At 42.3% G+C, this 72,089-nt stretch overlaps 1 protein-coding gene across 2 annotated transcripts; it reads right to left on the reverse strand.

The window, feature by feature from the left end:
- Positions 1–6,809: 6,809 nt before the first annotated feature.
- Positions 6,810–59,482, reverse strand: cplx1 (complexin 1). 2 transcript variants are annotated; one of them, XM_030104397.1, is made up of 4 exons: positions 59,269–59,482; positions 58,431–58,549; positions 14,516–14,691; positions 6,810–7,007 (listed from the first exon to the last, which is right to left on the reverse strand). In XM_030104397.1, exons 2-4 carry the CDS (start codon positions 58,459–58,461, stop codon positions 6,813–6,815), a joined length of 402 nt encoding a protein of 133 aa, XP_029960257.1. In that variant the 5' UTR covers positions 58,462–58,549; positions 59,269–59,482; the 3' UTR covers positions 6,810–6,812. The 2 variants fall into 2 exon arrangements, with proteins under 2 accessions (XP_029960257.1, XP_029960265.1); XM_030104405.1 differs by lacking the exon at positions 59,269–59,482 and adding an exon at positions 58,747–58,770.
- Positions 59,483–72,089: the final 12,607 nt, after the last annotated feature.

The raw sequence follows: 72,089 nt of genomic DNA on the forward strand, positions 1-72,089 counted from the left end.
TGCCAAACTGTGAGAGCACTTCTGCTCTTCCTGTGCTGCTGAAACACCTCTGACAAGCTGAGGCATGAACCCAATAAGATCTATGAAGCCAAAGCCCTCTGGGATTGGACACTTACACACACTTACAGCTCCAGGTTGGTTTCAGATGTCACTACGTTTGCCTTTCCACTTGTCTCCCGTCTCTTCTCTCGAGTGTTACATACAGACTAAAACAGCATGTCTGCATCGTTAGTAGGACGTACGGTCTTGTCTCTGACTCATATTGGGTGTGATTTACGAAGATCTAATAGAAACACTGCTACCTTGCGTGATCAAGCAAATAGTATGAGCTTAATTTTTTCAACATTTTGTGAGTGATTTATTAAGAATAACAAAAGTGATCAGCGTTTTCAAATGAGTTTGAAGACAGTTTAGGAAATGACTCTCCTCACAGTGATATCAAAAGGCTTGCCATACATGATACTGTACATATATATATATATATATAGTAAGTGAGATTGTGAGTTTTAGCTTCATCTGTTAGAATAAACTCCTTCCACTAATTTGTTCGATCAGACACTCATACAAAAATCGTATACATGTGAAAACAAACATGCCAAATCAATGGTGAGTTATTCTACAAGTCTGTCACGAGACCCTCAGTGTGTCTCATTAGTAGATAAGCTTTCATACATTTGTGTTTGCACTCTGCGTGCACATTTTAGTAAATTAGGTCCAATATGATTAGTTTCTTCCAAATCTGCCACCAGGGACATTCTTTAAATAACTGATTAGCGCTGCAGATCACATGCCATTCTGTTACCATGTAGCTTCATCAGTTACATCATACAGATTTACTTTGATAGCAGTTTAAGGTTCTGGTAATGTGCTCATGAAAGCCATACCCACCCCTTAAATAAAAGCCTGATCCCAGCGATGGTCTGCATGGTCTGGATGGCGTTCAGGGCCATGGGCCAGCGCCCAGCCGAGATCAGTTAATTGACATTGACTGTTTCCCGTCTACAGGACACCAATAGAGTCACGGCTCTCCTGCAGCCTGAGTGCAGCTCGGAGAGCACAGAGGCAGCTTGGTTTGAAAAGGCGACCTCAGAGCATGAATACTAATGGAATTGATTTATACCTCTATTTCATGCAGGGAGACTTGTGGACTTTTATTGCAAAGGAGGAGCCAAGACCCTTGTGTGTGCTCAACAGCCTGAAGTGGTGGAAAAGCAGCAGCAGCAGCACAGTGAAATCATCAGGGGCACTGCAAACAGAACTACTGCGTCTGGAGCTATTACTGAAATCCACTAGAGAAATGGCTGTGTGAACACTCCACCTCTCAAGAAGACTGCAAGAAGAATACCTGTGAAAACAAGCAGTGCTTTATTGTATCATAAGTAAATGTAAATGGGCTGAAAAAATGATGTTGAAAGGGTTAATAAGCACTGGTATACAGAAAAATCATACATCTGAGGTCCAGTTGTTGCAATGAATGGAAAAATTATCCTTAAACATGTTTTAATAAAGCTCAGTACATGTAATTCTTGCTTCTTTGAGCTTCGTCTGAGCCAGTTGTCTGGGGTTCTTGTCATTCTGCGCACTGGCTTGTGTGGAGATTCAATGGCTGTAAGCACGCTAAAGACTGACGACTGTATGTTATGTTGTGGTGAATCATAATACTTCTGCTAAATCCCCCATAAGTGCTAATAATAACAACAACCTGCCAGTGCTGGGGGTATTTGTTTGCGAGGAGCTGGCACAGAATAAATCACTCATCATCTATTGCAAGCGAGAGAAAGATTTGGTCTCCCGCTGTGCGCCGCAAACCGCACGTGCTCTCCGGAGCGCAGCGACGTGCAACCAAGTTGTCTGATGTACCAGACAAGTCAAAACAGTTATTTATAAATCAACGGAGCAGCAGAGCAATGTATGCAATTATTTGTGTGACTTTTAAAGTGGCGTGTAAAGAAGGCTGTGTCGCTATAGAAAAGTAAAAATACAGCTTATGCATGAGTGGACTGTGATATCTGCACAGGAAATGTTGGCAACCTTTCAGGAGAACCCTGAAAACAAACCTCTGATGAGCATTCACCTCCAAAATGTCAAAGCATCACAATCGATTACATTTGGTGTTAATGTCAGCCTTCTTGCTGTGCAGGAATTAAACCTACTCACAAGTCGTTGCCATGTTTAATTCTTCCTTGGCGTTCTTCCATGGTCATGTATTCGATGTAAGAAGGTTTTTGCTGCTGCAGACCCACTCGTAACAAACAGAGCGAGAGAAAGATGATATTTGCTTTGAAAGCCGGGTTCTCCCTCCAGTCACCATTTTAACGACACATTGCATTCTGTTCACAGCCCTTTGCACTTTTATTGAATAGATATTGAAATTCCTTCTAAGGGAAAAAAAAGGAACAACAATCATGTCTAGATGAAGAACAGGATCACATGACAGAAACAGTCACATGTGATATACATTAAAGGCTTTTGCACATCAACCGATGCCATGCAAGGATCCATGACTGCAGGTCAGCTACAGTTTAACAGATCCTGCCTCCCAAACTGAACCAGATACACACCACACGTCTCTACCGGCTGCAGGAGCCGATGCTCGCTGCGGAACTGTTTTGAATGCAGAAACACAAGACGATGAAAAATTATATGAAATCACTTTATTCTCAGTGTGCGGTGATTCCATTTTTGCAGGAAAGTTACAGACTGAAATATCGGTCTAAAATGGCATGCAGTGAGGCTAACAGGTGAGGCTTTGAAACACAGAAGACACGAAACGATTATATCAACAACCTTGCCTACATCGCACACCATAAGCATGCATACATTGTTGTCAACAGATAGAGGGAGATAGAGAGAGAAAGAGTGGAGGAAGAAAGATGAGAAGATTTTGGCAGTACAAAAGAATTCACCAAAGAAACATGTTTTTTTTTCCAAATTTTTTTTTTCTCAAAATACCAACCACCAGAGGACAGAAACAGGACCGGCTACAGACAGGAAAAAATTAAAAACAGAAAATACTGCACCAGAGTAAACATCTTCTCAACACGTACAGAACGGAGAAAGACAGATGCAAGGAGAGAAACGCCAGACAGTTACATTCAAGTCACATCAAAAGAGTGTTTTCTTTTTTTTTTCATATATTTTTTAAGTGCCATGTTCCCAGGCAGTTTTTTCTTCCTACTGATGACAGTATGACCGGCACAAATGAGTAGACTTCAACCCGCAGTGGGTTTCCGACACAGCGTCTACAGGACGACAGAATATCGATCACGCATGACTCGGGCAGTTTGTCTGGGCAGTGCTCTAAAAGCCGTTCGGCACGCAATAAATCGGCATTTACAAGATAATAACAGATGAGCTGATGGCGATGCCAGTGGATGAGATGCGGTGGGCGGCGTGACGTCCTTGCACACTAGTTTGGAAAACACTCACTTCTGGACTGAAGTAGGGCACGAGCTAATGATGTTTGATGGGGTGTTGCTGGGAGTCCTTTGCAGGGGCAGTAATCGTAGCTTTCTAGAATATTCTTGGGCCAAACGAGAGATATGTCTTTCACAAATCAAAGTTGCTGTAGGCTTTCGAGGCCACCAGGAATGAAAGTGTGAAATTATTTAGCAGGTAATGCTAATTATTCACTGAAGAAACAAGGCTAGTTATTGTAAACTACAACTGACACCTAGAGCTAGAGTACCTGAGAATTTAAAAAGAAATAAATACGATGTGATAGGAACTGAAAATGAATGAAACCTCTTGTATTTCTACTACTACCAGCACTATTCTTTGGTTTGACTGAATAACTGCTGTGACGATGGAGTCGAGTGCATGATGCGCGTTTGCAAAACTGTAAACATCTATCGGGATGCGAGCTACCTCCTAACACACGGCTGGAACAGAGGCTTGCGAAGGCAGTTTAACAAGGACATTAAAATCACAGGAAGTTCAATAAATGTGCTCTACAGGCGACCCCGCCACCCTGTGCCTTTGTTGATGTATGTTCTTTCTGATTACAGAGCTCACGAAGCACAGAGAAAAAGCCAAGCTTCCCCTCGTCTACGCCACGGGAACACACAGGGTCAGAATTAGTGTAGTTAGCTAGCGTCATAAAAACCGTGACAGTGTGGCAAAGTAGCTGGTTTTATAAACCTCAACACCAATAGTTACTGTGCGCAAGTGAATCACAAAAAACAGTTTCTAAGAAAAGACATCACAAGGTTCAACAGATTACCGCTAACAGCACATTTGTGGATTTTTCCCTTACATTTTATGCGGGATTTTATTTATTCTTTTCTTCTTTTTCTGTACATGGCAGCTCAAGCAACGCTCAACAATCTTTGTGAAGATTCACTTGTTCATCAGTTTTCAGATGATAACAGCATAAACTTTAAGAAAATCTTGGTGATGTACTCGAAGGCTAAGAAGGCATTTACCGAGGACGACTGTAAATCTACGTCTGCGTGTTACCAGCTCAACGTCTGGTGGAATGTCGGAAATATCTGGAATGTTTAACAAGACACTGCAAAGAAGGAGAATAAAAACTACAAGTCGTATGTAAAAAGTTTGAATTCCTCCTCATCTTTAGATTTGTGCCATGATGGCTGTTTACCTGCAGCCTCAACGCGGCAGGAAGTGGTTTCACACCGAAGGAATTTTAATAGTGCCATCATTAGTTTGATGGGATTTATTTTTTTTATTTTTTTTGAGGGAGTGAGGTTGTGTGATTTGTAAAGTGGGTTAAAAAGTCATACATCACCATACCTCCAAAGAATGGTGCATGTCTGCTCACCAGGACGACCTACATGGCCGATCAAAGACAAACTTGGTTCAAAATATCATCTCCCATCATGGCGTGATTGAACCGGTGTCCCACTGGGACACTGATGGCAAAAACTGAAAAAACAGGAAGAACCAAGAGTTTTTGAGTCGCCGTCTATTTATCCTCACATTGCACAGATCTATCGCCAATTTCTTGGGCCAACATTGAGTTGAAGTCTTTGTCTGGTGCCCTACATTTGTCAGACATGAACCCAACAGAGCATCTGTGGGAGACTTTGAATAAACAGTAACTGGATTTCACTGATATGGTGCTTTTCCACTGCTTCAACAGTCCTCAAAGCACTTTGGACTTGTACTCACACACACACCAGTGGAGGCGGCTGCCGTACAAGGTGCAGCAACTTTTCAAAATCTTGATCAATCAAGAGGCATCAGGGGTTCTGATTCCTCTGAAGATGTCTTTTTTTTTCCTTTGTTAAGTCAAACTGTCTTCTTTTATGCAGTCACACATCTTTTATGCAGGGTTTTTTAACCTTAAATGAAGTTCAATCTGCGCATGATTCATCTTCTGGTTTGGTGGTGCACCTCGTTCTGTATCTCATGACTGAAGGATGTCGACGAATCGTCCCCGTTTTTTCCTCTGAATAAAATACGCCTGACCTACGAAGCCGTTACCACAGTACTGTAGACACACTTTTGTCTTTAACATTGACTAAAACATTAAGGAGTAACTTCAAACACACAATAATGAAGATTGTCTGTTATTGCTGATTTGGGACTTCACTCCCATCAGTTAAACCAACGGACACAGGACAACTTCATTTCCAACAATGTATTGCACTATTGTCACTGTCTGTTCACATATAGTGTGTTCTCAACACAGCTGCATCTGCAACAGTGTCTTTTTTTTCTCGTCTATACAAAAGAAATGAAAGAATAGAAGAATGAATGACGTGAACACAATTCAATATTACCCAGCGTGGTCAAACTTTTACACGTCCTATCTGCAAAAAGCACACATAAGAATCGAAACCACAAACATGTATAGCCAGTGAATTTAGATCATTTGAGTCATTGTATCATTACTGTTTGAAGACAAACTTCGTGGATGGAGAAAATTTATAGATTCTCTCATGGAAGAACACTTTAGACACAAATTCAATTATCAATCACTGTACATGGTGGACAAAGTGGCAGCTAAATCAAAGTGGAAAACCAGTTATTGCCTCAAATATTGTTGTAATTTGCTCCATCATAACGAATGAAATGGTTTCCATATGTGCACTTCACTTCACGATGGTTTACTGCATGCTCAAGAAAGAAACAAAGCAAAGAAAAGGCTAAAAAAAATCCTTCACTTTCAGGGTTTACGAATGTTGCTCATACGCCACAATCACAGTAAACCAGCGAGAACATGAGGGACAGTTGATGGGGCGTAACCTCACGACGGAGAACCAATAGAAATGCATTTATATACACCGTATGTATCAAAGATTAGCAAGAACATAACAGGAGAATTCAATCAAATTCTGATATGATTTGGATAATTTCTTAAAAGTTAAAAATATGGCTTATACTCTTCATCTCATTATATGTCATATTTCACTCCTATATAGTACTCTTTTTTTTAAAATATATAACTGAGGCTATTTACAAACAAAAAGGGTGGATGATGAGCAATCTCTGATCTCGTTCTAAGCGCTGGACATTTTGAAAACATGGCATTAGTTTGCCTGGAACTAAACGTCTCCGTGGGTGTTTGCATACTTTTTAAAATAGATTCACAATCAAAGGTTACCGAGGAAGATGCTCTGTTGGAGGTATTAAAAAGTATGAATCACTGTGTGAGAGCAGATAGTTTTAACTCAGGGACAAAATCATGGCACGTCGCGCAGCTCCAGCACACTTAGGAGTTTGTTTGGAGAGAGATGAAGAAAAGTGTGACTGCAGGTTGGGATGGGGCCGGGTGGTACAGCATTGATTAGATGAATAGATGCCAGAACTCAATCACATTTCTACCCCCTTCGGAAATAAAAACACAGTTACTTTTTATTGAACATATCCATGAGAGGCGCCGGGATGAATTTCATGACCGTATCCACGATGCTCTCCTCCTCCTCCTCGTCGCCGCAGCCGGTGGGCACCGCCTTCTTGGGGCGGGTGAGGCTGCCCTCGGAGGCCTGCTCCATCGCAGCTGCTGCCTCGGCTTCCTTCTCCTCCTTCTTCTTGATGCCATACTGCAGAAGACGGGGAAAGGAACGATTAGAGTCACACCGGCGATGGTGAAAAGAATAAAGGAAGAGGTGTCGCTGTGAGCTCAGTTTAATAGTGGATGAACTTTGGCACAAAATAAGTGGATTATAATGGACTATGGGGGGATCACTTGAGTTGTATAGAGCAGCTCTGTTCAGCTGAACACACACACACACACACACACACTGAACACTGAGCCTCGGCTGCTTAAACTCCAGACTTTGAGAGTTTAAAGTTTGGAATTTATATATAAATACCAGCAGAGCATCAGCTGTGCATTTTTTGATATGAAGTGACAATGCTAAGTCGACCGCCGCTCAACAGTAACCCAACTGAGTAGCAACAAGGGCTTTAAAGGAGATATATCATGCTTTTCTAAGCCGTCTACAGTCAATAATAACCTATTTCAGCACCCCCAGCTCTACTGAGTACTTTGATATCATATCACAAAATGTTAGTTATTCTATATGATGTGTTTTTCACATGGAAGGCTAAACAACTTGACTTCACGTTGCCCCGGAACCAGTATAAAAGCATGGACAAGCACAGACATATGATGCAGAGACCTTATGCAGACAGTGGATGGACGTGTCTACCAAGTCTATATTGTGTATATCTATGGTGAATACGCACTGCCATCTCGTGGAAGTTGTCGGTGCATTAAAGTCTATGGAGGTAAGAGGTTCTCCTAAAGTGCGCTATGATGCTGCGCATTCATATTTGGCGCTTCATGATTGGTTCCACCACCTGACGTGGACTGATAAGAAGGGGTGGGGTAGAGCTCGGGCTGAAAATTAATTTAGATTATTCAAATATGCATGAATGAAGAGCTCTTAAAAAGTTAATTTTTCATAATAGAGCCCCTTAAAGCTGGTTCCACTCTTTGACTTCCCACCCGAACACTTCATCAATAAAATAAGTGTTAACCTTGAACCGAAAACCGTTTCCACTCTATTTCATTAAACTGCTAATTTCTGTGTTGACGTGTCAGTGCTTCTGTTAGCAGCAGCGATTATGATGATGACAATAATATCATTAATCCAGACAATTAATTCAGTGGATATTTTTGGTTTGGACAAACAGGCTTTGTCTATGTTGCTGCTGACATTTTGTGCAAAATCAAACTGTTAAATGAGACATGAAAATGGCAATCAATATCCAAGACAGATTGTTAGAACTACTCTGAGAACCAATAGATTTTTCGTTAAAAGCATAAATAAGCTTCAGGTTGCATTACTCTAAAGTGCAGTGGAAACTTTTGCTTTGTGCGTCTGCATGAACAACGGGTTTGGTTGTAATTGTAGAGTCGTGACTACAAAGAAAATCTAAGGCATTGATTGCGCGACTGCTTTGATTTTGTTTGGGCGATGTGAAGAGTTTAAGTGCTGCTTACTTTAATTTGACCTTACTGGATATTTTACATACCAATTATTGTAGCAGCAGCAGTTCTGGACCACAATTAGCTTATATAACCCCAGGCCCCGCAACGCAAGGGAACAACATCAGGTGGGCTCTGTCTGCTTCTGCAGCACAATCTTCTGCATAAAGACATTACACAAAGCAATTTAGCATGACAGCTGAGTTCATGTGGAAGTTATTTTGTGCTTTTATGGTCGGTGGACCAAAAATATTGACAATGCACAAAGAAAACACTGTCGATATAAATTCATCTCAGTGAACTGTTCCCGCTCAGGATTGCCCCTTGGTTGGCATTATCACAGAGCGAATTTGTGTTCAGCATCACCTGAAATCCATTCTGGGGATTTGTGGTTCTGGTTTGAGCAGAATCAATACAGCTGGTCTGTAAGGAAAAGGTTGCCAAGTGCAGGAAGGTCAAAAGGCCGAGCGATGGTTGGTTTTGAGGCAGAGATGTGGAAAATGAGCCAGACTCCTGTGTGACCTGTTTGCAGTTTACCCAGGTCCACATTCATGTGATTCTATGAGCAATAAATGTCTTTTAGGAGGACCTCCAGTGCCCATATCCTCTGCATCTTTGATCAGGATATCTCATTTAAAGCACACATCAACCTGGCTTGTAAAACAGCATATTTCCACTTGCGCAACATAGCTAAAATAAGAAACATTCTACCTAGAAGCGATGCAGAAAAACTCATCCATGCATTTGTTTCTGCGAGATTGGACTACTGCAACTCCCTTCTCGCAGCCTGCCCAAAAAGTGTATTAAAAAACTTTCAGTTGGTTCAAAATGCGGCCGCCAGATTATTAACTGGAACTAGAAGACGTGAACACATTACTCCCGTTCTAAAATCTCTTCACTGGCTTCCAGTCGAGTTTAGAGTTAGATTTAAAATCCTTCTCCTCACTTACAAAATCCTAAATGGGATGGCTCCAACCTATCTCCAAGATGCTTTAACGCCTTATCAACCAATCAGAGCACTTGGCTCTCAAAATGCAGGGTTACTGGTGACTCCCAGAGTCTCTAAATGGACACTAGGTGGAAGAGCCTTTAGCTATCAGGCACCATTTTTATGGAACCAGCTTCCAAGTGGTGTCAAAGAGGCAGACACAGTCTCCACATTTAAGGTTAGGCTCAAGACGTTTCTCTTCGATGCAGCCTATGATCAGGTCAGCTAGGGATTCTAAATTAAACTAAACTAAACTAAACTAAAACAAACCAAACCAAACTAAAGTAAACCAAACCAAACTACAGTAAATCAAACTAAACTAAACTAAACTAAACTAAACTAAACTAAACTAAACTAAACTAAACTAAATCAAACTAAACCAAACTAAACCAAACCAAACCAAACTAAACTAAACTAAACTAAACTAAACTAAACTAAACTAAACCAAACCAAATTACACTAAACAAAATTAAACTAAACCAAACTAAATTAAACTAAACTAAAATATACTAACTAAATACTAGTTTAAACAGTTAAGTATCCACAAAGCTGCCCTAGGAGCTAGAATGCTGTGGGAAGTACGGTGCACTGAGCCCTATCCTCTAATGTCTGAATGTTATTCCCTTTAGTCCGTTCATTGCTTTTCACCTGTTGTCCCCCCTTCGAGGGGGAGTCTTCTCCAGTTTCAGTTGCTGACTCCACTATTACGAGGGCCTATGAACAAGCTCCGTCCGGACCGGGAGGACACTCCTGTCGGTCCTGCCTGTGGACTGGCTTCGGTTCTACTGCTGGGATCCGTGGTTCTTGTGCTGGACCGTCCAACGGACTGTACTCAACATTGTCCTAGGCTTTACTTCTTATTGTCTCATGCTAGCTGTTGCCAAAGCTGTCCGTCCCTGGGAGAGGGATCCCTCCATACTGTGGTTCTCCCCAAGATTTCTTCTTTTCCCACTGGGTTTTTGGAGTTTTTTCTTGCCGGATGTGAGGGTCGAAGGCGGTGGTTGCTTCGTTCTGTCTCGTTACTGTAAATATTGACATATTACCATTATGCTTATTCACTGTTTTTACTTTTACCGACCAATGTAACATCTTGAAGCCCTCTGAGGCAACTGTTGTTGTGATACTGGGCTATACAAAAATAAATGGATTGATTGATTGATTGCATGTGGGCCAGTCGAGCATCTGTATGCGTTTCTGTTTTTTAGAGAAAAGCTGTTGAGCTGCTTAAGGAGCAACACGCAAATCAAAATGTGTCTTTTATTTGTCAATTTTTTGTGCCACAGTGCACATGACGACCATTCATTTATATCAACTGTCATTCTGGGTAAACCCATTCGAAGAAATTCCTCTCAGGAAAGTCCCTTGGAAATCTGACTGACAGCTTTGAAGACTTAATGAGAAAGAAAAACTTTCTCAAGAATGAAGAACTTATGTTCATGATGGACTGGAGTGACAGTGAAGACGACGTTTCAAACTGAATAGCTTCTGATGCTTTTCAGTCTTTTCACATCTCACAGCACTGTGGATTTAAAAGATTCAGTCTGCAGTGGGGTTCCTGCTAGGCTGAAAGCGTTTCCACACCATCAGTAAGTGTGTGAATCTTTCCCATTATTATTTTCTGAAAACACCAACCTTTTTCATCCAAAAATTATATAGAGTTAAAAATAACATTTTTTGTCACTGTATGACAACAAAGAACAGTGTAGACAAAGAAAAACATACTGTGACTGATTACTATCCCTCAGCATGTTTCCCCAATCTCCTTCACTTTAACAGACATTACATTAAGTATTTTTATCTGTCCAGAACACACATGTCTCTGATTCAAGTCTGGATTAAACTTTTCTGAGTTGAGCTTGCATGTTCTCCCTGTGCATGCTTTGAGGCGTCTCTAATCACAGTTCAAAAACATTTTTTGAAGTTACTCTGTGACTGTGAATGACCTACAGAGTGAATTGTAAGACGTTGTTTATACAACAAAGTCTCAACTCTAAAAACTACCAAGTCCTGTATTGCCATGTAAACAGACACAAAACGCTTCGGTTTCCTGTATACTCTTGAAAACAAGGCATAAATGAGGCTTTTACTGACTTCTATAATCAGCTGGGATCACCTCCATGCTCTTCAATCTTTAACAGTGTAGGAGATCATTTGCTTATAAAACAAAAAACTATAAAGTAGTTAGATTTCATGCCAACCTAAATCACAGTTATTGTTCCCCCATTTTATCGTCGTGACCTGACTATAAAACAAGTCCTTGGATCATGTTCATTGAAATTAGAGCTACAGGGATCGCTTTTCTCCTAGTTTTTGGCGGAAAGCTGCTGTGATGACTGGACGATCTGAAACTTCTTATGAGATCTTGAAAATATGCAAAACAACAGCTTATTTCAGTGAAGTGGAGGAACATCAGGTACAAAAAACTAGAACTAATTGCAAGATTGTATTATTCCATAAGAGGAAAATAGAGGACCTGTTGAAAACACCCACACACAGGAGAACATGCAAACTTCACATAAACTTAAAACTCTACTAATACAATGTCAAACTTAACTGTGCAAAGACTTCACATGAGGAGTTGAAAGCTACCTCCAGCTGTGGAGAAGCTGAATCAAATGTCAAAAGTTTTGGTAAATGTTAAGCCTGCCTCTTCAAAGTTTGGTGAAGTCAGATAAAACACAGCATCCTGGCCGGCTGAATATTTGGAAGCACTTCAAAACACTATTTGAAAAAAAGTAAGTGTCAGAAGGTTTAGTGCAACACCAAGAGAAACGTTCCTTTCTAACTTTAAGGCAGAAATAAAAAAAACCTGGCGAGGTTTCCTGATGGATAAATCCTCTGTTCCCATTGTTTGCTCTCTGCTTTCCCTTCATGCTGCTCCGTCTCAACTCTCCTACAATCTGTCTCTCTCTTTCTCACTCCGAGGCTTGTTCCACCGTGACAAAGACTTGCATCAGTTGAAGTGAAGGCAGTCGCACTTAGTCAGCCCCTCTCCACTCTCTATAATCAAACACTTCTCAGAGACATGCTGTCATATTACACTCTCTCCCTCCTCTTTCTTCTGCCAAAATTGTTCCAAAGAAAAACCAAAACAAAGCAAAAAAGTGCCATTCAGAGCTGATCCATAAACTCCAGAGACAGCTGTACAAGGGCTGCACATGGAAAAGTTTGACATGCAACATCAAAAACCCTTAAAGAGTGCTTAAATATTCCATGCATTATTAGCACTGCTGAGCGTCGCGTGTCGCTGCACGCTGCAGACACTTTGATGGTATCGTTTAACATTTAATTCCCATCAGATTATATATTAATGACTTTATCAAAGGCAAAATAGTCCTGGTGATTCGAAAAAAGGGTCAGTAAGGCAATTCTGTGAAGCTCTAAAAGTAGAAATCTACTGCTGAGAGTATTTAACTGAAGTGATGCTTGTGTTTGAAATGATATCTGTTCATTTGATTTTCAGATTATTTTAAGTGGAACATAAGTATTTTATTTTCAAGATAAATTTCAATGAATTTTCTTTAGCAAACGTGCAAGTGAGATCAATTTGGGCAGTTTGTGGCTCCAAAAACCAAAATACATCTGAGCAACAGCACCTTTCAATATTGTGGCAGAAAAACCACCTGACAAGCTGACAAAGGACCAATTCAAATGAAAGTTAAATCGCTTTGTCTAGTAAGACGGGAAGACTCCAGAACTCAAAAGGCCAAAACAAGCCGAGATGCAGAAGAACCGCACACAGACCAAGACGACCCTGGCACAGACTGAGGGCTTAAATACACACCGGGAGGCAGAACTTGATGGAAAAACCCCAGAAAGACTATTCCAGAATCAGGACTCAGGGATTACAACACCCTACAACAGTGTTTCCTAATCCCGGTCCTCAGGGCCCCTGTCCACCATGTTTTAGAGGTTTTCCTCTCCCGACACTCCCTGCAGAGCTTGATGAAGAGCACAGTGTTGAAAGAGGGACACCTCTAAAACAAGGAAGCCTGAGGACCAGGAGTTGGAAACACTGTTCGGAAACACTACAGTCTTTCAAGTGAAAATACGTTGATTTTGCAATTTTACTTTAGAAAATGTTCACATTTACATTGCAACGCTTTGAAAATTAAAGTTTTCTTGTCGGTCCACACGTGTGTTCTGTTGGTTGTTTTTGTAATGAAGCCACGCACACATATGCACAGAAAACAGAACACTGTACATGGACATTTGGATGGTCGGACCAGTTTGGTTTGTTATTCTGGGAGTCCCAACTCTAAAACTACTACATCAGAGGAGAATTTGGATTGAGAATCACGACACTCTGGAGACGAGTTTTGTTTTTGTTATGAGCATTTTCCCCTTTTTTCATAGAGACAGAATTTGCGGATTTTCAAAAAGGTCCGCCTTGGGAACTGTTTTCAAAAAGTTGCATTTTCATTGGCTCCAAGCAGAGTTGTCTGGACCCCCAAAAGGCAACCAAAGCTTTTGCATTTCCACTTAAAGACATTGTTGTGACAACTCATTTGCTGCATTGTGCCGATCCTTTGACCAGGTCCAAGCTACCAGTGCAGCAGTGGACTGACCTCTGACCTCTTCTGCAGTCTGTCTCAGCATTATGCATCTTCAATCAAAGGCAGCTGCTTTCAACAATAAAACTTTGTTCAATCATTTTTTTGCTACACGAATCTAATCCAAGTAGAAACACAAGGTTACACAAACCTTTGAAAACAGTGGAGCAATTACCAGCAAAAGATAAACCTGTTTTTGATGAAAAACACTATTTTTTGCCAGCTTGCTCTTGATAAAGAAGTGGGAAAAACACATACAGAAATAATTTTCTGTAATTTATTTGGAATTGGGGTGAAAAAAATGTAATTTAGGCATGAGTGGATTTCCTCCCACATGTTTTACTGGTGCAGATTTTGGTGGATTTAATCGTTTCTTGCAGTCTTACAAGTTTCAACAAATTAATATAACAGCACAGTTTGTGTGTCCATTTGAACCAGCCAGTCTGAGGACAGAAAGGTTGTGTTATTGAGGTGTTTGAAAGAATATAAAGCACTGTTAGCTAAGACTTGAATGATGATACCTCCCCGATGTACCCGCCGGCTTCAGAATGAACAGCGTGGGAATATTTTTACCTTGTCCCTGATGCCCTGTCGGATGTTTTCTCTCTCTGCCTCCATTCTTGCATATTTGGCCTTCCTCTCCTCTTCTTGTTGCCTCAGGGCTTCTTGTCTTTCCTCTTCCTTTTTCTGAGCATCAGGGTCCTTCTCCTCCTCACCACCAAGCATCTTGCCCATGTCTTTGGTGGCCCCTGTTGTTTGGAAGAAAGATTGACAAACAAGACCGATGTTAACTCTTCACAAGCATTTACACGATGGACCTCTGTTGCGATTGCACCACGTTGAATAATTCCGATTTAAAAAGGGTCCTTTTACATATAAATCATTTATAGGACAATGAAAGAGCAGCACAATCTGGCCTCCCGTGAACCAAAGACAAAAGAGAACAAGAGGTGAGCACTGAGAATAAGAGCCGGGGGTTAAAACCACAGCAGTAAAAAATCTTCTTGATTTGCCTTTGTGATACCTGTCTTGTCACTTCACTGTCTCCAACATGAATTTACATCCTCATGCAAAGCATGCACTTGGAGCACGGGTCAAGACCTCAGAACAGAAGCCACGGAGAGCTGTTCAAAGGCTCATCACTGACAGACACCCAGGCGCTTTCTGCCATTGATCTTATATCCCGTTTGCTCTTGTTCGACATGCTATAAGATCAAGAACGTAGTGAAGAGATTACAGCCCGTGTTCTAACAGCAGGGTGCTCAATGTTTGGGGGTGTTATCTTTTAATTATTGCATCAGGTTCCCTATATTGATTTGGCGTTAAACATTTCCTGATGGAGCTTTAATGAAACAAGGCTCATACCGGCGAGGTTTTGGTCGACAGTTCCATCATGCACTGCCAGAACCAGGACTGTGTTTGTGGAGCATCTGATGTGTGCTCCAGGCGTCACTTCGTGTGTTTCATGTGCCATTACGAGGCCAGTGTTTTAATGCCGTTCCAATACTCCTGGGACCTCTCCCAACTTGGAAGAGACCGACTCAGCGTAGGGATACACAGAATGAGTGAACCATGCTGTGGCAACAATACAAAGATGGTATGGAGAAGAAAAACATAGTGGAAATCATCATGAAAACGGAACTGCATGTTCATGTTCATGTCAGAGCTGTTAAAAACCAGAAGATGCTCCTCCATAAATTCAATCTTGAATGACATAAAATCGACAGTAAACTGTCACTTTTCAAGAAAATTCTGTTTCGTTTGTTTTTTTTGGTCAGTGCGCAAGTCATAAAGGCAAGTCAACCCATTTAACCCTTCAAATGAGGCCAATACAACGTTTCGCTGACATTTTCAAGTGGGAACACAACTTTTGTTGTGTTTTATGGGACTCTTTACAAGAATGCTGCTTTAGCATTCCTGTAAAGGAGGCATTTACTATACGCCTCGTAAAAACCTGTCACTTAAATACTGTCAGAAATCATGAAGGGATTCACACTCTTTAGCACTATTGGGTTCATCTGAAACTTTTACTTTACTCTTGACATAAAACTACATCCTCTGACCATTTGTTCAGAACAGCTCTTTAAAACACAACCTGCCTGTTATTCTTTAAGTGGTAACAACTTAAAAGGCCAAAGTTGAAATCAGAAAGTTGCTCAGACTAATGCGGACTGTCAGCCTGCATGTTGAGCTGCTCCCGCGGTGCCTTTGCAGATTGCCTTTACACGGAGTTCTGCCCCCGTGTTCTCGCTCCAGAGGGTTTTAGCTCTTCTTTCCGGCTCAGTGACTGGAAACAAGCCAGCGCGCTAACGGCGGTCCGGCGAATCCTGAACCCATGACTCCGCGCTCATTTCCAGCCCGCAGGATAGAAATTGATTTTAACGAGAAGTGGACCTCCAGGACCACACCGGGCGCACCCTGCTGCACACACCCTGCCCTCGGACGAACACACTTCCCTTCGTTATTAGAGGCTCAGCCTCCACTTCTTTATGAGCCGCGGCCGAATCCGAAGCCTTGCAGACTCTCTGGAGGTAAAACTCGAAGACGCAGCCATCTGCTTTAGCAGTGAAATTGATGAGACAGAGTTGACCTTGAGGTTCTTGGCGGCCGTTCGAGCCTGCCATGCTGATGCACCAGGACAAGCCCCAGTCCTTCAGACGGAGCAGGGTGACTGCTAATTAATGTTTTTTTTTTCTTCCCCTTAACTCTTTGCTTGTTACTCTTTCAGACACACGACATTATGTCATGTTGACGCATCGCCGTCGTTGCCTTCAGACTTTTCATGTCAGTGTAACCTATACAGTAAAATAATTTGCATCATACAGCCATTAGTGTGGAGCCTGGAGTCTGTCCAGTCAAGATGATGAACGGTCGAGGACCTTAATCAGTCAAAAGAACACAGAAATTGCTTTTTCTAATGAGTCATGTACTTGTCTTCACCTCCTGTGTGTAGCAAGCGCTGAAGAGCGTTATTTATGTAATGTACAGAGTCATTTAGCATTTATGTTCACTTCTACTCCTGAAATGATCAGTTTTACTATGAAAGGCTGATTTTGTGTGCAGCATTTTTCTTAAGCCCATGTGCCGATATTCATTGTTCCTTTCAGAACTGTAAATTGCAAACGTGAGTTTTGTAGAACCGCAGACGTCAGTGTAGCACACTTTAGCTTAAAGCTTTTTTTACACTGTTGTTTATGTGTAAACTTCATTAATGTTTTGTTTGTGATTGTTAAAATAAAGACTTTTCTCTTGAAACGTTGTGTAAATGAGGCTTTATCATACATCCTGAAGATTCAGTCTCTCTGTGTGTTGCCGCCGGAAAAAAAGCAGAACTGCTGAATGTGACAAAGTTCTAGTCGGACTTTGCTGCTCAAGCAGGATTTTTTGGGAAAACTCCTCCTCCGGTTACTGGAGGCTATCTTCACAAAGATACCGAGTTTACTCCAAGAGAGACCCCCCCACCACATCACTTCAGGGGAAATATATTCCTCTTTAGTCAAGTGGAACGGAGAGAAACTTTTAAAATTACAGCTTGTTAACTTCAGAGACTGAAATACACCACAGCAATTTGTCTGAGCCTCGACTTTATTACATATCTTAATATATTTCATCACCATCTATTTTCAGTTTGTTTACTGATACTGAAATGTTAACTGGTAGAAAATTGGATTAAAACACAGATTTAAGAAAGACATGATAAAGTTTCCCCTTCTTAATAAAACTCTGATTGCTGAGGGATGAACTGAGTCACAGTTTATTCACTGTAATTACTGCAACTCAAGCAAAGCTCTCATTATTCCTCAATCACACAAGTGAGACAGTTTGATATCTTCTTTGCCGATTCAGCCCACTCAAGATGACAGTGGGCTGTATGTGAGCTAATTGCATCACAAACAAACAATATTCTACAATCTATAGGATGTTTTGAAAAGATGTTATGTTTTATTTTTCTGTATAAAAGTATGGAAATTGCTGGAAACCAGTGAGACATGCAGACATTTCAAACTCCAGATCAGAAAATAGAGTACTTTTAATTTTTGCAATAAACTGTCAAATAAGTGAAGTAAAAAACAAAACAAATAAGTCTTCAAGTATCTTCCAACAACTCAAAGAAAAAAAAATAATGGTGGCATCAGACAAATCGAGCCATCAGATGAATTCAGCCACTTCACTCTTAAGCTTCTATCACATGGACCGACCTCCTCTCAGTTACACGGGACTCGTGATGTTTACTTCCTGGTTACTAATTCTCATGTCTTCCCATATGTTACCATTTTTCTTTTGTTCCCCTTCCAAATCTCTGCCTGACTAATCCTCATGTTCAAGGCTAATTAGCTTGTCTGATTGTTGACAAAGTTGCTGTATAAAAGAGTCTGTGACGGTTTCTGGTCCCCGAAGCCTCTGTGTCATGAAACGCTGCCAGCTGTGGAGTGTGTGTGCAGCGCGGTGAGAAAACTCCAGCGTGAGAGCCGGGAGAGTTGAAGCCACAGTTAGGAGAACACTGAAACTGTATTCAAAGTACTTAATTAGAGAGGAAACAACAAATGACTCAACCTTCAACAACAGGACAGCTGCTTTGGAGATCGGGTGATTTGTTCTGTTGGATTTTTCTTAATGTTTGCAAACACACACACACACCTTCGAACTGTGTTAAAAAGTCAGCCAGTGAAAACCAATGCATGCTCACGCAGAATATGTAAACACACAGGGCCAATCCATGCCTCATTAATGATAAGTATGAGCGCTCAACAGTTTAATTCTGATTGTGTTCAACAACAAAACTGTATTGCAGATTGAAAACTAGAGTTGAAAACGTAAATGGGCCTGAGCCCTGTCCACAACAGATTGGATAAACTGGTGCAGAGGGTGGATAAACAGAGGGACGTGTAGCCATGTAGATGTGGGGCAAGCCAGAGCAGTCCCACATGCATGGAGAGAACATGAAAACTCCACACAGAAAGGTTTTTTTCAAGGTCATTTCTAAATGCCAGGATATTTCGGTCTATATCAAATGACACATTTCTTTAGTTAAGCAATGTTTCTCTCACATGGCGACGGTGGATCGAAGCTGCTTTAGTCACATCACCATAATGGTGTGTGCTAACTCATTACGGCTTTAAATTGACTTTTCCGCTCAGCTGAGACCCGGAGGTAATTTTGAAGTTGGAATCGGCTCAGTGGGAAGACAGAGTACAAATTGAAAAGGGATCAGGGGCAAGTTTGGAAGTTCTGAATGGAAGAGTGAAGAGGCAGATTCCATTCTTCAAAGTTGCATAAATGCAGCATTAGTTTTGGAAATTGCACGAGAAAAACAAGGAGAGAGAACACATGCTGTTTGGACACATTTAGACAACTTCACTGCAAAACTTGTGGAAATTAAGACTGAATGCACCTCACTCAGGTGGATGTGTGCTGCAAGGGCATTTTCACTGAGTGAGCATGTTGTATTCTCATAAACTGGAGGAAGCCACACGAGAAGTGCCCTCTGTGGATCCTCAGGAAGGACAAAAACAATAAATGACAGAAGTGAAACCAAGATGAGGTGTAGGTGGGATTATATCCTGCACTGTGAGAGCGGTGGCTGCTGGAGAACATGGGTGTGCATTAGAGAGACAACTAGTGTCAGAAAGACGGCAAAAGTCTGTCACAGGGACAGAGTCATATGAGAGGAATGCCACATTATTGAGAGTCACCTGGAACAGCAATCCAACTTGGCCCTCTGCCCATATGAATGTCTGTTTGTAGCGTATTGTTGTGCTTTCATTACAACAACAGATGACAGCAGCCATCAGTGGCCCTACAAGCTACAGATTTCCAATTTTCGACTGTTTTCATGTAAACCGACATCGTTTGTAAATGAGTTCTCAGAGCGATCTTGTAAAAAGAAACCCATTCTGGGGTAATAAAGAGAAGTGGGATTGCAGCAGTAGAAAAAGATCAGAGAAAAATACAAGAAGAGCAAGAACAGACACCCTGAAAGATCCAGCAGGGGACACTGCAGGGAAAAATTGTAATATCATAAGAGGGAGCAATCAGCAGGACCAGCTCAAGGACTCTGTGTTCCCGCTCACCCATCTGTCACCACGCCTCGGCAGGCCCGTGGCTGCTGGCTGGTCCATCCTCAGCCCCCCCCCATACACACCAGCCGAGCAGGCCGTCCTCATCAGCATCCTGCCCCGGGTCGGGCAGGACGACGGCCCCAAAGCCCAGCGGAGAGAGCAGCGAGGGAACCCTCAGGGCAGGAGGACGGGGCACAGAGAGATCACACTGGAAATGGAAGCCGCTCTAGTTCTCAGTGCCCTCCACCGATTCCAGATATTTTGCTGGTGTAGCAGCTTTTTAGCAACTGTAGCTCTGCACGATCAACTCATTCGCTCAAGTCAAGGAAAAAAAGAATTCAAATGTACCGATATGAAGTTAAAGTGGATCGATTTTGATTGAGAAGTTAGATTTTAAACTTGTTTGGAAATATTTGTGCAGCACAAATTGGTTGGCTTTAGTCGTCAGTTTAGGTTGGAACCACCAAACACCTTCATACGACCGTTCAGTGGTTTCATGGCCTCCAAAGTTAAAGCTCAGGTTCAAACTGGTGATATGATTCCACCACAAATGGCATCAGTGAAACTGTCATCTATACTATTGTTGGCAGGATATTTGGTTAATTTAATAATGGCATTAATTGGTCACGCATCTTAAGTGGAGAGGGCAAAGGACGCAGGAAGAGGAGGACACTGGTATAATATGAGATACAATACTCAATGCATGTGAATCACATGGCTTTATTATTTGCCTCGGTTGTGTGAGCTGCTGAAGTAAATAAACACGTATATCAGCGTGGGTGTTCGAAAAATGACAAAATATCTCACTGAGTTCTGAAAGGTTTCTGCAGAAGTCAAGGTCGTGTTGGGACGCTTTAAAAGATCCAGATTCTGCTCCTGCACGGGGTTTTATCAGCGGCAGACCTTGGAAAGCTCCTTTGTTAAAAGCAGCCCTGAGTCATTTTCACACCGAGCCGCTCGTGCTCCTGCTGAATATTGACTTTATGAAGGAGAGCGGTCTGCGGTCTGGAACACAGCTGTCCTCAGAGAGCTCTCACAACACTATCAGGAAGAGAAGAGGAGAAAGTCATGTTCAGTTCAGGAGGCTAGCGGAGTGACAGGAGAGAAAGGTTATTTTAGACTGAAGTGGACCCAAGAACACTGTGAGTTGTTGGGGAAACACACAGAGGACCTTTCTTCTCACACCTTCAGCTCTCATATGTAAAGGAAACCACCATGAAAGCAAAGATTAGAGTGGCAGCTATGATTCATTTCACTGCAATAACACAACAGTGTTTTACTGTTTTTGGATAATAAATATTAGGCAGAACCTCATTTGTAAGATGTGCACCAACGCTAAAAGTAAATACTATTTGTTGAGTGATTTTCAAAAAATCTAACCTTTAAATTATTGATATTTCACCACAGTGCAAACAGGAGGTGTACATAATAGATCATTATTTATGCTTTATTTCCCCCCCGTCAGACAGCGATGCTAATTGATGCATGACTGTCACATCAGAAGGAGCACTGCTCTACTGCCGTCACCGTGCTCTTAAAGTGTTTTTCTTCTTCTTTTTCGCATTGCAGCAAATATCAAAGAGGCTCAAATGTGTTCCAACCACCTTCTGCTGGAGGAGCAGAGGGCCAGTAAACAGAAGTCTCACGTAGCTGCCAGGATACCATGATCCGGAAGATCGAAGAGTCAAGGTGTGAAAAGGTTGGACGATCGTGCGAGGAATACATTCTTGTGATGATAGATGAGCAGAGGGCAAACACAGAGAGACAAACGGTCTCTCTCTCTCTCTCTCTCTCTCTCTCTCTCTCTCTCTCTCTCACCCCCGATCCTCTCATTAGGAACTAGAACATGTTTTTCTTTTAAAATCTGACGTTGGATGAGGTGTTCTTGCAACAGACATTTACATCCATCAGTAAATCACCTGAAACTAATGGAAAAGACAGATAGTGATATTCCTCCATCAATCCTCGAGGAGGAAATGTATGATCATGCCAACGTTTGAAGAATTTGGAAAACCTGACAAGAAAAAAGAAACACTGGATGAAAAAACAGGACGAGCCCTGGTGAGACGTAAGGTGTCCATCCCCCCATCCACTGAACGCCTCAGTGGATCTCTGAGGACACTGGGGGGGAAAAAGACAGCTTGAGGTGCATCATTCCTGTGCTTTATCACCCTCTCTCAACCATTATCGTTGGAAGACAGCCCCACAGAGTGCGGCCTTGGCCACGAATGCACAGGGACACACCACATTTATCACCTCTGAGGTTGGCATCAGGGACGCGGCGAAGCATCCATGCACACACACCGAAGGCAGGCCAACCACAAGCTTTTAGTCTGGTGTTTGAGTCTATTTTGAATGTGCAGAAAACACAATTTCAGCTTGATAAATAGCACTAGAAAGTATGATAATAAAGAACCAAATCAGGCCACTGTGAAACATTTCAAAGTGCTAAAATACACAATCTGACTGGAGAATGTAAAAATCTGATTGTCAAAAATCAAAGATTATGTCCTCATTGGTGTAATATCAGTTCAGCAGTCACTTGCATCACAGCACTAGCTTTGTGGGGACTGTCGGTCCAGCCGTGTCCTCTGTCTCTTCGTATAACCCTGTCTCAGTCGGAGGGAGCTCGAGGAGGCGCGCTCGGTCGCGTGCCAGAGTTCATGGGGAATAATGGCAGAACTTCATAAGCAATTACTCCTGAGCCGCAGCAGTAATGAGTCCTGAAGGTGACACTGCAGCAGGGCAAAACCTCCAACACCAAAGAACCCATCGCAGCACTCCGGCAATGGAACATAGGAAAAGCGGTCTGTCTGCATCTTCTCAACCAGAAGTTTTAACCTTTTTGCCCTTGGTAATGTTTGTTGTTCTTTGCGTACATGTGTGTCTTGTGTGTGTTGACACACCTGAGATGTTATCGGCTTTCAGCTGTAGTAGAAATGTCAGAAGCGGGAGAATATGTTGCCAGGAAGTTCATTCATCACAAATCAGTGTGTAATGTAAACTGTTGAAGTCACTCATACAATGTCAATATTTTTTTATAAATGTGCCAAGAAAAAAATCAAATAGCTGATATCTGTGCCTGTCTGACTGCCTGACTGTAAACAGTCCTGGGTTGCTGCAAAAGATTTGGAGGATAATCAACCTTGAGGACGATCCAGTCAACATGTGGACTGGGGGCTTGTGTGTGGGTGTGTGTGTGTGTGTTTTTGTGTGTAAATCCGTGTCGGTGCTGAGGTCACGTTATCAATTCAAGGTCTCAGCCTCAATCATGCCACTGCAGAAGCGCCCTTCAGGAAATTACTGAACATCTGATTGCTTGAAGGACCTGGCTCTACAAAAAAACGATCCGGTATTGCAGAAGAATCAGGGTTTTTTTCTAGAGGGATCAATAAGGTATCAGACAGTACTCGGAAGGCATAATCTTACACCGGGGCTTTTTTTAAGCCGTGTCTGGCTTTTTGATCGTTGCATGAGCATTACATTAAAGAGAAATAGCTAAATATATCCAGCCAGACAGCTCATTAAATGCATTTGTGAGGGAGAAAGAGACGAAGGTATTAAAGAAGGTTTTTGTTTTTTTCTTTTTCCTTCATCGAGGGGCAAAATCCAGGGTTGAGATCTTACTCGTGGAAAATATTTTCTTTTTGAATAAATCTCAATCCATTATCCATACAGCATCAGTGTTCCCAGGATCACATTTTGTGACACGTCGGCATTTCATCAGAGTTCAGTCGACTCTGTCAATCTTCAGAAACGTCATAAAATATCGAATGTGCTTTCAAGCCCTTCATCTTTGGGTAAATTAATTTCATTGTGCTGTTAAGCATAATGAATATGTGTACTTTCACATTTTTTTGTCTGATATTCTTTCATATTGTATCAAAGCCTTGAAGAAACAGCCCTCAGGAGTGAGAGGCAGGCGATGAAAACAGTTTGAGACCGTAATTGGAAAAGTTCCTCCCAAAAATAGCAACTGTTTTATGTGGTTTTATGTGCAAAACAAACAGCAGCTGTCAGTAACCGCAGCACCTGGAATGCTTGGCATCAGCTTTTAGGCTATAGTGCTGAATCCAAATCATATGATTAATAATGCGATGAACATGATCTGAGCTATATGCTTGAGCCTCTGCTGCTGTTAACTAAAGCCCGATGCTTCATCTCAGACGGCTCCTCTTCCTCCATGTCTGATGACTCAGCGCCGCTCATTTAGGGTTTCATTCATTCATCGTTCTGATACAGACAGCTTCAACTTCCTTCATTCAGTTCACCATAAATAGTGCTTTGGCAGCAAACTAGTGCAGCTATGTAACACATGGCTTCGACTTTATGACTTAAAAATCATCTTTAGCCATTTTTAACCATTTCTACTGGAAAGATGAATGATTGGCCAAAGAATCATAACAGGTAATTCTGTAAATCAAACTACGAGTACTTTACATCTAAGTCAGATACTGGTGAAATAATTTAGTCACACAGGATATGATTACATAGATGTTTGCTTGTTGTAACACAAGTGACACATTTTTAAAAGATAACTTTTAGAAATGCAGCAATTTTCAAGCAATAGCTATTATTTTAAGATATATTTCATAAAGTAATATAAATCTTTTTCCTTTTATTTTAAAAGTCTCCTAAAATTACACTCCAAATAAGCACTTTTCACTCATTTGTTTTGTCATGAGAGCTCAGTCACTTCGCATGCCAAACAGTCCACTCGCAGAGGTCGTGTTCGTTCGTTTTCACTGCCTAACCACATTAATGACATCCGACTTCGCGCTTGCTGCTGTTTACTTTGTTCTGCCAGGCAAGGAAACTTGAAAGGCACTTCTCTGCCTGTCAGATACGACAGAAATTTGTTAAACTCTTTGCCAGGCTGAATAATAACTGCTTCTGAAGAGATCAAAATACAAGTGACTCATAAGAATACGTTATTTGTCTAATGAAGCAGTTTCTGCATCTGCCCTTCAGAACAGGAATGTCTTCAATGGCGAGGGAACAGGATGAGACGACAGTCGGCACATTTTGAAGAAGCCTCATCTTTTCACTAACTAAAATCACGTGAGAAGAAATGCGTTACCGTGTCAGTTTCAGAGCTGTTCAAAGTTTGCTTCTTTGTTTTGTTTTGGGTTTTTTTCATTGTGTGTGTTGCGGTTCACTTCATCACACATTCTCCTCACTTCATTTTTCCTTTGCTATTTATACACTCTTCCCTACCTGGGATGAGATTTCTAACACGTCTTCATGCTGGAGCCAATTAACAGGTTTCCTAATTAACAGATTCTTTCATTTACCGCTCTTGTAGAGAACGCATAGTTCTAAGCAGAAGTGATGATTCTTATCGAACAAAACTCAAGTCAACTTACGTCTCGACCCTCAACAGTAGCGCTCATTTTCCATGTGGCCCTTTGGGAATAGTATTTGCCCACCCCTGACCTACAGCATTCAGCCGACAGAATATCTTATTTAACACAGCCGTGCCTTCTCTCATTTCAAGTCATTTCCAGATCTGCTATCTGGGAACCAATGAGCCGATTGGCTGAGATTGATACCATCCCCATGTGCTTGAAAGAGCATTTGAAGGCTGCAATCGAAGCAAAAGCGTGGTTTGGGGGTTGTTTAAAACACTACAGGAAATCAAACAGCCGAGCAGCGCGAGAGGGGGAATCTTCGCCTTCAAGCGTTCGAATTTCATCGAGCTGTTCAGAGATGGAGCAAAAAGCCGCCGAGGTTTCCAGGCTGAAGTCTTGATGCGGCAAAGTTTTTCAAGTAGGTCATCAACTTTTCCTTATCATTAACCAGCCTGTTTACTTGATTAAAAAGGAGTGGTGGGTCCACAAACAGCCAATTCCGCACCGCAGAATTTAGATGAGTCCTACATAGATGATATAAAATTCAATTTGAAATGCATAAAGCAAGGTAAACAGAGTCTAAATTGAATCTCAAATTGTGGCATGACCTTTTTAGGAAATTCATCTCCTCAAAGCGCGGAGCTCCCGGGAGAGTGCTGCGATTCTGCTGTCACCTCCTGAAACAGGCATTAGCATGAAAACCCCATGGAGCTAAGCTCCTCCAGATCCTCCTCGAGCGTGTATTGTCAGCATTATGCACACACATTGATCCCTAAGACCCGATGCTCCGGTTCCCCCTCGCACCCCCCCCACCCTCCACCCGCCTCTGCTTTTAGCTTCCCGCCTTGATGCTAAGAGCGGGAGCTATGATTCAATCCTCTGTGCCTCCTGATGGCTTTCAAGAGCCTCAATCTGAGAATTAGGATTCATGGCTCCCCTCTACGCACAATCACCCTTACCTCATCCCTCTTCCTCCCGCCTGAGTGTAGTCATTGATCACATGGGGGGGGGGGGGTCTGATTGCAATGATAACTAACACCATTACTCAAACATGAGACTGTGCCGACCTTCACGCCCTCTGCCGCGGTTCGGATTTGTGTGGCTTCGGAGCTTTTTGAGCATGTGAAATATGAAAATGACATTCATGCCAATCCCTCTCACAGCATGAGTGGCCATGCAGGAGCCAAGAGAGCGCACACACCGAGGAGGACTGAGCGGCTCTGCATGGGTCAAACTGAGCTGCAATTTCTCTCAAGTCTATGCAATATTACATGTAGCTAAATGCCTTTGAGGAAACAAAAAAAAAAAAAACATCAACCACGTATTGCTAGGGCTAACTTCATAATGAAGCAATGGGTAAAACTGAAGTGCTTTGCTTTTACACTTTCCGGGACTAAGTGTGATATTTCACATGCATCTCAATGAGCACCATTGTTCCCCCATCAGTCTCTGCCTGCAATGTTCTTCCTCGTGGCTTTAAATATCCTTAAAATTCCACATCTTTCTACATTGCAAAGGTAAGCTGATCTCAAGAAGCAAGAATAATAAAAGACAGAATGTAAAGACAACAACAAGGACGATTTAGAGGGGGTATTCTCGTCACATGGCGAGCTGTAAACTCTGATGTTGCCTTTTTGTCCTGACTTATTCACCATCCTCCTCCCTGGAAGTAAAATGTTGGTAATAAAAGTCGGTTGATTCATCCTCAAAATCAGAGCCGGCTGAATAATTGCAGCCGCGCTCCCTTTCTTCAGCTCCATGAAAAGGTCCATAGAAATGAGACGATGCTGTGTAATAAAACATTTATTGTCCTCTCAGAAAGGCCGGCCACACTAATCCTCAGTTATGAGAATATGGAGAATACTGTTAGTCACACGGATGGATCTTATTACTTTTCGCTCAAATGAAAGTATGACTGGCTCCATTATCTCTCATCAATGAAACAGAAAAAAATCAGGATTCGGGATCAGATTTGCATGCTTTCATTTTGCACTGTGAGTTTTGCAAAGGAATGCTGGGTAAAATAAATAGATTTACAAGATGGAATCTCATCTTTATGCAGCTCAAAGGATTTGAATCTACAGCAGGTTTGAATCTGGAATGGTGAAATGAAAATGCTCCGAGATCTCAGTTTGAATACAGCTAGGATAAATAACATCACCAGATCAAATGACAATCTTTTTTTTTTTTTTTTTTTTTTTTCAGGATTGCATCAGGTATTGGGTCTGCTACAGCATGAAGGCTCCCCGATGCCGCCTCATCCCTCAGCAGGGTCGCCCACAGGCTGGCAGTAATGCGTAGCCTTTACACAATGTTTACCTATGAACTATAAATTAGGCTTGATCGTACTGATTATGTACTTGGATCTGTCCTCGGTATCGGCAAGCAGCTGAAAGTTAGTACTTGTACACGTCCACTAAAGTCTGATCAGAGCATCACTAGATTTTTGACATACATAGCGAGTGTTGTTTATGATAGTTCTGTCTCAGTGGATCACATTCGTAAACTTCAGAGTATATTTACTAATGAGACCGATGGGCTTCACACCGTCCCCTGAAAAGACGACACCTGCTCGTCACCCCGTGTGAGTGGAAAGTGGGCGTATTGAGAGGAATCCAACTGCACAACAAGCAGACAGGTGAGATTCCTGCACCACAACAGTCTGTGCATATTTATTAAACCTGAAGAAACTGATTTTATTTTTTCCCTTAATTTTGTGATTGTCCTTGTTTCCTCTCCGTGAAGCCTCTCTTGACCTCCGACTCGATAACCGCTGCTGTGACACGTTCTGCCAGACCGGAGGGGAAAAACTGGGAGCGACTGCTGCAGAGAATTCTCCTCCTGCTTTTCCTGTGACTGACTCTCAGTCACACCAACACGCACTGACACATTTTTCAGGCGGCGGTGAGTATTTCTAGATGTCCTCTGATGTTCACCACGCGACCAGTCCCCTGCCTTCCCCACAGCTCTTTGAAGCTCCTCCGACGTGAAAAGAGCGAATGCAAGTGTAAGAAGCACGCTGAGAATTGAGGTCAGTGTTGGATTCCTCTCCGAGTCGTCCCTGCCCTTCCCTCTCTGAATTTCAAGAAATGTAATCCCTATGTGACCGAAAAGGGGATGGCGAGGGGAGCGAGGCTGTGAAAAGGTTAGAATCAAGGACAGAGGGAGAGATTGAGAGCAGAGAAACTGAAGGGCAGCTCAGACCGGGGGGAGAAAAGAATTGGGAAATAGTGGAGAGAAAGACCGGCGGAGAGCTGATTGCTGCCGAGGAGAGGGGAGAAGTAGAGTGTGACGGCGGGTTGGCGATGCTGACTCATCCAGGCCGGTGACCTTGGCTGGCAGAGGAAGGGGAGCGGTGCAGAATATCAATGTTTCGTCCCCTCATGCACAGCCAGGAGAAACAGGCCACACTTTACATCCTGTCCAAACTATGTCTGACAAAAATTCAACAAGCCTGGTTACGACGGGCTTCTTGAACGGTTTGTTTAACAAAGTTTTTGCGGCGACACAGATCCGGCCCACCGGTGGGCTTCACGGTGATTCAACTTGTTTATCCCCTGTTTGGGAGGAAGTCGAGTCACAAGCTGAGAAACACAGCCACCTGTGCACAGCTGCTGTTTTTTAAGAGCTGAGTTGTTCCAATATGACCTCTTTCCGGGGAAGAACATGAAAAAAAACTAAAAAAAAAAAAAAAAAAAAAAACCAGAATGATGGCGCTAATGTTCACGCCTCACAGACTTGGTCCTGGTTTAAACTGACAAATATATTTAGGCTGGTGATTGGAGCTGTGGGCGTATGTAGCCTTTTAAAGCCACACTTGGGGTGCATTACATGTGAGAAGGCAGGCAGGCGTGTTGTTGAGTGTCTGTCCTGCTAAAAGCTCCCTCACTGAGACATCAAATCACCTCGAGCTGCAGGCTCGCTTTTTGATGCCTCACCTTGTAATAGGAAATAGAAGAAAAAAAAATCACACAAAAGACTAGTTTTGGCCTCTTTTGTCTTATTTTTCATAGCATCCAATAAATGTAATCAAATCCGATGAACTGTGTCGAATTTCTGTTCTGAACCATGAAAATGCAGCTGTATGAAAACACATTTGAAAGCTCTCTGGCTATAAATGAATCGTATCATGGGAGGCTATCAAGGTGAGGTCAGTGAGGACGCTGTCAGGATTTATTAGACGGAGAACAAAGATGGATCTTCTACACCGGTGCTCTATTCCTCTTAGGGACAATCATTAGTGCTTTCATTATGTCTTCTTTATGGACCTTGATGAAATTAGCATGTAAAGGGAAAGATTTTCCACAGCGGTCAATACGCAGCAGTGCTTCTCAGTAAATCTAGGTCTTCCCAAAGGGAGAGTGCATGTAGAGGGCATGCAGCCGATTTTCTTCTTCAGAAACAGAAAGCCATAAAGCATCCTGTCTGAACTGCATCAAGCTCTGTACTCTGGTAGCATTTTAAAATGCCAGACTGGGTGGAGTTTATGACCGATGAAATAAACTAAAAAAGGTAATATCACTAAATTAACATGACATGAAGTGAATGCAGATCATTTTGCTTTCACAGTTGAGTCGCACCGCAATGTTTCACTTTATTCTGTGATCGTTTTTCTTGGATAACAATGAAAGTGGTTGTAATCTTTATTTGTGAGAGCAAATCTGGAAGTAAGAATCTGACATGCAAGACTCAAATTGATCAAAAACAGGCATAGAGAAGCACAGCAAAGGCAGGAGGTGGACAGGTTGGAACCAGAAACGAGACCAGTGCAGAGAAACCCGCTGCTCTAAACGCTCACTGAGAGAAGGAACATGATGAGAAACAACGGATAACAGCCAGGGGTGTGGCTACACACACACACACACACACACACACACACACATGCACACACACGTATGCACATCAAAAAGGCATCAGTGTTAGATGAGGAGAAAAGGTGAACAGAGAGCCATGAATAATGAACACAGACCGCAGACATGCAGCATAAATCTAAAACATGACCTAATACTTGACACAGTTGAAGCTCGAGGACACCGGGACCCACGAGGGGATCTAGAAAACAGAAACAGGCCCGAAGAAGAACCAAAACAACCATCCATCACAGGATTATTTGATTGTTGTAAGATAAAGTGAAACGTAAAGAACGGTGTTGGATGCTCTAGTTATCGCCTGACTCACTGTTTGATGATATGAAGCTCTGAAGAATTGGTCCTCGGTGGCACGGTGGGGCAGTGTTAGGTGCTCTTGCCTCACAGCAAGGAAATCATGGGCTCTCTGTGGAGTTTGCATGTTGTCCCTGTGCATGTGTGGGCTTGCATTGATCTGAAATGTGTGTGTGGAAAAAGTTTGAGGAAGAAGAAGGAAAAAAAATCCCACAGAGCAGAAAAAAGTTTTCCTTACAAAAAATTGCAGGAATTCTTCTCTTTCTGTTAAATGTTCATCGTGTTTTGAGGAGAAGGCAGAAAACTCTTCATTGGAGTAGTCTGAGGTCTTCTGAGAATAGAATTCACTCTGTTTTGTAGATTCAAACTCACTGCAGTAATAAGACTCACACTGGTTGCTTGTGTACACAGTCGATTTGTGTTTGCTCCCTCAGTCCAAGCCGGGCAGCAGCTCGAGTGAAGCCGGGGCTCGCCGAGACCTTCTGACAGACTCCGCGTCTGAGAATGAGTCACACTGAACATGAGCCATATCAAGACACTGCCTGCAGTTGTGTACACTGCAACACACACCCGCTTCCTGTTTGTGAATCAGTAGGTTAATGCGTCTGACAGGAGCAGCTCACTCGGAAAATTAACCTTTCATACCGCGGGGCTGAGGAGGGACGGCCGGGCGGTGGCAGACCGCGTTAACCCGGGGTGCGGGAGCTGGAGGGGAGCAGGGTTTGAGGAGGCTAACTGGACCTGGGAGGCGTCATATGGGGAGCGAACTGTTGTCACAGCAGCTCAGATCGCTCAGCCGGCTCTCGATGAAGGCCTGTGGCCCGGACGCTCGCTGCTGGGACAACACTGGCACTGCTTAGACCAGCGAGGAGAGAATCAGAGGCAGAGATCTGTACTCACAGAGATTAGAGGAAATGATTTTAAGCAACATTTTAACACTTTGTAGAAAAAAGGAATTAATAAAATTTAAACCATATTTAAGACCAATACATATTGCCAAACATATTTGTAATATTCAAGTTAATCTCCCATTTCAACACCAGAATAAAAAAAAGTAAATCTTGCTTTTCACCTCGGTTAGAACCAGCAGCTAGCAGTAACACCAGCAGCATGCTGTCAGCATTGTTTTGTAAATTAGTGGTTTCTCATTTTCGAGGTCCTTTTTTTTTTTTTTAATCCTCATTAGATATTTGTCTCAGCGTTGAGCTGAGCTCAAAAACACACAACAGGAGCTTCAACTGAAAACTTATGCAAATACTCGAGATTCAAGACACAGGAGGTGAACTAAAGACGCAGACTGATGTGATTTCCTCTGAAGTGAGATAACCACAGGCACTTTTAACGCTGACGAGCTGCACTTGTTGTTTCTGCTTCAAGGAAATTAATCTGGAAGGAAAGCTGGTGGACTTTTCCACTTTGGTTTAAGTCCAGACAATGTGAATTATTGCAATCCTGTTTTATTTAACAAAGGGTGAATCACTCTTTTCACATGAAATGATTGAGAACAGAGGTGTCAAACATAAGGAACATGAATTATTGAAAACATTTTGTAAGTGATCAAAAAGTGGATTTAATCAGCAGCTAATATGTATTCCTACCTTTACAATTTTCTTTACTTTGGATTTCTAAATGACAATTCATCAGCTCTTCTATAATTTGTGGAAAACATCAAATTTTTATGAATTTGCTGTTTCCTCCACATCCTTACATTCTCGATTTTCTGAACCTTGCTGCATCTATGTGACCTTTCAGGTGAAAACTCTCCGTTTTTGCGATTTGATTTAAGAAAAATGTGGTTTTTTGACGCAAGACAGTGTCCATTTACACGGCAAACAGCAGACACACTGCAGTCAGCGTTCTGAGCCATGAGTGGGTGCTGTTGTCCTGTATACGGGCTTCAGAAACGCATCGAAAGTTCTCTGTTTTCACTTGAAATCATCGTGATGGTAATGGAACCTCGACCTCGGTCTGGGCTCCGTCAGCTCTGTGCTTTCCTGCTGCACTTTCTGCCTGTGGGAAAAGTCTCTTTGTCCCTCTGTAGACATGGACTGAGACCATATCTCCGCTATTGTCTTCCAGGACAAAGACTTGGCATTGATGTCTGAACCGTGCACCACTCTGATAACAAAGCTGCCAATTCAGACTCATAATCACACTGGAAATAAAAGAAGAACTCCGTCTCTACAAAATGACCCCCGAGCTGCTATTGATTCTTTATGTTCGTAGATTCCAGCCCTGGGGAAGCAGCAAGGTGACCTGGTTTGAGCGCAGACAGACAGACTGTCAGTGTTACTGTATGTGGAGCGTTAGTCGGAACGCACAGCTCTTCCAAATGAGTCTGGAAGGACTGACCTTTAGCAGAGGTGTGTCTCCACTTCACTTTTACAGTCAGATTAAATTCATTCTTGTGCGTGTCCTCTTGGGCAGATTCAATTAACGGCTTGACAGAAGGTCACTTCCTTTGCCCTCAAACCTGACCCTCTTAGCACGAGGGAAAAAAAATTACCAAACATTAATTTATGAGTCCGTCTCGTCCTCCACCACCTGGATGAAGATGCAGTTTGTCCTAAACTGAGCCGAATCCAAAGTACATCTCGCACACACTGACTTTCTTTCAGCTTCTGTGCTTCATCTCGATTTAATTTATCACTTTCTTTTTACACTTCACCGACTCAGATACAGGATGTTCTCCTCAAATGTCAAAGCACTGCCTAATTCTTCTGCCTGTCTCCTGTGGCGGTTTGATTTTCCAGTCTCACTGGAGGTATTTGTAAATGCGGGAGTAACGTTCAAATCGCACCTTCATGTTATTTCGGATGGTCCTCTGTGATTCATTAAATTGGCTGTGTGGGACACAAGTTAAGCGGACTAATTTCATGCCTCTCTCCTTTTCCTGCCAGTGACACATTTAACCGTCCCCAAAATTGAGGCACTTGCCATCCAATTCACAACTGCAAACTAATTAGAGCTCCATTGTAGCAGTTGGCTTCATTTTTATGTCTCCTTTTTCCTTTTTTTCCCCTTTTTTTTACCCCTGCTCCTTTCGGTGGCTTGACTTCTTACAGAAGACGTATTTGCTCAGTCCTCTAAACTGCCCTTCAGTCTTTCAGCAGCCCTTTTGTTTAAGCTTTTCACACAGCCCGTTTACAATGTTACAATAAGAAAATGCAATACGTGAGGAACAGTGATTACAGACAGTTAGTAATTGTGGCGTCCGTTTATCTAGAAAGGAATTAATTTAACTAAAGAGCCGAAAAACTACAGGCTTGCAAAGTTTATTTAAAGCAGCTGTGGATAGTGGATGAATGGTGGGACATATTTCATAAGCAATGAGTTAGACAGGTGCAGTGGTGGCCTAGAGGGGAGAGATGCAGGAGGTTTTCAGGTTTGGATCAACTGCTGACATGTTACCTCTCCCTGAGCAAGACCTTTGACCCCCAGCTGCTCTAGGCACCGTATTGTGGAGAGCCAAGTTTGTAGTAATACTTAGTAGAAATAGTTTGAGTTTGTACAAATATTGACATTTTAATCACATATACTCTGCACAAAATAAAAAATAAAATCTTTTAAGCTTAAGCTTGAAATTAGGCTCTATGTGGCCCTGAAGCTAAAGTGCAATAGACACCCATGCTATAAATAGTAACAGAGCCACTCTTCCCTGAAAACAAGTTCAGATCATAGTTGGCTCTGTGAGCACAGTAGAAATACGCCACAGCTTTGCAGGTCTTCATATATTCAGCACTAAACAGGAGTTAGGTGAAATGGTAACCATTCAGACACTCGCTTCGGAAAAAGATCATTAGAATTAAAGCCAGAATGTCTCTCACTGTTTCCATGTTTTCCAACAGTCAAACACACACCAAAATAAACTGTTCAGTGCTCATGTCTCATTGTGAGAGGGTCATGGATTCAAATACCGTCCACGCCTTTCTATGTGGAGTTTGCACGCCATCCCTGTGTTTGCCTGGGTTTCCTCTGGATACACTGGTTTCCTCCCACAGTCCAAATCATGCATGTCAGGTCAACTGGTGACCCTGATTTGCCCCGTGGAGTGAATGAGAGTGTATGGCTATAGGAGACCTGCCAAGGATGGATCGAACACAATAAGCTGTGACTGGCCTCAGCACCCCATGACCTCCAGCAGGATGACTTTGGTTTATAGAAGATGGATGGATGGATGGATTGTTACATCTATGGTTGCATCTAAATATAGTGTTATAGCATACACAGAGTCACATGTAATAGGCATTGTTCCTTGACAATTGGTTGCAATGTTGATTTTTTTTTTTTTTTAACAAGGATGGATGATAATAATAGCAGCAGAGAAAGCACCTTTGAAGCGCTGAGAAGTGATGTAGAGCCAGGGTGATTTAAAAGAATACTCTAACCTGTAACCCCCCCACCCCCCGTGCCAGCAATACCGATTTGCCCCGGTTTCTGGGCTGCCTGCTGCTCTTTAGGTTGGAAAGCTCCGGGAAGCTTCATAAAGCTTTTCAGCAGTCAGCAGAAGTTCACACTCCCACTCGCGGCAGCCCGGCAGGCTTTTCTCGACACCCACATCTCCTGCACCTTCACAAAGGTTCACAGTGAGCAGAATCACCAATGCAACTTCCAGACCTTCAGCTGCAGCACCACACTCTTGTTCGTGCTTGATAGGGGGAAAGAAAAGCAATCGGCGTCTCGCAGACCTTCAGAGAAAGGCCAACTAGCTATGATCCTTTACACAGGTCCTTTCTAAATTGGTTGTTGTGCAAAAATCCCTTCCACTGTCGTACAGGTGACCCTTTAAAGTATTGATCTGCTGTTCTCAGGTGATAAATTGGAATGCTTTCACACTGACTTTACAAGCCAAGTGTTCTTTCTCTTTGCTGCAAGGCTCTGCACAACCCTGGATTTTTCTGTCCAAATTCCTAAATGAGTTATGAGAGAGTAACATCGACAAAGCACTCTTGACAGATAAGACATGAACGTATGTGTTTCTTTTTTTAAACAGCAAACGACCAGGGATGCACAGATTCCAGTGTTGGGTTTTGATACTGCACTCATACTCTTACCAGTACTCATAATCAGAAAAACATCCCCGATACAATCTGGCAGGTATCAGGTGATGTTATGAGTCACCCACAGGTACGCAAGAGAGCACGGGTGATGTCCGCGGTTTGGAGATTCTTTAATATTAATGAGAGTGACAAACACAAAACAGACTCCGTATAAGGACGTAGCTAAAGAGAGTCTCTAAAAGAGAGTGTGTGTTGCTAATAATACACTGTTTCGCCTCGATTTTCTCCGCTAAATGCTGCAGGCAACCTTTGGGTGAAACATGTGGGTGGGGACCTGAATAAAACCGGGACTAGAGAACCAGCATCAGGAACGGTGAGGCGGCCCCTCGGTCTCCACCTGAGATCTGGGGTTTATGGGAGACGTGAATCACGCTGTGACTCAGAGCTAAAGGGATGAACACGGAAGTCTCCAGCTGCAATAATCACAAACACGACTCTCCCAAAAGAAAATGCTTGGGGATTCCACCTTTCTGAAAGCATTGGGATCTCTGACAGAGAGCTGAATCGTCTTTTTGTGTGAGCACAAAGCTCCAAGAAGCACACACAGACGTGGACTATTTGTATGCAGGTCAACGTCCATCTTTTGATAGAGTGATCTGTGGGACAGCTCTGCAGAAGCCTGATAACGACTCGGCCATTTAAATCCGGTGTGCTGGAGAAGAGGAGGCATCTAGAACATGCGTCACAATGCTGCTCCCGGAGCAGGACTGGGAAAAATGTGCAGGAGATAGCATCATATTGAGTGTAAGAGCTTCAAATGCTCCAGATCTCGACTGGCAGATTTAGTGTTGAAAACCTTATGAATACAAAAATACATTTCCCCACGTTTGTATCTTGCGTCTATAGATAGCCTATTATTGTTCATTTTTATCTCAAACTGTGGAAATTAATTTTCAAACACAAGATTGCTGCTGGGTGGCGTAGTGGCGAGTGCTCATGGGTTAAAATGCCGGCCAGGCCTGTGTGGAGTTTACATGTTCTGCCTGTTTTCTCCCACTGTCCAATAACATGCATGTGAAGTTAACTGGTTATGGCATGTGACCCTAAGTCACCCACTGGAGTGAAAGTATCACGGACGGGTGACCAGTCCAGGCTGTACCTGGTCTTCAGCCTTAATTAACTGCGATTAGCCTCAGTGCTGCTGAACAGGATTAGGTGATATTGAAGGTGGATATCTGACCACTCATCTTTGTGATTCTGCATCCAATAAAAAAATTTGATTAAATTCAGAAACCCCACTCTCATTATTGTGATATGCAAGGAGCTTTGTGAGCCTCATTTTGGATTAGCATGTTGATGAAAACCAACTGGGTTGTGTAATTCGTATTTGCTGACTGACAAATGTCAATCAGTTCTTGAACAAGCACCTTCTATCCCCTCGAGCATAGTTTACTCGGTTGTTGTAATTTCAGGGGCTTTTCTGTTTTTGTTTTTTTTAAGTTCTTTTGTAAGGCAGTTGGTGTTGCAATAATGTATAAAGAAGGTACAAAATACATGGAGTACATAAACATATAGTATGGCAGACAGCATTTAAAAATCCAAGAGGGAGGGATAATTGAGTCGCAGCATCATCCAAAATGTTGCTGATCTGTCGTGTTTATCTGTCGTGTTTATCTTACGGACACAGCTGCCTCTTTTGTAATTTCAGCTTCTGCAGAGCTGTTAAAGGAGGAATTTCCTTGAGCCGGATGGCAGATGACGTGGACCTGATCGTATCACCTGATTCCTCCACCGTCCTGTCCTCGTCCACTCTCCCCAGGCCAAATACCGCAAGCTATTAATCCACAGTACCATGCTATATCGTGAGGGCATACATTTTCAGCATGGCTTAGCCCGGTGGGAATCAAACCACAGAAACCTTGGCAGTGTTGGGGAAATCAGGACTTTTCAGGACATGTGGCATATGAAAACCAGCGGGGAGAAAAACTCGGTGTTCAGGCTGCAGAAGGGAAATGTTTATCGTGAGGCGTGTATCTCAACGTGAACACTAAGAGCGATGTTGGATAATTATCAGGAAGAGGAACGACTACAAATTAATGAATAAGGATATGAAAATGAAAGACTGACTTGATGTTTTATTTTCTGTGCACACTGAAGGCACACTGTAAAACCTGCTGCTGTCAGTCCACAGGATCCACAGTCCTGCTGGCGTTTACGCTGATCAGGAGGTGATCTCCACCCGGTGAGCCACGTGAAAGCTGTTAACACCAACTAACAAGGACGGAAAACCCGCAGTAGCCATACCTGAACAAACCAGAGGGGGAAATACAGTATTAAAGCTGTCTTGATTTGTTTTTCAGGTACATGCTTCGCATCAAACACAATTTTGTTAACATTTGGTTTTTTTTTTTTTGGTTTTTTTTATTTAAAGAACAAGACAGAAATTTGCTTGCAGCTTGTTTTAAAACCAAAAAGTCCAAAAATATTGATGTGAAAAGCTTTGTTACTTTGAACGTTAGACTTTAGTCGCATCCCTCCCCCTCATTTAACTCACCAAACCATCTTCACTGGTCCGATTAAAGTCCAGATGGTCACAAGAATAACAGCCCAATATAGTGATTTTTCAAGCAAAACCACAAAGAAGCACGACACAAGAAAAACTAGTGTGAAATGAAGCACAATTTATCCTAATTAGATGAAATCGATAGAACTGAAGCTTTCAGTGGTCTCAAAGGTCTCAGAGAACTTTACAAGCATTTCAGATTTTCTGAAATGCAGGGTGATGGAATCCATTTTTAAAGATGCTCTTTGTTCTTCAGAAAATGGCAAGAGGTTTGAGCAAAGTCTTAAATCTGAAAAAGATGATTCACATTGCACGCAATCCCAGCAACCACTATTAGTTATGTCTGGAGTTGGAATCAGTATACTTAAATCTAAAAGAGGGACCCTTAAAAATAACAGTACAATAAATCTGGTAAAAGAAAACCTTCATGTCAGAAAAAAAGGACACTGTAACTCAACAATAGACAAGAAAAGAGAGTGATGTTACTGATTGTATTGTTTGTAATTTTTTAAGTAAATCCATGGCTTAATCTCATGTTTTCACAGATTCATTTTTACTTAAAAAATCTTTATATTTTAATGACTTCTTCTCAGGTCAGAGAAGCATAGAGGCGTTTGCATTTGAATTAAAAAGGAAGGCTTGTTTTTGATCATTGCATTGTGGTGAAGAATAAACATGAAGCTGTTTCTGAATGAAAGTAGCAAAGAACATATTCCTCTCCTCAACACAATCTGTGCTAATGGTTCATTTTTCTTTGCTGGTGATGTTGTTGGACTTAAAGATGATGTGACAGTTCAAAATGAAAAGAAGCATTCACAGATGATGATCTTGGCTTGATAAGGACTGTTCGTTCTTACAAAAGAATGGAGTTTTCAGGAGAAAAAAGGAAAAAAAAAAATCCTCAGAGGGTTTAGTGACAGAGAGGATAAAAGCCCCGGCCTCGGCTGAAACCTCGCTGGGCGTTCTGCTTCATGCCTTTGATCATTAAGCTTTTGGCTCGACCTTGAACTGCATCATTTTCACCTCCAGATGTCCACAATATCACAAATAAAGCAGCTCTGCGAGAACACACACACACACACACACACAAACACACACACACGGAGGAGAAGTGTTCTGATGAATGATGGAGCGGGACGAGCGGAGCCCCACAGTTTAATGGACCCGCAGCAGCTCGGCCTGTAACTGATGGTGCTATTTGTTTTCCACGTCTTTATGAGCGTCTAGGTATGCTGCTGGATGCATGGATTAATGGGATCGCTCTTCTTTCCCTTGAGACGCTGTAGATGATGATGTAAATCAGACGAGCCGAGGAGCGGACGGCCATATCATGCCAAGATGGCACACTGAGGAGAGCGTCCATTTTGGATCCCGGTCAAGAAGGTGCGGTGAAGGTCGGCTGTTGCTTTTTGCCGTCGCCAGAGAGTTGCACATTGTTCTCAGTAGGCAAAGCAGCACAGTGTGCCGCAACCGGAGAGCCAAATGGAAAATTAGTGATTATCTAAGGAGTGCAAAAACGTCACGAGGGCTATTTTGGGAAAACGTGGTTCCTTTATGTAATCAGCGACAACAACTGTGTTCAACGGTTGTCAAAAAAGACTTGTAGTACAACAAAATCATTCATTTCCCTTTAGATACATCAATTTAATACTCCACTAACAAAAATGTGGGTCCAAGTTAGTTCAAGTAGCAGGCAGCTTTTAAGGTTCTGACTGTAAATTAAATTATTTACTTCCTGTGTTTACTTTTTGATGTGTTTCCCCCCGTGTTTCTGCAGTTATGTTGGTTTATTTCAAGGCAGATGGTTTCGGTGTTTGTTCTGCATAGATGATTTTCAGTGTCTTTGTGTTGTAGTTCTCCTAAACCTTCAACGCTGAAGAAATGATTACTGTGAAATGTATTGCTCGAAAATAAAAATGAGCAAGCCTTTACGTGCATGAATATATTTAAGACAAGAAGTGAATTACAGTTGTTAAAAAAAAAAAAAAAAAATACAGTCTTCATTTGTTTGGGTCAGACGTTTGCAGGGTCTCACCTTTGACCTCCACCAGCTCCCCAGAGGGCCTTGATGTTTCTGCCCACCGATGGGTCAGTGTTGAGAGAAGGACTTTTCCCAAGGGGATCAATAAAGTAGTTTACAGTTAATATGATGTATCATGGAGCACTCAGTGAAGCTGTTGTCTTTAATTCTGGGATTGAAGAATTGATCTTGGTACAGATTTTCATTCATGTCCCTTCCAGCTGCCTGAATCTTTCACATCTCCGAGGCTTCAGGGACTCTGTACGTTTCCTATTATGTGAATTTTTTTTCGATTTGCCTCTATGTTACAGCAGAAGTGCTTCCATGTTTATCTGCTCTGCTCCTCTGACCCAAACTAAATGAAGCGGATTGATGTTAAATTTCCAATAACTAGACCGTGGAGGTCAGTGCAGTGATGTTACATAATGTAGGTGTGAATATATATTCAGGCTAAACAGATGATTCATTTCCTCACAACACAGCCTCTGCAGAGGTAGAGACAGGACCCATCTGTGGTGGGCATGTGTGAGACTAATGTGCTGCTGTCAGTGTGTTCACATTCCCGTGTTAAATCTCACGTCTGTAGATAGATCTATGTATGCACAACTGTTTTTATGTGCATGATTCGCCGTCAGTTTTTAGTTACAGAGCAGCACCTGAGAAATTCTTTGGACACCCGTTTTAAAATTCACCTCATGACACGGCTTGTGTGCGAGCAAACAAACGCGGCGGTTCCCGGCGCTCCTGCGGCGGCCATTGATAACTTCTCACCCTTCCTCGTGTGTCACGGTGGCAGGCGGCGTCGCTTTGCATCAGGATCCTGACGGTGGCTCAGCGGGCCGCAGCACATCAGTGATTCCTTCTGCCTTTGGTTCAGACAGCCCTGCCACTGCCGGTGTGTGTGTGAATGTTTGCCAAGTGTACAGCTGCTGACACCAGTGGAAAGTTCTGGAAGCTGCCAGGCTCACTGGACGGAGAATCCTGCCCCCTCCACACCTGTGTACTTGTGCAAAGTCAAACCTGTTTTCCCTTTATTTCAGTGGCTGTCAGGTCTTGACTGAAGAGAGAAATGAAGTACAGAAAGTTTGTTTGAGTAATGCATGCAAGCTGTAATGACCTGGAGGTGCACAGGTCTGGTAGACAACCAGGCTATTATGGGATGTCATGCTGTACATCTTCTGAAACAATGCAGTGCGTTGGGAAATGGCATGACAGGGATACCATATGAAGTTGTTTTCGCAGTATTTTGAGACCTGAAAAGCACATTAAGAGTCCAGAGGAGTCAGAAAGAACAGTGGGAATCCATGTTTGAGCACGTCAGTGGAAATATGATGCAAGAAGTTGGTAATTTAGATGCTTGGTACATCCTGAGTTCGGTCAGTTCAGTGTGTTTGATTCACGCCAGGACGTTGATTTAAATGAATCTTTCAGACGATAAAATTGTTGTTCGATCTGTGAAGATACTTTCATACTTGTTATGTTTCAGGTTTTAGCAGCATGCATTTGTTTGATAGACCAGTTTATTAATACAATGGTATTTGTGCATGTTGAATATCGTCTGGATACTGGTGTTCATCTCCATGAGAACTAATTCTCTGTCACCACTGATCAAACAGTTTGTCAGCCGGCAGATTCGTCACTGACATCAACATTTTACTCCTGACTTCTTCCACATTTCTCAGTTCATTCTGTGGAACTCTGATTTATGCTGGCATTTCCATCGACGGCAGCTGGAAGCTGGAGGTAGGAGCAGAATTATGAAGGGCGTAATTTATTGTTTGTCTGAGACGGTGACTCATGTCACCTGGGTGAAGCCAGCAGCACCGCTAAGAGGTCCATTAGCTTCTACCGAGCATGAGCTGCACCTGTACAGAGCCACAACACGTCTAATGAACACACGCCTGCTTATGATATTCCGAAATCTTTCCAGTATTTTGCTTTAATTGCAAACATTGTTTAAAAACTCATCTTGGAAATGTGCTGGCAGATTCCTTCGTGAAGAAACAATCATCAGGACTACTGGAAAGAATAAATTCAATGTATTTTTCAGTAATGTTAGGGACTCGTTGTTATTGTTTCGAGTTATTTTCGGCTAAAAAAAAGAGCAAAAAGCATGTTTTATCAATTAAGGTTGGAGCACAACATGCCAGTAAAACTTTACCACACCTCACCGTAAAAAGAAAGTCAGAAAACCAGTTTTTTTCTGACCTAAAATCCTGATTCCTCCTGCAAGAACACGTCTGTTTTCTCTGTAACCGACTGCAGAATGAAAAGGATCTGCTACGCAGTAATCTGAGTAATGTACTAAACTCATATGTCGTAATGTTTGAGTGCTCCCTGTTGGTTCTGGGAGTGTGAAGTACACGACGACTCCTCCATTGAATCCCGCCCACCCGCTGACTGGAGGAGTCTGGACGGACGCCAACAGCTGCTGTTATAGATTCTGGGCATTGATCTCACAAATGTATGCATTGTCAGTGCACTGCCAACAAACCAGTTGGATACAACACCATTATGGGATTTACTGCCCAGGATTTTCCAGTTTTAACAAGCTCCTGCCCGACATTACCAGTAAAAAAATATGAAAATTATCACCCCGAAAACCAAAACTGACAGAGTTTAAGGTCACAATGCAAGTATGGATTTAGTTATGTGCTTATAAAGTGTAAAAAAATACATAAATAAATAAAATGCTTGCATTTCTAGCTGTAAAAGTTGAAAGTAGCCACTTGAAAACCATAAAAACTTGACCACGAAATATATAATAGCGGGGAACAGCGGTGAGTCAACCGCAAATGAAAGCAGCCGAAAGAGCACAGCGACGTTCCCATTGAATAGTAATCATATGCTGAACAATGTATGCATGTGCACGCCGGCCTGCACGCAGAGACAATCAAGAGGGTGTTCCATAACACTAATGTGTGCTATCCAGTCATCCTCTCACCGCGGCGAATAGTTAAGTGTCATGCAGCCTCGGCGTACGCTGTTAACCGCTTTCTAGGTCAACGCGTGAATCGGTAATAAGCATCAGCAGCTCTCATGCAGAACGGCGTCTCTCGGCTCGCCGCCGGTGCAGGTAAAGTGTTTTGATTCCCCGAACTCCCCACCAAGATCACACCGAGAAAAATCAATTTGGAGATGTAATTAGTAGCGCGGAGCTGTGGTGTTTGTGCGTCGGGGTCAGAGGGGCTCGCCCGTCTGTGTGGGATTACCGCACGTTTTTTTTTTTTTTTTTTTTTTTTTCAAACTGTGCACATGTTAGCCTTTTGTCTCCGTTTGAGCGTCATCCAGTTGATATGGATGCAGTTATTTTACCAGTTACATGAAACCGCTCACCTGTTCCAGGCGACATGATTAAAACCCACCGGCAAAACGAAAATGGAAGATCGGATCAATATTATTGGGGAATTAACTTGAACGGTGACGAGGACCGACATCGATTAGGATCTCAACTGCCTGTAATATATGGACTAAAATCAATGGCGATTCTAGTTCGTTCTCATCGTTCTTGTTGACAAACCCACTCCACATGGCCAGATACGAGATAAGAAAAGTTAGCTGTGTGCACCATAACGGTGCATATCGTCGACCGAGATTAAACATTAGCCTCATTAGCATAAGTTAAAGCTGGAGCTGATCCTGGTGACAACACGGTGCTGCAGTGATTAATACGGTCAAGAATCTGGACTAATGTATTATTAAGCTGATAAAAAGGCTCAGGCTGCTCCAGCGTCCTTCTATAAAACAAAGGCTGTATGCAGGCATGTGCGATGGGAATTTCCCGTGTGTCTGTGTCAGCCTGCTGATGGACCGTTGACCTGTCTTTGCTGTACTCTGCCTGTCCTCCGATATCAGCTCCGACAGGCTCCTGCTACATGCAATTCTCATCAAGATAAATCACGTTAAGAAGATTGAAAAACGGATGAAGGTTGCTCCTGGATGTCTACACGTTCAAGGCATGGCTCACATATTCCTGTGAAATTATTTCCTCCCAGTAACAAGCCAATAAGGAGGAATCTGGATCTGTTGGGTTTTCTCTGTAAACTTGTCTAGAAATGACTGTGTTGTAACTGGCACTTCAGAAATACAGCTCAACTGAATTGAATTGAATTGAAAAAAACAGGAAAAATGTGACTATATTAAATATTTTTTCCACATCAGTTATGTGAGCTTGTTCACGCTGATAAATATTCATGAGCGAGTAGGTTGAAAAAAGTACTGCTTCTTTCTGGACTACCACAAAACTTTCTTCTGAAGGAAGTGAATGAAAAGTGTCACTTTGTTGGCGTTCTGGCTGCTCGTGTCCAGAGCGGCTCTTTAAGGCCATGTTCTGCTCTCTCCTTTCATGTCGACTGCAAATGTTCCGACGCGGCACCAACCGCGGGGAGGTTTCACGTTGAAAATGAAAAGATTTGACTGACAGACACGTTGGCCACATGGGGGTTTCTGCTGCGGTTGATGGACTGCCCGCCCCCGGAAGGCTGTTGCGGGGCAGAAAACCCCCACAGACGGGAAAATGTCAATCTACCGCTATTGCCAGACTACCGAGAAAAATAGTTCGACACAACACAGAGACATGTCTGGAGATCCTAAGCAGCTATAATGTTTAGAAGTAAAGGTGAAAGCCAAGGGTGGAACGAAATCTCCAGTGTATCGAGAGTAATGGACAAAGACATGGTTTCGAAAAGCGACTTTGAGTAAATTGGCCCAGCTTGACGCCTGTCCGTTGCCCCCTGATTAAGACACAGGAGACCGAATGTGACACAAGGACCTTCGGGGTGATTGTTGGACGATGATGACAAGTATAATACCAACCCATCAATCTTCTTCACGCTGAGGTTTTTTTTCCTTTTTTCCGCCATTTCCTGAGTTTGATATGCTTTAGCTAGAATTATTCCAGAACTCCACAATCCTGAACTGGATAAAAAATCCAGGAAGCAGGACATTTGATTTGAGAAAATTAAGAAAAAAAAAAAAAAGAAAAAAAAAACTTGAGGTCCACAGTTATCTTGTTTAGGATGTTTTAGGATGTACACACAGCTGTACAGAATTTACTGGTGAGTAAACATTTCCCTAAAACAATTAAAAAAGGAAAAAAAAAAAAAAAAAGAAGAAGAAGAAATTTGCATTAAATCTAATCAGAAATGGGTATTGAAGTGTGATTTGTCTGACTGCCATCCTTCTACTCTTCTCCTGCCCAATTAATCTGTGTGTGCTCAAAATGTGGTCACGGGCAACAAGCCAAAGATGTCAATGCAGCTCAGATTTGTCTTTCCAGCCAAGTGTAGAAATAATAAAGTTTGGAATAAAAGCAGAAATCTGAAGTGCTTATTATCATAATTACTTGGATTCAAAACATTTCTGACGTTTTGCCTGTCAGTCTGAAAGAGTGATGATCTCACTTCCCAACTTCTGAACTGAGTAATAAACCCCACAGAGAAAGGGAAAAAAAAGTTTTGCAACCTGCACATGAAGTTTTAATAGTTATTTATAAGATATTAGTAGTTTTGGAATTTAATAAGGAGCAAGATATCTTTTGCAACTGCAGCTTAATTAAGGAAATCACTGAGCTCCCTGTTTCGACTTTCATATATTCAGTGCTGAAATCTCCTGACAGGTAACCCAGAGGTGTGTTACATTTTCTCGCAAGGTGATAATGAACCCCGTCTCTTGCTCCTGGATCACCTTCATGGTTTTTTAGGATGATGAATTTTACAACAAAATCATTGGATTTTGCCTGATCTGAGGTTGTTATATTTAGATATGCACAAATCAAAGAAAACCATAATCATCATCTTTCTGCGGTCCCGTCTACGAGACAGCATTTCAAGTGAAGAAAAGCTTCGTGTTTATACAGCAACGGCAGAAACACTTGCAAAGCAAAACAGATTTCCTGCGGGCCACCTGTGGGTGCTGTTCTTTTTTCTTTTTTTCTTGTTTTTTTTGTGAAATGCAATGACACACACCTGCGGTGAATAATAAGCTATAAACGACAGCAACGACATTCACAAGGACGGATGAAAGCCTTCAATAGCTATTACGGTGAGTCAAATATAAAACCACCAAGTCCCAGGAGAATATGGGAGTCATGTCACTCCGGCTGCCGCTATTGTTATCACTGTCCGGTTGTTAAAACCACTGGAGTATACGACCGAACACACCTGCCCTGCTGCTACAAAGACTTGCTTCTCTGTGTACTGATTTTACACACAACCCTGCACCAGGAATGAAAGAAACCACAGTGCTGTGCAGTGGAAGTGTCTAAAGAGGGCAGATATCATTACGGCAGTTCAATTTATCAGGATTACATTGTCTTCCTTCTTGGCTCATTTCTCCAAATTGGGTTGAAAAGGGCCGATATCCACCACAGGACATTATTTCTATACGCCAAGTCAGCAGCAAACCAGCTAAGTGTGAAGAAGCTCATCTGAATTGCTCAGACAGAGCCTGCCCACCCATGCACAAAGGTTTTGTATGAAATACAGAAGGGAAGCGACAAAATTACATGTCACCTTATCTAAGCTTGAGGAAAAATGGTTAACTGGTGTTAGAGGTAGCGCAGGTTGGCAGTATGGTTAAAAAAACAACAGCAGCCATGGACTGGATTTTGTTTAAAAATAAGGAAATGTAGGAAAATAAGTCATTAAAAAAACATATTTAGCAGTGTGCAGGCCTGAAGGGGTTTAATAACTTGCTGTAAAATCACACCAGGAGGATGCAACAGCATAAGAATCCAATTTCAAAGTCCCATGGCCATGCTTCCATACTTTAAATCAAAGCTCAATATAAAAAGAAAAAAAAAAGTTTTCCTTGCATCAATGGATCTGTCCCGGCGCTGTCTTTACAGTTAGCAGGAGGACGGTGGGCTTGTCGAGGACACGGTCCATTTCAGACTCATTAGGAGGAACTGGACTGAGCCAGGAGAACAGAAAAGAGAAGATGGAAGAGGGAGTAGAGGAAGAGAGTCGATCATTCATTTAGGGATGGACTTTAGCTTATAACAGGGGAGTCAAACACATTTTAGTCCGGGGGGCCATATACGATCCAATTTTCTTTCTTTCTTTGTTTTGGCATTGAGCATACATGATGAAAATGTCAATATTTTCACAAAACCGAATAGCTACAATCGAAAATAACTTCAAGTTGAATATAAAGCCAGTTTTAATGAGGCCTTCGGGTGCAAATACAGGAAATGTCCCCAAAACTTCTCCTATCTGCTGCATTATGCATGTTTTCACAGCAGCTTTGAGGCAAATGCTAGTCAGCTAGTTTGCGTGGCAGCATCACCGATATCTGCTCAGGTCTCAGTGTTGTGTTCACTATTGAAAAGAAATTAGCTAAAAAAAATAAATATTCTCCTTGAAATGTATGTCGTTTACTTGGTAGTGTGGTGGACCAGCTGGGAGCCTCTTAACGGCCAGTTTTGACCCACAAACCTTATGTTTAACACCCCTGGTTTATAAGTGCATGTTTGATTGAAAAAGTTCCGCCAGTGTCTCACAATGTTCAAAATATTGTCGATTCCACAAAATCTCAAGATCATTGTTTTTCTTTTTCAAAACCTAAACAACAGTCCAAACACCGAGGGGGATTAGGGGAGGTCACACAAGAGTTATATATCTTCATATAGCCATATATCCTCCAGGGTTCTTCAGCTAATCCTAATTAATCCTTTAGGATAATTATGTTTTCTGTCCTATGTGACCACACAGCCAGAGCGTGGGGAATTTCCTCCTGCAGCCCTCTCCACTGCATTTCACAGTTACACCATCAATATTGGTCATTACACTTTGCAATTAATGCACATACATCCAACCTGGCTGCCTACATCTCCTATGAGGGCCATATATTTACACACACACACACACACACACACACACACACACACACACACACACACACACACACACACACACACGACTTATTACCAGCGGTGAGGTTTGAAATACGCACTGTGTGAGTTCTTGTGTGGGTAAAAGTGCAGACTGCAACTGTATTTCTAAGCAGGGATTCTCTGCCTTTAATGTCAAATAAACTGCACACTGTCAGAGGAGCCTACACACACTCTCGCCGAACCAGCTGTCATGCTTAAACGCTGAGTGGTTTCACTGGATGAGGATTTAGTTGGCTTATTAACAGTCAAACGTGTGAACACAGAGAATATCTCTGCCTGTTTAGAATGACTTCAATGCATTGTTTTGGACCGAGTTATTCTATTTTACACACAACCTTTTCACGGTACGAGGGGAATTCCAACCACTAGACTCGTAAAACTATTTGGTGGAGAATCGACATTTCAAGCACCTTATAGACTAGTTTATTACGTGTCAATTGAAAAACCTTCTTAATTTGAGTGTATTCATCATAAGACAAAGCTCCCATAAGCTCCCAACTACAGATGGAAAGATTCTGTGAATTCACTTCATTATCTTTTCAAATGTAGACTCCATGTCTATGTATGGTATGACTGAAGCTAAAATTAGTCTAAAATGTGGATCAATACTGAAACCCAACCAGGAAACCCAGAGATTTCCCTCCAAGTGTGAAACTGATATTATAGCCTCAAGTTCACTTCTCAGCTGTAATCTTAGCCACCCTCTGACCAACTCTCAGCCTCACATTCTGATTTCAGCAGGTCCATAAAGACAGAAACCAGATATCTGTCAGACACGGTGACTGTATTCGATTGCAGTTATGGTAAACTCTGTCTCGGTGACGTTATCTGGCTGGTTTGCTCAATATTTCGGAAAGGGATTGGAGAAAAGTATGAATTTTCTCATGTTTTTGTCCCTTTGATCCCCAAGCTGTTTGTAGATCTCCTCTACCCATCAGGTGGTGTATAATAAATGTATATCCCAACATTTTTATCTGGTGTTATTATCTGTTGACACACAGATGTTTGTCTTCTGAGAGAATATTTGTCCAACAAATTGCTACAGGCTGGTTCTCACTGTGTGTGTGTTTGTGTTTGTGTGTGTGTGTCTGTTTGTGTGTGTTGGGTTTCTTTATCAGCATGTCAGTACGTTTTAAAATTTGATATTCCTGCCGCTGTGTGTGTCGCACGTCGATTTTGTGTGTATTCGTGTCAGCAGCATCTCTCACTCAGTCCGATTTGAGAATCCACACGCAACACTAAGTCCAACTGCCGAGGCCGGTCCTCGTCCGTCTGCTTGTCACATGCACTCTCCCTCGCTCTTTATCTCTCTCTGCACTGAGTCACGCCCAGAAAAGCACACAACAACACACACATTCACACAAACAGGGACTAGTTTCTCCTGTGCCCCCCACCTCCACCAAAAATAAAGGCGAGGCAGGAAAGGGAGGAAAAGAGAAGTTCAATTGAATGAAAGGGAGTGATGGAGTGAAGGGGAAGGTAGCGTGAGGGAGGTGACACCAACGGGAGGGAGGCGATGACAGAAGGCGACTTGACAGAGGAGAGGAAGGACACGGAGGAAGGAAAGCGGAGAATCTGGGAGGCTGCAGAGGACAGAAAACACCTCCCATTAAACACAGATTACAGCTTCTGCCGCTCCAGACTGCATCTCCGCTTTACAACCTCGGCCGTCAGCCGCCGATAATATAACACCGTTTTAAAGATCAATTTGTCACTTTTCATCTCCTCCTCCCACACCTCATTCTCCTCCTTTCCCGCTGAGACCGAGGGCAAAGATGCTGGAGGAGGAGGAGGAGGAGGAGGAGGAGGAGGAGGAGGAGGAGGAGGAGGAGGAGGAAGGAGTGTGAGTTTCAGGTTCACTGAGAGAAACCTGGTGAGAGCCGACTTCTGTTTACCAGCCCTTCTGATGATGTCATCTGCTATCAATCCCCACCCTGTCCCCGCGGCACGGCTTCCTGGTGAGATAAGGGCCCTCAGTGCGCACGCACGCACGCACACACGCACAGCAGCGCCGAGATCCCAAAGTGGCTTGTGGCCGGCCACTAGGCGGCAATGCCATATGGCCGTTCTGTTGTGCCACAAGCCATTCAGGAGTGGCTTATGGCTGACCCAGCACTGGCGTATGGCACGACCACTAGAGGGAGCAGTGTGTAAACACCAGTCGTCTTGACAACCACAAATTCACTTTACGGTACAGGGTATTTGCGACGTGTTTTTTTTTCTTTATTATCAGAACGACTGGAACATTGTAAACATATGAGGAAATGTCATTATGCAATGTGCTTTTAAATTAAGTGGAAGTGCGATTAAGGTTCGTTATATTTTTTATATCTCACACCGACATCTGTAGACGTATGGTCGCCGATGACTTAACAATTAAAGTCAAGTGACCGTCTGTGTTATAGAGGCTACGGTGGCTAGGCTAACCGTTGCCGCTGAGGTGTGTGTGTGTGTGTGTGTGTGTGTGTGTGTGTGTTGCAAGACTTACATATGTTTTTATGATGGACTGTGCATTATTTATAGTCTCATATCGTAACTATTATAGTTGATTACCTCTTAAAAGGGTCATAAGTCATTATTTTACTTTTGAAAGCATCCGGGTGGCGTTGGCATAAGGCAGCGGACCGGGTGGATAGAGCAGTGCACCGGGGACCGGTGGGGGGGTGTGGTGGGGGGTGTGGCGGCAGCTGCGTGGGGCAGTGCACCGGGGACCGGGAGGGGGGTGGTGGTGGCGGCTGTGTAGGGCAGTGCACCGGGGACCAAGGAGGTCGGGGGGTGTGGCAGCAGCGGCACTGGCGCGACCGGGGTGGTGCATATGGTATTACAGGTTCGCCACATGGCGTGTCACATTTACCATATGGCATCACCGGCTGGCCATATGGCGTGCCATATTTGCCATATGGCATCACCGGCTGGCCATATGGCGTGCCATATTTGCCATATGGCATCACCGGCTGGCCATATGGCGTGCCATATTTGCCATATGGCATCACCGGCTCGCCATATGGCTTGCCATATTTGCCATATGGCATCACCGGCTGGCCATATGGCGTGCCATATTTGCCATATGGCATCACCGGCTGGCCATATGGCGTGCCATATTTGCCATATGGCATCACCGCCTCGTCATATGGCGTGCCATATTTGCCATAGTGCATTTCATTTTTGCTACATGGGATTTTGTGTTTGTTGCATTGCCTTTCAGTTTTACAATGTTCTATTTCTGTGTAATGGCAAGACATGTACTTGTACTTGTATTTTTATAAATTACTGTATATTATGAATAGTATTATATTAAAACAGTTCTAACACACCTGTTTTTGGGGGGATTTTTTTTTTTTTTTTTTTTAGAGCATAGCTCCAACATGATCTGCCACCAGAGAAAACAGCTGGAGCCTCTCCAACACTGCACTGCGCGTCTTGATCACCATGGAAACCAAGAGGTTCTGCAATCATCTGGAAGTGATTACAACATTATCTCTTAAATGTTGTTTATTTCTGATTAAATAAATGTGTATTTACCCTTACAGTGGTCTGCGTGCTCCTCGTTACTTCCACCTTACCACACGTCCCAATTGAAACAACCACATAGCTCATTAATTTATGATCCAAATATTAATTCATGATCCAAATTATGACCAAGAACTATATTTTAAAATCAAGTGTCTCATATTGGTCATGTAAATAATATCACGGAGAATCACGGACTGAACGAGTGTTTTTTTTTTGTTTTTTTTTTTTTTGACAGAGGGCGTTGCTCCAAGAAGTTTGAGCAAAAATACAATTCTCTGCATTGAATAATGACCTCAGGTAGACGTTCAAAACATTACAAAAATCACAAAAAATAGTTTCTCAAACAGATCAGAAGCCCCAATATGTAACATTAAAAAAAGACTATCGAACGGGGAAGTCTCTAAATTATAATTTACACAGTGCTTCTCCGGCAATACATGTACATTTTATCTTCATATTTTCCACTCGGTTTATGGATGTGATCTGTAGTTTTTTGTTTAAATGCGCAATCTGTCTATTTTGTCTTCTAAAATGCCGCTCCGCTGGTTGTTAGGCTGTTCCTAAGGACTCTGAACTCTGACCCGGAAGTACCTCACGGACTGATTTTTTTTTTAACGGAGCGAGTTTTTGCTCTTAAACTAATTATATTTGTCTACAAATACGCTTCTGTGCATTATATAACAAGTTCTGTTTAATTTTAAGGTGTATTCATTTTCATACAGTACATACATTTGCTGAAACAAGTTTGTTTCCGTTCGATAGTCTTTTTTTAATGTTACATATTGGGGCTTCTGATCTGTTTGAGAAACTATTTTTTGTGATTTTGTAATGTTTTGAACGTCTACCTGAGGTCATTATTCAATGCAGAGAATTGTATTTTTGCTCAAACTTCTTGGAGCAACGCCCTCTGTCAAAAAAAAAAAAAAACAAAAAAAAAACACTCGTTCAGTCCGTGATTCTCCGTGATATTATTTACATGACCAATATGAGACACTTGATTTTAAAATATAGTTCTTGGTCATAATTTGGATCATGAATTAATATTTGGATCATAAATTAATGAGCTATGTGGTTGTTTCAATTGGGACGTGTGGTAAGGTGGAAGTAACGAGGAGCACGCAGACCACTGTAAGGGTAAATACACATTTATTTAATCAGAAATAAACAACATTTAAGAGATAATGTTGTAATCACTTCCAGATGATTGCAGAACCTCTTGGTTTCCATGGTGATCAAGACGCGCAGTGCAGTGTTGGAGAGGCTCCAGCTGTTTTCTCTGGTGGCAGATCATGTTGGAGCTATGCTCTAAAAAAAAAAAAAAAAAAATCCCCCCAAAAACAGGTGTGTTAGAACTGTTTTAATATAATACTATTCATAATATACAGTAATTTATAAAAATACAAGTACAAGTACATGTCTTGCCATTACACAGAAATAGAACATTGTAAAACTGAAAGGCAATGCAACAAACACGAAATCCCATGTAGCAAAAATGAAATGCACTATGGCAAATATGGCACGCCATATGACGAGGCGGTGATGCCATATGGCAAATATGGCACGCCATATGGCCAGCCGGTGATGCCATATGGCAAATATGGCACGCCATATGGCCAGCCGGTGATGCCATATGGCAAATATGGCAAGCCATATGGCGAGCCGGTGATGCCATATGGCAAATATGGCACGCCATATGGCCAGCCGGTGATGCCATATGGCAAATATGGCACGCCATATGGCCAGCCGGTGATGCCATATGGCAAATATGGCACGCCATATGGCCAGCCGGTGATGCCATATGGTAAATGTGACACGCCATGTGGCGAACCTGTAATACCATATGCACCACCCCGGTCGCGCCAGTGCCGCTGCTGCCACACCCCCCGACCTCCTTGGTCCCCGGTGCACTGCCCTACACAGCCGCCACCACCACCCCCCTCCCGGTCCCCGGTGCACTGCCCCACGCAGCTGCCGCCACACCCCCCACCACACCCCCCCACCGGTCCCCGGTGCACTGCTCTATCCACCCGGTCCGCTGCCTTATGCCAACGCCACCCGGATGCTTTCAAAAGTAAAATAATGACTTATGACCCTTTTAAGAGGTAATCAACTATAATAGTTACGATATGAGACTATAAATAATGCACAGTCCATCATAAAAACATATGTAAGTCTTGCAACACACACACACACACACACACACACACACACACACACCTCAGCGGCAACGGTTAGCCTAGCCACCGTAGCCTCTATAACACAGACGGTCACTTGACTTTAATTGTTAAGTCATCGGCGACCATACGTCTACAGATGTCGGTGTGAGATATAAAAAATATAACGAACCTTAATCGCACTTCCACTTAATTTAAAAGCACATTGCATAATGACATTTCCTCATATGTTTACAATGTTCCAGTCGTTCTGATAATAAAGAAAAAAAAACACGTCGCAAATACCCTGTACCGTAAAGTGAATTTGTGGTTGTCAAGACGACTGGTGTTTACACACTGCTCCCTCTAGTGGTCGTGCCATACGCCAGTGCTGGGTCAGCCATAAGCCACTCCTGAATGGCTTGTGGCACAACAGAACGGCCATATGGCATTGCCGCCTAGTGGCCGGCCACAAGCCACTTTGGGATCTCGCTGTCTCTCCACACGCACACACACACACTCAGATTGAATCCATTCCTCATTCGTCCCGACTTTTCTCGCTGCGTGTCACTGATGAGCGATGAGCGATGGCCAATGGTGCAGGGGATGCAGAAATCCCCAAAGTGGCTTTTTAAGAGTTGTAATAAGAACAAAAGCTCCATCTAAAGCTTGTTTATATGAGGAATTGTTTTAATTAACATCAAAAGCACAAATATTCCCACTCGTTATTTTAACTTGATCACTGTTATTAAGCTGTATGTGGCAAAGATACACAGATGCTACCTGGTTTAGATTTTCCTTTTTTATCTTGTTCGGCCACAGTGTGACTTAAAAGGTGCTGATCACGTGTTTCAGCTTCAGATAGACATAACTCAGTATTCCATAAAGGGTATCACAGTTCATTCTCATCCAGTTTTGATGCTTTGAATTCTTATTATTGATCATATTTAAGTCGAGCGTTTCAATTCTGAGAGAACCATAAAAAAGGAAGTGTGGCTTTGAGCTCTAATGACAGTGATGAAAATACAATTTGCTCCCTCTGAGACGGAGCAGGAAAGCTAATGGTCGGGCGATGGAGTGCAACCCAGAAAATAGTCTATGATAGATTTTTCTGTTTGGGACTTTGTGGCTGTCTGCTCGTTCACAATTCACTGCTGTAAAAAAACAATTTACTCATGGTCAGTGGCACAAACTCCTCTTCCAGGCTGGAAGATGCTGGATTGTGGAGGGGGGGGAAAAAGCATGTAGTTACCGCCAGTTGGCAGCACTAACAAGATTGTTTGTGTGGGTGCAGGTGCACCTTTGAATACAGATAACTGGTGGAAAACAAGCGCCTTGGGATTTTCTCATATCTCAATACCTCCTCATATATATTCCTACAGAACCGTTCTAAGACCTCTCTTAAGGAGTTCCTTGAGAGAAGTCTTTCAGAACTTGCTGTCTAAGCCTTGAGTTTTAAAATATGAAAAGGTCACGGGTGACAGATGCGTGCATCCATGGTGTCCAGTGGGACGACCTTGTTTCTCCCAGTATTAAACAGACAGAATACGAATCAGGGCCGAGATGGGAACAGATGGAGTGTGAGTTTCTCCTCAGAGCACATAGAGAGAAAGAGAAGTGAGATAATAGCCCACAGCTAATCCACTGCACAGTAAAAACTCATTACTTCTCGAGAAAGAAACGAGGAAAAACTTGTTCCCCAAGACGGAAATAAATATTCTGCTTAAGGTGAAGACCTTGGCTCAACTGCCTGGTTTTACCTCATGTGTGAAATTTCTTTTATGCACAGTTCAGTTCATTTGATTGGTCTTTATTGACGAGGAGCTCTATCTGCCCGGCAGCAGACACCAACATCTCCCTAAGACACCCGTCAGCACCATAACAACAACATGATGAACACATGACGAACATATTGCAGCAAACATGAAACACAGTGAGGGACTAGTGGACATCACTGAATTCATATGCATTATTCAGCCAGATATATTAATCATAAGTTTGTATCTTGTCAGAAGTGTATTTTTTACACCTCAATATTCACCGAGAGAACATGGCAGCTTTTCCATAAGATAGCAGAAGGTAAAATTAACAATAGGCTAATGTCAAATCACAAGACAGACATCTCCACGGTTTATTTCAATAGATAAAGCTTTTAAATTTCAGACCTCAGAAGCACACTAATTAATTCTGTCTGGAAAAAGAGACAAAAACTTATACAGACCTGTATGAAAAAACATATGGATAACAGAGTAATATGCTCTTTTCAAAAACCATTTTGAATGGAAAGGCCTTCTGTCCCTCCTATTGTGGTTGAATATTCAGCTACATATTCACTATTATTCAAAAGTTTCAGCAGAAAATGCTGCAGAGCTAGAAAGTTGTTTGGAAGGCAAAGGTTGATCCAGCCAAATATTGCCTTGATTTAGATTTCTGAGAAAATAATAATACACTATTACCATTTTTAATGTATTGTCATTAAATCATCAAACATTTTAAGTGTATCATGAACAAATTAGCAAAGTTATTCTCATCTTATTAGGATAGAAACAGTGATCAAATATAAACATTGTTGCAGTAGGGCTAAAAAAAATACCTCAGCCAATAAGAAACAGCAGCCCAATTTACACTGTGACACCAATTTTACCAACATAACAGCAACAAGCAGCAGGAGGGTTTCCTGTCTGGCTGCAAACCAACGAGAATAATATATCTAAAGAGAAAACCACACAAGGTGCAGAGACAGAAACTGTCTACCTGCTGCCTGCATCACCTCCAGAGGCTTGTGCTGTTTATATGAGAACAACTGAAGAAGCTGTGTTTCTGCGGAGATGGGTTTTTCAGTCAATCTTACTAAGAAAAAAAAAAAAAGTCCCCTCCAAACATATGCATGAGTCACTTCCACGCTAATAAGCATGAACTGATTGACATTTTGTCATTAAGTACCCCGCCTGCTTAGAATAAGGCTGCAAAAGCAGCTGCAGTCATTTGCATGTATATGTGGTCATCATGGTTTTTCTTCATTATTTTGTATAAACTTGGTCTTCCTATAGTGGTAATGTCCATGGTTAGTCCACAGCACAGCTAACAATATTCATTGATTATCTATTGCCCCAAAATGTAATGAGCTTTGAGGTTTTTTCACTCAAAAGAAAATAACAGAGGAAAAAGTGGATTTTTATGGCATGAAAAGAATTTTTCATGAATTTTTTTCAACAGCTGTAGTCTTCCACAAATGAACTAAGGTCAGTGCAACCTCTGAAAACGTCAACTAGTGAAGATTTGCAGCTCATACGGCCAGTGGAGAGGTGTTATCCTCAATAGGTGATGCTTTAATTAAAGTTGCATCAATCCATCAAGTTGCCACCTGTGTCTTGTCCCAACAAAAGGAAAAATTTAGAGCAGCTCTGGAATATTTCATCTGACATCCTTCTGTGTTGAGTTTATCGGCTGAAATCTTTGCTCATTATTTAAAGTGGGTGGGGCTCCATGGGAAAATGATGATGTGATACGTTTCAGTCATCAGTTGACTCATCAGTGAGGATGTTGTGCTGCTCTTTTCTCAATTCAGACCATGTCATCAAATTCTTTGAGAATTTTTTTTAGTTAAACAATATCCTACAGAGCAGTGGTGGCAAATTCTCCCTCTCCAGATCCCCCACCCGGGAGCTCCCTCCAGAGTTCCTCTAAGAAAAGCTGCTGAACAAATCCCCCTCTCCAATATCCAGTTTTCCGAAACATGACAGCAAACAACTCAAACACTCTCAAGAACACGGATGCAGGAGCCTTGACAATAAGCAAAAATACACAGTTTCTCAGGTCTGCTATAGATTCTGCACAGACGCCATCAGGACTGTTTTTACATATGCAAAACCTGAGGCCACCATCTCTTGCCCCACCAAGCGGGGTCCCAGGCTCTACACGGGAAACCACCGCTCCACATTGCAGCCTGTCCTTTTCAGGACAAAGACGGCTGAGAATTCCCTTTATTTGCTCTGAGCAAACATTTGCTCCAACAGCCCTCTACAGACAGAAAAAAAAAAAAAAAAAGAAAGAAATCATCTGAGAACTCTGCTCTGTGAAAATCCAATCAGGTCCTTTCACCTTCCACTGCTCCATCTGCATATTCATACATGATAACAAGTTCACATTCCTTCAAAATGCATTACTCTATTAGGATAATCTCATGTCCGGGGAGCCGTTCCGCCACAAGCAATTAGAACAATCACACACATGCCTGCATGTTGAAATGAAATTATTGAAGATTAGATTCTACCATGATTATCTTTTCCCCCTCCTTCAGGTGGAAAATGTGTATTCAGCATGTCAAGATAAGAGTTACTGTTGCGTCCAGCCAAGAGGCACCGCCGCTTGATTAATGGTTCGACAGAGCCCTGAGAAGGACCTGTTTCAACGGCTCTATGTGAGCAGGTTGCACTCACTGGAAAATGAAATGCCCTTTTGGACACATTGGCTTAGTCAACGTTACAAATCACTAGCCTTTACAGTAAGCGGGCGCTCAGAGTGCCCCAGGGCAACTACATCAAGTGTGAAGGGAGCAGCAGATGTGGGAGGAAAATGCAACAAGCAGCAAAGCGCACACAGCACAGGAGGACAGAAAGATGGAGAGGATTTCAACTGAGTCCCAAAAAAAAAAAGCAAAATGATCCAAAAAAGACAGTGCTTGTTTATTTATTTCTTAATGAGCACAACCTGTCATGAAAAACAAGAAGAAGCAGAAGCATACTGGATGCAATTGTAAAAGGTCAAACTTACCTCCCAGCGCTTGTTTCATAACGAAATTCATGATGATGGCTTTTAATTCCCTGCCTTCTTTATCCAAACGATGTCACATTCAATAGTTGCACAAAAGTAGAATTCCTTCTTTCCCAGATCTGGAAAGCAACAAAAAAACAGAGAAGTGAGATGAAGACTACAAGAGGAAATCCTCAGTGCATTTTGAAAATTGCAACACTCAGATCCAAATAGTAAACACAAGCTGCATTTGTGCTCGTTTCTTTCATCCACCAACTGAAGGACACCAAGGTCAATGGTTCAAACACAATTTAAAAAAAAGCTCCAAACTACTAACCAGACGGCAGCTTCCCACTGTTGTCTTCCTAAATGTGCGGCTTTGTGGAGATTTGCTCCCAGCAGCCTGGTGTAAAGTGTCAGGGAGTGACGGGACTATGTGTCACGACTGGCGCTGATAACCTCAGTGTGGTGCGCTCTGCCTGCAGACCAGCCAGTTTGGAGAAAGTGTGAGTCCCCTGTTAGTCAGGACGGTGTGTTGTCATGCATGTGGACTGAACCACTGCCGGGTGTATATTTTTTTCCCCCCCTGATCATGTGGTAAAACTTTCCATCCTCCATTGGAGCGACATTGGACACAGCCATCCCATTCGGGCATGAAGAAATCTGCTCGGAGAGCACCTCAATTAAGCAGCATAACGTGTTCATATGTGGTGAATGTCGAGGCAGAGATGGTGTGAAAGCAGATGCACACATGCACTTCCTCCTATTCTACGATGAGAGCGGTTTCAGCACCACCGCCGGTGGACAGCTCCCCGAGCCGCGGAAACGCACTGAGGCGGCGCGTCGAGCGTCGATTTACCTCCGTCCGGTGACCGGCTGAAATCCTCCTCCTCACACACACACACACAGACAGACACGCGCACACACTCCAAACACAGATCTGGGAGCTGAAGTTGTCCTGCAGCAGGCAACAGCAGATGATCTAACTGCTCGTCCTTTGCATCTCCGGGTAAAAAAAATAATAATAAAAAGAAGGACGTCCTTGGTGCTTCCTCCTGCTCGCCGTTTCGTCTTCCTGCTCTCTCTCTCTCTCTCTCTCTCTCTCTCTCTCTCTCTCTCTCTCTCTCTCTCTCTCTCTATCTCTCTCTCTCTAACACACACTCAAACGCGTAGAGAAAGAGGAGGAGGGTGGGGGGTGGACGCGGAGGGTGAAGCCGTTAACACGGTGATGGGGAAGGAGCGACTGGATCACATGGAGGGATGGAGATAGACGCGTCCCACTAACGTCCCCCTGACCGATAGAGAGAGATCAATTATTCAGGCTTGACGCTGGCTGGCTGCTCCATCCTGCAGCCCGCCTCCCCCTCTGATCACTGCAACGGGAGGCTGTGAAGAGAGAGGGGACACGGCGCGCGCTGTGCACGGCACCAACTGTGGGGAATAGGACGGAGGGGAAACATGCTGCAGCTTGACGTTTCTATTCATCTGCATTGTCCTCTTTAATTCTCATTCATTTGGTTTGCAGCCAGGTACTGAAATGCAAAGCCGGGAATCAAAAGAGGTTTTACACTCCTCCCTATTTCCATCTCCTTCTCCATCTGCACATCCATCTCTTTCCCCATCTCCTCCTTCTCATCCATCTCCATCATCTCCTTCTCTACCTCATTTAATACATTTAGGAAACTGTTTAATTTTAAAGTTACCTATGCAATGAAGAAAACCAAAATTGGTTTCAAAGCTTTTTTCTTAAGGGACCCAATTATGAACCCACAAAACCTCCCACCACACCCTGCACAATTAGAGACAAGTGAAGGAATTTCTTCAGTCACTATGTGTGAAATCGTTTCTTATTATTTGTAACAGTGGGTTTGTTTTCTCTGAGGATAAACACTTTGGGTTGACACACCACCTCGAGGTGTTTGGTGGCCTGGTGTCCCTTCAGCTTCCACAGTTTCAACCTGTCACTCCCCAGCTTTTCACCACAAAATTATGCATTTTGCTCTATTTTTGTCCAATGCTTGAGTGAAGCCGTACTCTTTGTAACTCTCATTCATCTTTATCTTTGGCCTGACATGCAGCCATTTCTTCTCCAACTGCTTACTTTGTGAACTTAATTTTGTGTGTATTGCCGACACTTTTATATTATATTTATGTGTGTTAAGCCAGAGCCTCTGGTCGGGAATCACTAACATACACAATATGATGCATTTAAGCTACTGGATTGCAATACTTTTCTGAACATTTTCAAAGTCATTGATGTTTTATTTTTATTTTACCAGGTAGGTCAGTTGAGAACCAGATGAGATTTTCAATGACTTGTTGGCCAAAAGACAGCAACAAGGCACAAAGAAAACCATATAAACAAATATAAACATACAAAGAACAATATAGTGTCACATCACACAATCTTAAAATAAAGAAAAATAGCATTTACAGTGTTTACAGTAAAAAGTTAAGAAACAAATGGATAGAAGCTTAAAGCAAATGCCCCATAAATAAGCTGAAAGTCTGTTGCAGATGATTCCAGTTATTTGCAGCAAAAAATCAAAATAGGGAGTGACTAAAGGAGGTAACCGGACTGATTAATCGACTAGAATATAGACTGTGATTTGTGTCGTGACTGCAGATATAGAGAACTTTTGTTTATGAAATGAAACCTAACTATTGGTTAAACTTCCACCTCAATAACATTAGTTTTCCTAACCTTGACAGGATGTAAACAGAAATCACAAAATGTTCAGAATATTATTTGTTTTTCCCTTCTTTATTGGTGTGTGATCACCTTGCTATTATAATGAACTCCTGTCACACTATATTCCTCTCAATGTCAGGTATTCAGAGGGGGTGGAGACATTATGTGCAGAAGCTTAAAGAAGCACCTTGTTTGACTTCTCAGTATTGAGCATTCAATGACCTGAGGCAAAAAACCACACACTTGGAGCAGTCCAATAATGGCCACAAGTGTGTGTTCATGAAGACAATTACAACTGCAGGACACACAGCAGTAAACAACCTGAAACTGATGTCTTGAATTTCTTTTTGAAATGAGGGATTTACTTTGCTGAACACTGCTGCATCATGTATCCCATTGTTTACAACAGGGGTCGGCAATTAGCGGCCCGCGGGCCAAATGTGGCCCGCCGAACCGTCCAATCTGGCCCGCGAGAGGATCCCAACACGCGCGCGCACAAACGCATTAACGCACTCATTACCCCGGGCCCTCGAGCGGACGCACGCACCCCTGTGAGAGTGCGATATCTGTCATTGTGTTGCAATAGACGATCTTCGAGGGATGTGTTGTTTTGTTGTGGTTGCCGGTTTGTCACTGAAAAATAAAGAGGAGCTCACCTCACCTCGTCTGGTGAACAGAGAGCAAGTGAGTGCGCTGCACCGAGCTCACCGTGTGTATTTATTCTCCAGTAAGTTTGAGTGTTTCACCAAGTCAATGTAATGACGCGATTGTCGCTCAACCTTGAGTGGTGGACGGTGAGCGATGACGCGGTGAGCGGCCAGCGGCGAGCGTTTCAAGGGAAAAATCCGCGCGCCCGTCGACTTGCACTGCCACTCGCTGCTGCCCGCCACCCGCCGCTCCATCGCTCGTCGCTCCAGTTGAAATAATTGAACCTTTCAAGCGAATTGGCGCCAGGACAGCCTATCAGCGTGGAGCTCTTCACAGACGTGCTGACGGAGGGCAGCAGGGCTCCGGCCACGCAGAACAGTTGGCATGATGCCAAGGCGAGCGGCGTGCGCGATCTCACTTGTTCACCGCTTCTGGTGGAAACACAGTGTCAGCCTGAACCTGCGCTGGAACCGGCCGTCCAAACGCAGCTCCTGCAGAAGACGGTGGAACTCACCGAGCTCAGACCGCCTCCGGAGGGCAGCATGCAGCCAGAAGCGATGCTGGCGCCTCGGCCGCAGCTGGAGGTGACTTCCTCATGCCAGATACAGAGCAGCGACGGTGGCAGGCAGAGCATCTCAATCTCTATTTGTAAAAGTACTACTCGTTTTCATAAAAGTGCTGAACAGTAAAAACAGTAATAAAAACAAAAAAGAACAAAACCCGCACCATCGATCAGTATGCGCGCGCGCACACACACACGTCACACACACAGACAGCCGGGTGCACACAGGGCTGTGGGACAAACATCAGAAGAATCGTGACCACAGCTGCTGTGCAGGAGATCGGTGATGAGGATGCTGTGATGTTTCAGCAGGATGTTCTGTGTTGCATATTTGTACCAGCGTGACGCGTCCCGCGAATGAATCCACACACCAGCGAAAAGTTTTGCTTGTAGCGCGGTGTCATTTGTTGCGCAAACGCAGTTGCGTTAAATATGTCCAGTGTCGTCGTCGTCGTCCCCCCCCCCCCCCCCCCGCTCTCCAGTCCGCGGATGGACGCACGCCCTTGGCCCGCGATTGAAGTGCCCCCAAAAAAAGTGGCCCGCCGCCAAATCTAATTGCCGACCCCTGGTTTACAACATCTCGGCAATCAGAGGTACATGAAGTCTGTAATTTCACCTCAGTGGTAGAGCTGAGGTGTAAAGTGCCGTCTCTCCACTGGGATCAACTGCAAGTTCAGTTTGAAGACATTCTGGTATGTGAACAAAAGGAAACAGACCTGCTGACCTTGCACATGGCCGTCTGAGCCACAGCATCAATCAGGGGAGCAGGGGGGATTAGAAGTCTGGGAGGGCATTTATCAAACAAGTGACATCTGCCTTGTAGTTAGACCCTGAAAAAGGACTTTACATTAATAATTAATAGAAACTAAAAGAGAGGATTTCTGAACCACCTGTGCTTTGATTTATGGCATCGATTTTCAGTTAACTTGCTACAGTGAGACATTTACAGTAAGAGACTGAACAACCAACTGAGTTACAAAGACATAAAACAATCAAAGAATAATAGACAAGTGACTAACATACACATGGAAGTTTGAATGTTCTTCCTGTGCACACATCAGCTTTCTCCTGCTTCACTGTCTTTCATCGCAAAACCAGTAGTGTGAGTGTGACGCCCCATTGTGACGCCAAAGTGCTGGTGGGTGTGAGTTCTCAGGCTCTATGTAACATGGTGTCCCAAGTTAAAGTACAGGGACCTCTGGACAGGTCACCAGTCCATCAAATAAAGACAAACACACACTCAAACTCACCTTTGCTGCTATTGGCAGTTTCGACTCACCAGTGAGCCTCAGATGTCTGGTCCAATGTGAATGTCCATCATCTGAGGAGAGACAGCGAACTACCACACAGTGCAGCTTTCAAACTTCTTCCACTACTAGAATTATTGTGCTGAGATAATGTAATGTGAAACATTGATTTCCTTTGTCCACCGCACATACATATTTCTTCTTGATTTTTGGTTCAAATAGGATTGTCCTAGCTTACAAAGTGAAGTGCTGCATAACCGTTCCAAAGTAGTTTAGGCTGAGAGACTGAGGCTCCATTTACCCGGCAACCTTTTCAAATCAAAATGCAAAACTTTCATTGTGTTCTGGGTGTTTACATGACAACTGTGCTCAGAGTTATTGAAACTCATCTTTTTGAGAATGGTGAAACTTTTGGAAAATGCTCAGTTTCGGGCCAGATGGCAGAAAGGCTGAGTGTGCGTCCACGCCACAACTGTAGTAAATAGTTTTTTTGGACATGTGTGAGTGGATGGACAATAACAATGTTTTCCTCCAGAGTGTCATGACTGACAGTCCCAATTTTGTTTAATATTTGGTATTTTTATCATTGACAGTCACAGTAATAACAATCCAACTTAGTCATCTAATGATACAAATGTCAGTGTGCTCGCCATTGTTCATGTTTATGGCTTAGCTCTGCATAGTAGCACACAGTTATTTTCAATGTTTCTGCTGTTTCTTTGCAAACGAATATCATTAAAAGCCATGTAAATGCAAAATATTTTCAAACGAAAATGCAAAAATTATAAATTTTCTCTTGAAATCATTGTCATGTAAACGACGTCTGAGTGCAGGTGGGATTCAAGTTGTGGTGAATATCCAGACGAACAGATTTCCCTTGAACCTCGGGGCCATGGCGGTGAGGAAGACAATGAGTGAATTTCAGTTAGATGAAGCCCTGCTCATCTGGATAGATTTTGACTTCAAACTTTTTCTGCTGACTTTAAAAGATTGAAGCGGTCTCCTTGGCCTTGAGTGTGTTGATGATGGAGCTCTCAAATGTTTTTTGAACATTGCATAATCGAGGTTCAGCTTGACAGAAGCACAAACACTTTTAATAACTGAGACACAATATATAACCTTACATCTCCTCTCAACCAAGTTTTAAACATTTATCTCATGATGTTTTGGATAAAATGACATTTGAGATTTTCTTGCATTTGTGAGGGATCAGATTTTTCTCTACATTCAGAGCGTGTCTGGCAGAAGGATGCAGTGTGAGCCACCACTCTTGCAGACGTGATGTGATTTTATTGAGCTTGTTTCAGTCGTAATGCCACTTGAGCTCTTTTTCTTCCCAGTTCATATCAATTTTTATTACCGAAATCTCTCTTGCACAGGAGTTTAACCTGCTCGGCTGATTTTTTTCCATGATATCAAACATAATACAGTATTAAACCGTTATCCTGACAGATGATGTGTTCTTCAAATTTATGCAAAGCCGTGACTCTAAAATATCACACCGTGCCCCATTTCAGCAGTTCCTCATTTAGCTACCTATTCAGCCTTTACGGATGTTCCCTGGTTTGCATGATTTGTATGTAAAATCGTGCCAAGTTGAAGCCCTTCAGTATTCAGTTGTATAACAGGGACTTGACATGTTTCCTGGAATTAGACTGCATGTAGAGAATTTTAATCCTCGCTTTCATTTTCTCTCACTTGCTCACTTTACTTGACGAATCTCAGTGACAAAAGGTTGAGCAGTCTGCCAAACTCAGGTAATTAAGCTCCCTCTGTTTCCACACCAAGGTGTTTTCCCCAAATACTGTGGCTCAGATGATGATAAAGTCATTGAATTTCAGCAAATATCTACTCTGTTGTGTGTCTAAATGTGCATCCATGAAACTCCACTGAATGTCTCTGCTGAATTGTCATATAGCAAAGGATTACTGTGATCACTGAAGGTGTATAGGGTGGTTTTTTCATGCTTGTTTGTTTGACAGTCGCCTTAAAAACAATCCACCTTGGTCCTCTGTCCATACGAATCTTCATGTACTTTTCATCATAAATGTTTATAGCTTACTGTTCTTTGCACACGTTTGTTTTTTCACTACAAAAACAACCAACAGCACCTACCAGTGGCCCAACATGAAAACAGTGTTTCGAAAAATAAAAGCGATAAATTTCACCAAAGTAAAATTGTGACTTTCAGCTGTTTCCACTGAATGGTGTTTGGCGCACAAAACCATAAATTAGATACAATCTCGTCCCGTCAGCCTCGGCTTGAAGGAGACAGAGATACAAAACATTTTGCATTTTCCTTGGAAAACTCTGCATTTCACTGTTGTTTGCAACCAAGGACAGCGGTTATATTTTTCTCTTTAAGTGTAGAAAGATTTACACCACCAAATGCACCGTGCCATCTTCACTTGGTCTCGTGCAGGTTGCCAGCTATTAGTGACTCACTGTTTCCAGTTCAAACGCAACGTAAAAAGAGTCCAACTCAAAACTCAGCTCTTATTGGCATAATAAAAAACACACAACTGCACCAAACAAACGAAGACAAAACCACCGGATTTCTGCAACTACAGAAAAAGTTCTCCGATACTAACATGCAACATGAGTCTAAATCCAGTTTAGTGTAATTAAATTAGTCTTTTCTTTTTTTTGTTCTAGCCCAGCCTGTTCAAAAGAAGCCCAATTGGGCAGAAACCCATCCAATATGGCAACACCAGTCAGGTAGCATCATACATCACGTCCACATGTAAATGTGAAAAAGTGTTTCCATTACACTTTTGCGATATACGTCTTCATCGACACACATGAAAACCCACCTCATTTCAATTGCCGGCTTTTTATTATAATATTTAGGTTTTGCGCATTTCTGGGGGTAATGGAAATGTTTCTCATTATGTTGCTGCATAAATGCAAAAAAAAAAAAAAATGCAAACAAAAAATGAAAACATAAATGGGGGCCTAAATACTAAACTTTCAACTAAAAAAAAAAAAGAATTTTTCTTTCACTAATCATGAGGTGAGCTGGAACTTACCAACAAGAAGAGAGGCCTTGAGAAGAGTTGGGTTTATTCTTTCTCTTCCTTCCTCATTTCTTCCCACACAAAGCATCAAAGTCAGGCTGTGCGGATTATAGTGAGTGAATTCTGTATGTCTGGCTGAAGTCACCTCACTGGATTTTCAGCCGGTTTTAGCCTTCAAAGTGACCTCTCCTTTTCATTTTGTATTTTCTTGAGATCCGGAGAGTCGAGCATAAGCAGGTCAGACAGTCTCAGGTTGTCTGGTTATCCTGTTTGTGTTTGTTTGTGTGTGTGTGTGTGTGTGAGACAGTGTGTGTCATCCATTCACACATATAAACAATGAAAATAATTTACAATACAATTCTTTAGCCTTTCATTCAGAGTTCAAGTCGCTGTGAGTTTTATTCCAGCAGGCATGCAGGTTAAAAAAAAAAAAAAAAAAAGAGGGAGAACAGGTCATTTGAGTGCACCCATCCAGCCACTGCAGGTTCTTTCATTCACTCTCTGAGATGACTATTGATTAGCAGGGATGAGGATCAATAGGAGATCACATTAGGTGATTTTCTTGAAGAAAACATTGATATCATTGCAGTACTGCACTGTCAATGAGAATTTGATCAGCATTTGGTCATCAGATCAATGGTCCTGACCGGAAAATGCACACAGCACATGTTAGCTCTATTCATTTTTGATGAAATTGGATCCTGTGTTTTATTTTCATATCAAACAAAAGTTTTATTTGGTTTCAGTTTATTACATTTGGTATTTTCATAAACTTTTTGGATGAAAATGTACTATGCAGACCATAATTCTTGGTTTTTTACAGTATTTGCTGTGTAGTCTGTCTATCCAAGTGCTTGTGTACTGACGTTGGTGTGTTTTAATAATCTCAGTAACTCTTAAGTTAAAAGAGAAGCTTTTCATGTTTCCTCCATGCAGTCCTGCTAGATACAATCGCACAAACAACACGCGCCGTCTTACTCCCCTCTCGCTCACACACAAACTCCCCTGACATCTTGTTAATGCAACTCGGGCCTCTTCTTACCCTGCGCGCCGTACTGTCTCTTCTGCAGCAGTGAAAAGCACATATAGAAAGTGTAGATGGCTGCTCGTCTTCGGAGCAGTTCCAGCACAGCAGGAACAGTGACGCCTGCTAGCGTCGGCGATAACGAGTGGCCCGCAGCCCGTTCAATTCACGTTTGCCCGTAAATCAACATGGAAAGACTGCAAGACGCTGCTGATGTGTTGCAATAATTCCCCCGTGTGGCTGTTGATCTCTGCTCAGCACTCAAATTTCCCCAGAGGACGAGTTGGACTCGCTGCAGGTCGGAGGATCACGGCTTTTGTTTGTGTTCATTAGGTTGCACCTTTCAGTTTGTAAAATGTTGCTTTAATGCACAGATATTGCCTGGTTATTTCATCTGTCACTGCAGGGCTTCGGTGCAGTAAACAACACTCCTCCAGTGTGATGAGCGCGTCTTCTGTGCTCTTGTTCGGATTCATTGTTGCATCTTTAAGGGCTCTTCTTACGTGGATGTGGGACTACAGTAATGACCACGTATTCAGTCTGCAGAGAGTCATTTCAGTGGTTAAATAACAAACCAGTTCTGCTGATCCTTTTATCTTTTATGTTCACAGAGATTACATTTACATGGTTACACTTTTCACAGCCTGTAAAAAAAAAAAAACAGAAAATGACTGAATAGAAAATACGGTTGTCTCTGAGAGTAACTCTGCAGTTCCATTATTGCATGTTGATGAAATAGCAAACAAACTGTGATTTTACTGTTTGCTTAGCAGTTTATTGTTCTTTCTATACACCTCAATGAAGAAAATGAAGAGACCACATGCTTTAATTCAGTTGAATGAATACTGCGATAGAAGGAAACGTTGACTGTTTACAGCAGGGGTGGGGAACCCTGGTCCTGGAGGGCCGCAAACCTGCATGTTTTCCATGTCTCCCTGCTTCAACACAGCTGATTGCAATGAGGCTCCTTATCAGGCTTTCTGCTGGACTTGGCCATGAATCTTGATTCGATTCAGGTGTGTTGAAGCAGGGAGACATGGAAAACATGCAGGTTTGCGGCCCTCCAGGACCAGGATTCCCCACCCCTGGTTTACAGCATTGAAATTCTAAATGTCTTGATTTCATATCTGAATTCAAATAGAATCATATTAAAAAAGAGAGTTCTGCACACATGTATACAGAAATTTCAATTTATACAGCTTAACTGACAAACAGTGGATCATTTAAAATTCATGAGAGAAATCAAGCTCATCAGTTCCATGCTGCAGCAATATTCGAAAGACAGAAATCCCCAGTGTATCATCTCCTCAGTGTTATCTTGGACGGACCAGGAGGAACCGACATTTTCATTATATCTGTTTACAGTGACTGAACTTTCATTATTAAATTGCTTACTGTTAATGCTGCAATGAAGTTCTGCAATTCATAGCAAAAACAAGCTGTTAATCAGAGCGATGAAATGCCACCCAAAGGCCTCGTCGAGCTGCGGATATCCCCGTTCTCAGGAAACCCTCGGCGGAACAATCCAGACGGATGATAACGTTGCAGATCTGCACTTTACGGGGGGAAATAAGTCTCAGGGTGCTTTCACATCTAACAAATGCATCATCCCGGTAAATAAAAAAAAGATATTAAGTCACCTGCTGCTGAAGATGGCTTTGTATTTTTACTCTCATTAAGAAAATAACAGGCAACTTCTGAGAAATTGAACTGAGAAGAATATAAATATGCTTTCACAACATAATCTGATGCATCGCTGAAAATCAAAGCAAAGCAGTCAATTAGAAGCTTAATTGTCTTGAGAAACTAATAACTGCTGTGCATTAGCAAAACTTTCACTCAACAAAAGATGCATTCAACTCCAGTCATGTGCCTTGCTTCCAGTGATCTGATATTCACATCCAGCAGCCAGAGTCCAAACAGGTAATAAACTGCTGAACTCCACCAGCAGAGGAGAAAGTACAAAAGGAAAGAGAAATAAATGCCTTCACATCTCTTTTGCAATGAGTCGACACAAACCACATCATTTCTCTGAGCTCAGATGATTTTCTCACTGTGGGATCATTTTCAGGATAAGAAGCACATCATGAGATTCTTAAAGGCCAACGTGGAGGTACGGCTGCCTCACTTGTTATAAGAACCTTCAATCTAAGGAAAGGTGATTTCTTTTTCTTTTTCCTGAAGAGGTGGATTTACTAATGTGTCTAAGAGCCATAGTGAACAGAAAAAAAACCCTCAGATGGGAAGAAAACGCCTGCTGTGGTTGCTTTTACCCAGTTTCTGAGTTAGTACGTTGCTACATTTATTTTGATTTGGCTACTTTTTTATGAATTTGTCAAGAGGTTTACACTATATATTGATGCACAAAGAGGGCAGCACCTGTAATTTCATTATATGTGATATATAATTACAATGGAGCTGTTTTATTCTTTTGTTGTACTTTATTTGTTGCGTTCATGTGCTGTTGAGTAAATGTGTGTTCACATTTAACTGGAGAGTGTAATGGTTCCCTTAACCAAGTGGGAAAATCCCCCTGAAGGCCGTCAAACTTAAAAATTCCCACAGTTTGTGAATGAAAATTTCAAGAAGAGACATCAGAAAGTGTTTTATAATAATTGGATAAGAACAGAATTACTGCATTCAGCAAAATTACATAATTTAAATAAGGCAACGATGAGTCTTCAATTTAGTTCAGAGTACTCCACTCCATAGAGGACACTCCAGACAGTTCTTTTGTTAGTTGTTAGCTTGATTAAAACCATGTTGAGAACATTTTAATATCTTACTGGAGACAAAAGGCTTCAGCTGCTTTTTCTGACTTCTCACCATCTGGCCATGAGTACAAAATATAGTTTTTCCTTTGAGTGTCTTGAATACATAAATCATTATTGACACTATGACAACAAAAAAAAAAAACACTGGTACAAAAACAGACAATACTATTCACTGACTGTAATCAATACCAGATTTGGGAGGAACGAAAGGACAGATAGAACTGAGGTGGAAGAATAGTAAAGAAAACCATGAACAGCAATAAGGACGCGTGGAAAAGATCGAGTCTCTTTTCAACAGTTGAGTGTGTTATTAAAAAAAAAAAAATCCACATTAACATTACCAGCAGTGAACCACGTGAAATATGTTTCCACCTGTTTCTCTCCCGCTAATAATCCAATTCACAGTTAATTTGAGAAAATGGACAGACGACACAGAAAAAATTTTTGAAACATGTAAAATGACCCATATCTGTATACTTAATGAGGAGTTAAATGTCACTGCCGTTTCCTGTTGTGATTGTTGTGTAAATGTTTCAGCAGGTTTTCTGCAGCACTGACTGGTGAAGGAATCTTTTATTGCGCTGTTGGTTTTTACAATTTAAATTGCCATCATCATTATTATTATTATTTGTATAAGAATAATCATTATGATAAACAGTTTAACCACATGTTAACTCACTTATATCCATATAATTTGTTCTAGTATCAGACTGATAACTGATGAATAATCTTAGTCATATGAGTTTTCTCTTTTTTTGTCAATGATCTAATTTTTTCCCTATTCAGCATCAACGCTGAGCTCTTAATGAGGAGGAAGTGAATCATGGGTAATAATGTTGTGCAGAGGGAAATGAGCTGCTGAAATGAATTGCAATTATGTGGTTTAATGGTTTCATGGATATGAATTTGTCATATGAATATTGAAGATCATCGTGCTGATGCATCCATTCAGAAGATTTGTACTGAAATCAGTCGTTATCAAACTACTACAAACTGCGAAAGATGTGTAAAATTCCTCTAAGCTATCATGTGTTAAAAAAGTCTAAATTTATTTTCATTTGAATATCGAGACAACATAAATGTAGCATTTCAGTTGTTTGTATTCTTAGCTCTGATCACTGAACAGGAAGCATCCATTTAAACTAAATATGAAAAAAACTATGAAGATAAGAACTTTTTGAAGTCTAACAGGATATTTAGAATTCATCTTCATCTTTCATCTTCATGGACGACAATGCTCCAGTGCATGGAGGTGGCATCATCATTAGTGAAGGGTTGCTTTAGACTGGGGGACCTCAAATGGAGTGTCCTGCATTTTCTAACCATGAGGGACTATTTAACCACCACTTGATTACGATTAACAGCCGTTACTTTAGATGTTGATACAGTTATGAATGAAAAAGCAGCTAGTTAGTAGGTTGGGGCAGTTCTCCATTAAAGCTGCTGCCAGCGATACTGCGTGTAGCTTTTCTGCAGTCATGTCCCGATTGATATTCAAGGACTGATCACGTCTGCAGTCAGAAATAACTGAACTCCAGTGATGCATGTGATAAACCATTCAGAGGAGCGTGATGTGTAAATATGTGCTGAATTCTGGTTTGTAACTGAGCGTAAATGGCAATCCTGAATTTAACAACGTTGATGGATCTGGAAACGGGTCCATGACATCCTCAAATGTTCTCTGCACACCACAGGAATCATATTTCTTCATCGCTA

The sequence above is a fragment of the Salarias fasciatus genome, chromosome 2 (assembly GCF_902148845.1).
Source record: "Salarias fasciatus chromosome 2, fSalaFa1.1, whole genome shotgun sequence".
Taxonomy (NCBI): Eukaryota; Metazoa; Chordata; class Actinopteri; order Blenniiformes; family Blenniidae; genus Salarias; species Salarias fasciatus.

Coding starts and splice junctions, on each gene's coding strand:
- cplx1 (XM_030104397.1), bottom strand. CDS start 58,461: ATGAATTTCGTTATGAAACAAGCGCTGGGAG. Junction 14,692..58,430: donor TATGAAACAAGCGCTGGGAG/GTAAGTTTGACC, acceptor TCCAAACAACAG/GGGCCACCAAAGACATGGGC. Junction 7,008..14,515: donor GACAGGGCATCAGGGACAAG/GTAAAAATATTC, acceptor CGTCTTCTGCAG/TATGGCATCAAGAAGAAGGA.